Genomic DNA, 70,688 nt, shown 5'->3' with positions numbered 1-70,688 from the left:
TCCAAGCCCTAATTCATCAGGGCTGGCCCCTGAGCTCTCCACCTGTCGGCTGGATGTTCAGACATTACAAACCTTTCTGAGCACGTAGGTGGTGGCAGGCACGGACGGTTCTAAGCCCCTTGTGTGCACACGTGTGCACACACCGATACACACACAACATCCCCAGGTGGTAGGCACCGTTCTTTAGCCGCGTGTCACAAGGAGCGCAGTATGCTCAGGGCCCAGGGGCACCGCTGCGTGATCAGTGGAGTTGACCTGGTGGCACCAGAGGACGCCCTCTGACCCGCTCATTGCCCAGATCCTAGCCGTGGGCGGGGCTGCCCCAGAGCCACGGTTGGGGGCGGGTGGGGATCGGATCGCTGCTCCAGTCTCCCTCCTGCCCTCTGCCCAGGACAGAGGGCCTGGGGGTCACCTGAGGCCGCTGTTCTCCCAGCTGCGGCCGCGCCTCCTGCCAGCCTCCCTGAGCCAGTCCTGGAGCCCAGCTCTTCCAGAGAGCCAGGACAGAGTGACCATCTGGGAAAATCAGAAAACGCAGCAAGAAAAGGCAAATGAAGATCGGCGGACTGCCCTCTGCCTAGAGACTTGTGGACGCCATTTTTGGTGTTGATCTAGTGTTTTTCTTTCTAACAAAGTGTGCAGGCATGCCAGGGTTTGGGTACACATGTGTGCCTACTGTCACACGCAGCAAGGATTTCATTTGAATACTTCATGAATATTTTTCCATATCGTTAAGCGTTCCTCGTTATTTTTCTTGAATTTTGGCATAATTGATTTATTGTAATTTGCAGAGGTATTTCATGCAGTATCTTTTATAGTTTGCGTTTTTGTATGTGAACTCAGGGCCTCTGCTTGCTAGGCAGGTGCTCTATCACTGCAGTCCCGCCCCCAGCCCTTTCTGTGCTGGTTATTTTTGAGATGGGGTATTGCTTTGTGCCTGGGCTGGTCTGAACAGTGACCCTTCTATTTTATATGCTTCCCTGCATAGCTGGGATGATAGGTATATGGCACCGTTCCCAGCCATTGGTTAAGATGCAGTCTTGTGAATTTTCTGCCTGGGTTGGCCTCTAATCTCAATCCTCCCAATCTCTGCCTCTTGAGTAGCTAGAATTATAGGTGTGAGCCACCAAGCTCTGCTAGTTTGCATTCTTGTTATTTGTTTTGTTTTGTTGTTGTTGGGATTTTATTGGTGGTATTGGGGTTTGTACTCAGGGCCTCATGCTTGCTAGGCAGGTAGGTGTTCTACCACTTGAGTCACTCCACCAGCCCCAGTTTGCATTCTTTATTGAGGTTTAATTTACATAGAAAGGGTGAAAATTCACCCTTTCTAGTGTATACATCTATGACAAACTCATAGTCATGCAGTCACAATAATCAAGATATAGAACAGTCCCTTCACCCCAAAAGATCCTCTCTGACCACTTTATAGCCAACCTCTTCTATCACCCAGTCCCTGTGCTGTTTTGTTTTCCTACAAATTTACCTCTACTAGAATGTTATGTAAGTGGGTCATAGAGTACACAGCCTTTTAGGCCTGGCTTCTTTCACTTAGCATCGTGCATGAAGCTTATCCATGGTGCTCTATCAATGGTGTTTCTTTTCATTGCTGAGTAATATTCCATTCTGTGGATGTACCAGCATTTTTTTTATCCATTCACTAGTTTAGGGTGATTATGAACAGAAGTGCTATAAACATTTGTAGGAACACAAATTTTTATTTCTCTTGAGAAAATGCCTAGGAATGGGGTTGTTGGGTGCAAAGCTCTGATCCTAAGCACATGCAGCTCGTTTGGGGGAGCGGTACTGGGGTTTGAACTCAGGGTGCTAAGCAGGTACTCTACTGCTTGAGCCATGCCTCCAGCCCAGCATCATTTTTTATTGGTTCATTTTTTGAGACAGGATCTCACTATGTAGCCTAGGCTGGCCTCAAACTCATTATCCTTCTGCCTGGGCCCTTCCCAGTGCTAGGATTACAAGTGTGCACCTTGATGTCTGCTCCTTTTTTTTTTTTGGCTTTCAATTAGAAAGTTACTTATTTTTTAAAAACCCAAATGCTGGCATTGTCCAGAAATTTTTAATGGGTTTATTTATAATTTCTATAAAGTTGAACTGAGAGAAGTTGTTCTCTGGAATATTCTGACTTGGATTAAGTGTTACATCCTTGCGTGTATATTAAACATTCATTCACACACAAACAAAACACTGCCAATATCTGATCTCTGCCTGTTTTTTCCACTTGCAGTCACGTACTTAGGAACCTTTCAACCTCATGGAAACAAAAAATCTAATAGTCACAAGAACGGTAACAGGAAAAGAGAAAAGTTTGGGTTTTTTGTTTTGTTTTGTTTTGTTTTGTTTGAGACTGCAGTGTTTCCTTGCTAGTGGGGTCTTCAGCACTTCCCACGTGCGGCGGCTGCTGGGTACCTGGAAAAGTTACATATGCGGCATGGCTGGCACACAGGTTGGTGTCTACACAGAGGTGAACCAGCTAAGCCTCACTGCTCCTGTAAAGCACTAACGTCCGCTCGGGAAGGCCAGACCTGTCCTCAAGTCCTCAGCAGTGTCGCACAGCAGACTTGGATTGGGATGAGGTCTATGTCACCGCGTGCCAGCCGCAGGCCTGCAGCGCGGCGGTTCCCTCGCCCGTCCAGCAGGGGGCGCGCTCGCTTTGTCCCAGCGCGGTGTAGAGGGCGCCTTCCCTAACCCGCTTCTTCAACCTGAGCTGGGGAGCGAGAGACAGCACTGGCCTTCTAAAGCCATGACTTGACTCATGTTTTTAAACACAGAAAGAGTGAGTTGCGTTTGCTGATGGCTGTCTGTTATCATTATAAAAATTCAAACCCCTCTCACCGTTTAATACATGCCCGCCCTTCTTTGTAACGCGATCTGAACGGCCGCTGGGTCTGACCTCCATGTGTGGTCTACACTCTGCTTTCTCAGGATTTCTTTCCACATCACTATATTAAAACCTGCCACCTCTTTTTAGACTGCACAATGTTTCATCGAATAGAGGGAGAAAATTTTATTTGAACCATCCCTTCCTGTTGGATATACAATTAGACCATTCCCTAATTTGGGCACTTATAAATAATACCCTTGACCCCAATTTTTTTTTTTATTTCTGCATTCATGGTTATTTCTTGAGGATAAATTCCTAGGCGCAGCCTTGGCGGTTCAGATCATTTTTTTGTTTTTGTTTTGTTTTTCCCTTAACACTTTTCTTTCTCGGTCGTAAAGGAAAAGCTGACCTACCCCACACTCTGAGGGTAAGAACAGTCTTTCTAATCAAGGATGCCAGAATAATTAAGTATTCATATGGAAGAAAATGAAAATAACCCCTTAAATCATACCATGCATAAAAACCATTCCAGGGTGAGTTATGGATTTAAACAGAAGTGACAAAACTTTACAATTTTAAAATAAAATATCAGAGAACATCCTTAGGAAACACTCCTTTATAATGAAACTTTTCTCAAATGAGATACAAAAAGTTTACAATATAAACTTTGAAATATTTGAAAAGATCAACTATAATAGACATATGAAACTCACTGAGAGCTGTTGGATGACAGGGTGGGGAGGAAAGAGTAAGAGTCAGCTGGGCGCAATGGCTCACGCCTGAAATCCTAGCTACTTGGGAGGTTGAGATCAGGAGGATCTCGGTTCAAAGCCAGCCAGGGTGGCTGGATCTCAAGACCTTATCTCAAAAATACCCAACACAGAACAGGGCTAGTGAAGTGGCTTAAGGGGTAGAGTACCTGCCTAGCAAGCATGAGGCTCTGAGTTCAAACCCCAGAACCACCAAAAAAAGAAGAGAGAGACAGACAGAAGCAGAGAGTGAGTAACAGAGGGGATTAATCTGGTTAATCATGGGTCAAATACCATGGTGAACTCCCTTTGAACAATGAATATACATTTTTTTTTAATGAAGGATGGGATGCAAAACACGTCTTGTTAAACCATAGGTGCTAGTGGGAGGCTGAGGGTGAGGCGGGCGGGTATGTTTGTTGCACTTTATGTTCTTGTGTGAAAACAGAATGCGCCCTGTTGACATCATTTTAAGCAGGAAGAGGACAGCGAGGGAGAATGATGGCGGGGTGACCCCCACCAAAGTACACTGTAAGCATATATTGAGATATCACAACTAAACCCCCTGTACAACTTTATATGCTGATAAAAATGTGAAAAAAAGATTGATAACAATAAAATTGAGAACATCCATTCATCCAAATACCTCGTGAAGAAAATGAGAAGAGAAATTGCAACCCATAGATATTTGCACCGCACGTAGCTAACCAAAGGGATCTTTCCACATAACTGGAAAGGTCACAGGGGTGACCCCGGCCAGCTTCGCTGTCAACCAAGAAGGCCCAGTGAAGACCTGTGAGATGTCGCTCACACCAACCACCCACTGCATTTGCAAAAGGTGAGGTCACACAGCAGCAAAGGATGGGCGCATAAATTTTGGAAAACACTTTTCTGATCTTGTCAGTAAAGCTGTCCGTGCTGCCTGGGATTTGGGTTACCATGGCTTTCAGGTTTCCCCAAAGAAGCCCTCACTGCAACACTGGCACAAATATTCATGGTAACACTGTTCTTTGGAGAGAACTCAAACAGTAAATAGATACATCGTAACATGTAGACAATGAAATATTATATAGCAGTGAAAATGCATGAACAGTGCTGCCTGGTCAACTGGATGACTCTCAAAAGCATTATGTTGAGGGGAAGGCAAATCAGAGAGGAACATTTTTAGTTAACTCCATTTATATTAAGTCTGAGAACAAACAAAACAACAGAATTTTTTGGTTGTAGTGGAGTTTCGACCTAGAACTTCAAGTGCTCTATCACTTCAAACATACTCTCAACCCTTTTTTGCTTTAGTTATTTTTTTCAGGTTGTGTCTCATGGTTTACCCAAGCCAGCCTCAGTCCTTGATCCTGCTGCCTCCACCCCACATGTAGCTGGGATTATGGACACATTACCATGCTTGGCTTATTGGTTGAAATGGAATCTTGCGAACTTTTTTTTTGCCCCAGCTGACATCAAACCACGATCCTCCCTGTCTTCACCTCCTGAGTAGCTGGAATTACAGGTAGGTTTTGATATCTTAAAAATTTCACTGGCCCAGGAGAGACTGCCCTTCCCAGGGCCAACCAATTCTTAGAGATAGCAAATGGCTTGGCTGTTAGTTTGCCTTTCATTTGTAAATCAAGTAATCCAAAGTCTATACCCCAACCACCCCCTTTATCTGACTCTTACAAATCATGTCAGTATTCCTCTGCCCTGTATCTTGCCAAGGCCAGGTACCAGGCAATTAGAGACCCTGAGAGCCGTAAACTTGCAGAAATATTTCAACTAGCTACTCCCAAGTCTTCCCTGGGGAGACCCTAATACAGATGTCCCTGCTGTCACCCTGCTCTGCCTCAGGCTTCCCCAAGTGGCCCTGCCCCCTTCTATTGGGAAATGCTAGTGATAAACTCCTCCTTGTTTGGCCTTGGTGTCCCTAGCCTTCATTTGGTCACCTCCACCAATGAACATCCCCAGAACAGTCACGGCGTGGGGGTGGCCAGGAAGGCACATGCAGGGAGTTTGGAGGGTAGCAAATGTCCTGTTTCTTAAATGCCTTAGTGAGGTCAAGGGCATTTGTCAGCACTTTCCAAACAGCACACACACGTCTTTGTATCTGGTTTGTTCCACCCTAGAGTTGGGAAAATCGCTCACTTTCTTTTGCTATAGAAAGTCTGTCATGGTGCCACTCCAGTAAGTATTCTGTGCTTACGTGGAAGGCTAACATCCCTTGTAATGGGATGAGGGGAGCCAGGTGTACGCTGGACGTCTTCACACTGTCCCTGCAGCAATTTGGTCAATCTAAAATCATTTCAAAATGAAAGGTTTTAAGCCAAGAGCAGGTGGCTCATACCTGGGTAATCCTAGCTACCCAGTAGGCAGAAATTAGGAGGATCAAGATTCAAGGCCAGCTTGGGCAAAAAGGGAGATCTTATCTCAAATATACACAACACAAAAAAGAGCTGGCAGAGTGGCTCAAGGAGAAGAGTACCTGTAGCATGAGACACTGAGTTCAAAGTCCAGTACCAACAGAGAGAGAGAGAGAGAGAGAGAGAGAGAGAGAGGTTTTAAAGAAGTACAACTGAACAGCTGGGTGTGGTGGCAGATGCCTGTAATCCCAGTGCTGAGGAGGTTGAGGCAGGAGGACCAAGAGTCTGAGGCCAGCCTGGTCTCCATAGCTATACCCTGTCTCAAAAGCTGGGGGGGGGGAAGGGTAATATGGAAGAGGAATAGAGAGGTTAAGAAAGGGATGAATGTGCAAGTGCATTGTATGCATGCATGACAACGGCAGGACAAGCTGGCCAAGTGGCTCAAGTGGTAGATCACCTGCCTAGCAAGCTTGAGGCCTGGAGTTCAAATTTCAGTACCACCAAAAAAATAAAAATAAAATACATAAATAGAAAATGTCACGACAAAACCCATTACTTTGTACAATTAGTGAACACTAACTTTAAAATGTTTTTAAGAAAGAGTGAGAAGGAACTGGACTGTACTGGGCTTTGGGGGCCTCTGTGAGGTGCGTGGATTCTGTGCTCTGACACACAGAGTGTCCCTGGAAGGCTTGCAAAAGGCGGGGCAGGGTCCAAGGATGTGATAAGATACAACACAGCTTCTCGAGACTTTCAAATGCTGTCCTAGAGGCGGAGGCAGACCCTTCCTGCAACCAGATGGACATGGCCTTGGCCACAGGCCTGAGAGTCCCAGGGTGAGGCTGTGTGGCCCTGGATGTGAAGGGGGGGCTGGAGAGAACAGAGCAGCCATTGATCAGGAGGACAGCTGTGGAGTGGGGGAGTCCAACAGCAGGGGCCCTGGGAGATGGGAGAAGAAAGGACGGAAGCTTCAGAAAGGGAGATCTGGGAGCTGAGAGAGGCTGTGAGTCCCTCCCTCCAGCGTTCTACACAGCTCACCAGGCCCTTGGCCTTCTCCCTCACACGCCCTCCTGGCCTGTACCTCGCTCTCAGCAGGCCTCCTTGCCCCACCACACACGCACACTCTGGTCTCTTCTTCTTCCTGCTCTCCCTTACTTCCAGGCCCAGAGGAGCCCCAGCCTCCCACTGTGGCCTTGCCCTTCCTTTCTGAAATTTGAGTCTTCTCAGCTCCCAAGGTTCTCTCTCAGGCATCTTGATTTGAGGCCTCCCTCCAGCTGCCACACTCTAGCCCCTTCTCGGCCAAGTCTCTTCAAAGCCCCACTGTCTCCTGGCCTGATTTCCACTCCTCTGCTTGGCCACTTCCTGTTCACAGTCCCCACCCCAACCTGCTCTGCCCCAGGCCCCCTCACCCTGGGGAATCTGAGGCCATTTGCCCATCATCTAGGTTCCTCGCTAGACTGCGAGGCCAGTTAAGGGTGGAATTGCACCTTCTAAAAATTGATATTTTGAAGTCCTGACAGTGTGACTATATTAGCTACTTTTCCTGTCACTGTGACCAATACCAAAGAAAGACAACTTAAAGGAAGGAATGGTTTGTTTTAGCTCGCAGTTTCAGAGGTTTCACGTCACAGTCTTGGCTCCGTTAATTCTGGGCCCACGTGAGGCAGAATATCATGGCGGGTAGGGTGGTGGAGCATGTGGAGGAGGAGGCCTGCCCACCTCATGGTGGACAGGAAGGGGGGAGAGAGAGAGAGAGAGAGAGAGAGAACCAGGTATAACCTTCAAAGGCATGCTCCAGTGACCTTCTCCCTCCATCTAGGCCCTACCTTTTCACCAGATTTCCAGAACCTTCCAAAATAGCGCTGCTTTCAACACAGGAGCTTGTAGGAACATTTCATATTCAAACCATAACAGTGATCTTATTTGAAGAAACGGTCTGTTCAAAGCCAATCAAATTAAAACAAAGTTATTAGGCTGGGCACTAAGCCAACGTGACCAGTCCTTACAAGCAGGAGAATCTGGACGCACACAGACATGGGGACAATGCCATGGGAACAGGAAGGTGGCCATCCACAGCCAAGGACACAGGTCTGCAACAGACCCTCCCTGCCTGCATTCAGAAGGACCCACCCTGCAGACCCCTTGATGTTGGACTTCAGAACTGTGATAAAGTACAGTCTGCCGTTCACGCCCCTCCATCTGTGGTGTTTTGTTCTAGGAAACTGATCCGGCCCACGAGGGTGGCTAAACACTGCTCTGTTCACTTCCCCATTTCCAGTGCCAAAAACAATACTTGGCACACAGTAGGAACTCAGTAAATATCAGTGGTTTGAATAAACAAGTGGACGTCTTTCCAAAGTCACCGGATACTGTTTTTGGTCATCTGATAATATTTTTTGAACATATGTGTCAGAGTAGGACAAAAATGTTGGAGATGCAAAGACGGAAGCCATGAAAAGGACATTCTAGACGTGCCCTGGGAAAGTGCAAGCAAATAGCTGTCAGATGTTATATAAATGGGTGGCCTTTTAAAAACTCCCACTTATCATTGCAGGCCAAGCAGACTGCCTGGTGGAGCCACCATGCTAGATGATCCCGAGTCCCCTCTGCACCCAAGCACAGCCCCCTCCCACAATGAATATGGTGACCATAATGGGACAGTGTGGAAATAGTGTGTGACTTCCAAGGTCAAGTCCTAAAATTTTGTGGCTTCTGGCTTGCTCTGTCTGGGATCACTCTGGGGAAGGGAAACCAGTTACCATGTTGTGAAGACACTCAGGCTGCCCCAGGGAGAGGCCCACACGGGGAGGCACCGAGGCTTCTGCTGCAGCCAGCCCCAGTCCATCAGCCATGCAAGGGAGCCATCTTGGCAGCAGATCTGTCAGCCCGTCAAGCCTGCAGACGAGAGCAGCCCAGTCAACATCTTAACTACAACCTCATGAGCGGCTCTGAGCCAGAAGCACCCAGCCAAGCCATTCTTAAGCTCCCGAGCCACAGAGACCGTGACCACCAATGACTGTGCATTACCGCTTTAATCTGCAGAGCTCTGGAGTCCTCGGGTGCCCAGCACTTGGTATCCAAGGCAGCCTGGGAAATAGTGCCACGGGTGCCTTCCCCTAACTGCCCAGGTGTAGGTTAGCCCCTGAATTCCTCGGTCTCTGAGTGCCTTGAAGACTGCCTGTCTCTCCCCTTTGAAGCATCCTTGGCTTAGCTCCAAAGCTTCTCTCCCCTCTCCTCAAGGTGTAGACAACTGTTATCTGGTTCCCTTGTGGGCTGCAAGTCCACCTCTTAAGCTCTGTGGTTCCCTGGGGTCCGGAGTTCTGGGCCCCCTGCTCCTGCTCATCCCCCTGCCTGGAGGTCTTTCCTCTTTGGCATAGGTTTTTTTCCCATGACTACTTCAAACTTCTGCTTGGAGCTGAGGGATGGTGGTACCTGCCTGTAATCCCAGCACTCAGGAGGCAGGAGGATGGAGAATCAAAGGCTAGCCTGGGCTTTCCAGCGAGACCCTGTATCAAAACACCAAAAAAAAAAAAAAAATCTGCCTGGGTTATCACCTCCTCCAGGCAGCCTTCCCACACCCACTGCCCCTTTGCCTGGTCAGGTTAACAACCTTCCCTGGGTTCCTGCAGTGTCTGGGTGTCCATGTTGCAGGTACCACTGTGCTTCTAAGAACCTCTTTTGCTATTGTCTGGTTTCGCTTGCTTACTTATTGTGACACACCCCCTCTCTAGGGACCTCTTAGCGAAGGGCCCGCAGTGGCCAGCACTGAGTGAATGTTTTTATGAATGAGTGAACGAGGGAGTGAATGAAGGAGTGAACAAATCAGTAAGTGAATTAGCCTGGGTCCAGCCATAGGTTTCAGGATCTGTGACCCCAAGCAGGTCCTGTCCCTCTCTGGGTCCCCGTGTCTCTCAGTCTGTGGAACTAGAGGGCTCCCTAACAGCTGTGTTTACTGAAGTGCAGCTTCCAGTCCCAGCCCTTGGGGCTCTGATCCCGTCAAGGATGAGGGTCATCCCACGTGGCAACAGCTGGAACTCGAACTTGTGAGGTCCCTTCCCGCTCTGCAGATCTGAGACTCTGCTTTACCAGGAACCAGGAGGAGAAAGCAGCAAGGAGGGCGCCAGGAGGGCTGCCGGGGGGAGGGGTACAGGCAGGAAGGACAGTGAGTCCCCCCATGGGGGCTGCAGCCTGAGGGGCAGAGGACAGCACAGCTGCAGGACGATTGGTCCTTTTGTCTGAAGCTAAGCACTGAGCACCCTCTCCCCATGCTGTCCCCACAGCATCTGCCCCTGTTCCACACTGCGGGGAAGAGGGCTGGGGTGTCCTTGGGTGGTCTGGAGCCCTGAAATGGAGCCATGGCAGGGACCGGGCCATCGCCATAGGTGTGAGAAGGGAAGGAGGGGAAGGCAGAGTTTTTGGGAGAGGGCATCTCAGTGCTCGGGGTGGAAGAGCCAGGCCAAGTGGTGGCCACTGTGGGTTGTGACTTGAGGAACCACCATAGTATTCTTTTTGCAGCTCTGCTATCCCAAGGCACTGTGGGTAAATTCTACAAGCCCTCCAATCCCCTCTTGCCTTCTCTGTGAAATGGGTGTCCCCACGGTGGCAGCTGTAAGGATGCTGTAAAGAGGCGTGCCAGGTGCCTGTCATTCCAGACTTTTGGGATTGATTCCTGAGCAAGGGGTCAGGATGGTGGATTCGAATCCTGATTCTGACACTGACATGCTGTGTGGCCTTGGAGAAGACCGTTGCCCTCTCTGGGCGTCTTTGCAAGGAAGAAAGGATGCAGAATGGAGCGGCTCTGAGGCAACCTGCAACTCAAGTATCTCCTCTTTGCACAGCAGATCAGAGTACAAACGTTTAATGTTTTTTTATGGAACTGGGGTTTGCACTCAAGGCCTTGAGTTTGCTAGGCAGGGGTTTTACCACTTGAGCTGTGCTCCCAGCCCTTTTTGCTTTTAGTTATTTTTCAGTTACTTTTGCCCAGGGTCACTTCCAGATACAGATTTGGGACCATGCGTGCGCACCGCCATCGTCAGCTTATTGGCTGAGGTAACTCACTAACTTATTCCCTCCGATCCTCCCGATCTCTGCCTTCCAAGTAGCTGGGATTCTAGGCGTGAGCCACCACGCCCAACCTTAATTTCATTTTTGAACATGTAAGATGTTTGCACGGTTAAAAAATCAGAATCATATAAAACTCTTTTAGCGAAATATCACCTCATCCCTTCCTGTGCCATTCCATTCTCACCAATTCCTTAAGCATGTACATAATTAAATGTTTTCTTTTTTGGGGGATGGGGAGGGCAGTACTGGGGTTTGAACTTGCTAGGCAGTGTTCTACCACTTGAGCCACTCCACCAGCCCTATTTTTGTGAAGGGTTTTTCAAGATAGGGTCTCAGGAACTATTTGCCTGAGCTGGCTTCGAACCACGATCCTCCTGATCTCTGCCTCCCGAGTAGCTAGGACTGCAAGCAGAGCCATAGATGCTTGGCTTTTTTTTTTTTTTTTTCTTCTTAAATGAAACAAGACATGCTATATACAGTTCTTTCTTTCTTCATTTATTTCTTTGGCAGTACTGGGGATTAAACTCAGCTTTGTGCTTGCTACACCTAGGCTCCTCTAAACCTTGCTACTACTTATTTATCTACTTGACAGTGGACACTAGAAATCTCTCCACTCGGGTCCGTGGAGTTCTTCCTCCTTGCTTCCCCTTGTGCTGTGTCCTAGTTTTTTCATTCGCTCTCTTTGGTTGGATTATGTGGGCTTTGCGACATGTCGCTGTTATAATGACTCCATGAAGGACCTTGTGCAGAAGTTGTCTTCGTATTTGTGGAGCTGTGTAGACGTCCCCAGTGAGAAGAGAATGCATATATTGTTTGCTTAGATATTACCAGTTCCCTTTGTGAGGCTGGCTGCTGCCTGGCATTCCTGCAGAGTTTGCGAGCTGTCTGTTACTGGGACAAAACTCCTGAGCCAACAGACTTGTAGAGAGAAGGTTTATTTGGGCTCACGGTTTCAGAGGTTTCAGTCCATGGTCAGTTGGTCCCATTGCTTTTGGGAGGCAACTATGCCACCAATGCCGCACGGGCTTTTGGGCCTGTGACGAGACTGCACATCATGGTGGGGAGTGTGTGGTAGAGAAAAGCTGTTCATCTCATGGTGGGGAGAGAGAGAGAGAAAGAGAGAGAGAGAATCAGAAGCTGCTGGCTATCCACCATCTCTTTGGAGGACATTCTCCATGACCTAAAATGTCCCATTAGGCCCCACCTCCCAAAGGTTCCTCCACATCTCACAGTGCCATGCAAGATATCAGCCCTTTCCACATGGGATTTGGGGAACATTCCAGATACACCAGTGATATACGATGGAGGCTACCTGCCCAAAGCCGCCCAAACACATGAACTTTTGAGCCTACCAATGTGATGGAAAAGTGGCAATTCAGGGCACTTTTGATTTATGCTGACCCTTCTATCTGTCGGGCCCATCTGTGTCTCTGTGTTCCTAAGACTCATGCTGGGCGGCTCCAAGAAATGCCGATATACAGGGTTTCAGGATTATCCTAGCCCCTTGGGGATTGGTGACTGTGCCTCTGGAGCCAGCAGGTCTCTGCAGATGGTCACAGCTCCTCGCTCCCCCCGTCTGGCCCCTGAGGGCCACCGCCCCTACCCTGAGTCTCCCACCAGAGGAGGGAGTAGCTGCATCCCCCACACAAAGAAGGCTCTGAGTGAGGATGATGACTTGGCCTCTGAAAAATGCTGAAGTCTTGACCTCCTCCTGGTTCAGAGGGCCAGCAGGCCAAGAAGGCAGAAGCAGGACCACAGAGTTAGAAGGACAAGATGGACAGGGGGCCTGCTGCAGAGGAAGCTGGAGCTGGAGACACAGGGCACCCTGTCCCCCAGGATGACTGTTGTAGCCTTTGTTGAACTCTTGGCTGAAGCCTCATCTATTCTACCCTTCCATGCCTAGCTGCCTGAGTGACATGCCTAAAACTTAGAGGTGACCTTGGTGCTCCAGGTTACAAACTCCTTCCAGCTAGGCTTCCTTCTGGACTTGCAAACTCATTTGGGATCTGATATCCGCTTACTTCCCAGGGAATCTCCACCCTATCTGATGCACCCTACATCCATCCACCCGTCCGACCATCCATCCATCCATTCATCCATCCACACATCCACTCACCCACCCACCCATCCATCCATCCACCTGTCTGTCCATCCCTCTGTACTGATGCATAACAAATTACAACTCAGAGATTGACACAACAACCATTTACTGCTCTGTGGTCTGGTGTTTGGGGCAGCTTGGCTGGGTGGTGGGCTCGGGGTCTCTCATGAGGTCAGGGTGTCAGCCAAGACTGCAACTATATGAAGGCTTAGCTGGGCTGAGGATCCACACTGATGATCCACATCTGGGGTGGCTCCTCCCATGACTGGCCCTGGACACTGGCTGAAGGCAGGAGCCCTTGCTCCTCCCCACCTGGAGTTTCCACAGACTGCTTTATGGCGCAGTCTCTGACACCCTGCCCCATCTTCCTCCACATTGGATTCTCTACAGCTGGGTCTCAAAGTCCAGCCCACATTGAGGGGAGCTCTGCCTTCAGAAGGGAGGACTGCCTAGAAGTTAGTGGGACCATTTTAAAATTACTACACTACCCATCCACTCTCTGATGGGCATTTATTGAGCATCTGCTGTATGCTGGTCCCTATGGACAGTACATCATAGTCAAGGACCCAACCCAAGGAGCAGGTGGTGTAGATCAGGGATACAAACTCAGATGTCCACAGGGTCCAGGAAGTAATGAGAATGAGCAGGTAGGGTCTGATGAGCTGGGGGGCAGGAGTGGAGATGTTGCCCAGCCCCTGAAGTTTACGTAAAGCCTCCCAATGTTTAGATCTAGACAACTCATTCAGTTGCTTGATCAAGTTCCATTTGCCTGGTTTTGTCTGTCCACTGTCAGTTTGCAAACTCTAATGCAGCCATGCCAAATAGCTCAGTCTTCACCCCCAACCCCCAAACACTCATTCATTTAGCAAACATTTACAGGCACTGGGCTCCTTTTGCACATTATAGAAGTGACATTCAATGACTCGCTGCACACACTTTCTTTGTCTTGGAATGTCTTCATTTCTTCCCCCATAAAGAACTTCTGTTCCTACTTCAAAACCTCAGTGCAAATGTCCCTTTCTCTGGAAAACCTCCTTCGGCTTGACCTCTAAGGATGCTAATGGGTTTGTGCTCTAGGGCAGTACCATATTTGTGGCCACAGCTTCATCAACACACCCCTCCCTCCCTCCACAGAGCATGAGGGGTGAATGAAGATTGCTGAGGGAGGAAATCTCTGGCCACTGGATAGGACTTCCCGGAGGAGGTGGACCTGGAAGGATGAACAGGACGTGGGAAAAGGGAGGTGGGGATGAACAAAACCAGACAGGAAAGCGTGGGTGGCGCCTGAGGCTGGCAGGGTCCCAGTCCCTTGCCCCTCCACCTCCCCCAGCTGGATCGCTGCTGCCTTCCCAGATGAGGAGGGGCACAGTCTGCTGGCCCCAGGAGCCCAAGCCCGGCAGGGAGGGGGACACTGGAACAAGAAACCCGAGTCCTGGGATGAATCATCCCTGGAGCCCAGCCGGCAATAACAAGAAGGAGCTGGACTGGGAGGAAGAGAAACTCCAGGAGTGCAGGACCCAGAGTGGGGAGGCTGAGGGATGTACGGGGGGGGGGGGGGGGTGCACTGAGCAGCCCCTCAGAGCCCCTGACTCAAAGCCTCCAGCCTAGGTCCCTTCAGGGCCCTGACTCTTGGCTCCCACTACCTTCTCCAGCTCCATGGCCACCCCCTTGCTGGTAACCTCCATGCAGCCCCTCCCCCTCCTGCTGCCCTCCTGCAGCCAGAGGAATCTTTTGGGGGGAGTGGGGAACCTAACCCAATAATATTACCCTCTTTAGTTCCTCCCCTGGCCTTCCGTGGCTCTCAGGAAAGAGTTCAATCTCTTTCCCTGCAGAGCCTTGCCCTTCCTTCCCTGTCCTCCTCTGCCCCGTCCCATTGTCATGTGCTCTCCTGCTACAGGGCTTTCCTGTGTGCTGTTCCCTCTGACTGTCCTTCCTCTCCCTGACGCCTGTCACCAGCGAGCACTTCACTCTCTTTGAATCTCGACATAAGCCCTCAGGGCAGTGCTCACAGACGCCATTGCGTTTCTCTGATTTGTACTCTTTTCCCCTTTAAGACACCACCACTGTTTATATGGTGTGTTCAGTATTAAGATCCGATTCCATCCTCAGTGTGAGCTACATGAGGGCGGGGACTGTCTGTTGTGTTATCCTGATACCCCAGTACCTGCAGAGTGGGCACTCAATAACATATCGCATACCGGGTGTGGTGGTGCAGACCTATAATCCCCGCACCCGGGAAGCTGAGGCAAGAGGACTGCAAGTTTGAGACCACCTGCCTTGACTATGTACACAGTGAGATCCAGACTCCAAGAAAAAGAAAAAAGTATCTCACGACTTCTCCCAGCAGGACAAGACAATGCTTGTGATTCTGGCACAGGGACAAAAGGCAAAGCAAAAGTCATTGCAACCATCTGCCCCAATAACCTCAGTACCCTAGCACCGAGGTTCCCCAAGACTCCTCACAGAGTTGGTAAGCAGGCAGGGATTTGAACTCAGGGCCTTTGTGTATTGCAGGCTTCCGGGCCGTGTAACTGTGTGAATCCCCCCTCCCAAGTGGAGCTCTGCTGTAAATCAGGACAGCTTAACAGGGTAAAGTTTTGAATTTCTTTCACAGGCTCAAGCAGATTTGTTTACATTGCTTATTTCCAACTGTCCCTTCCACCAACCTGTGGTAGTCTGGGAGAGCAGGGGACAGGGTCAGTGTGCCATAGGTCTTTCTGCAGTCCCCTCCTAGGGCCCGATGAGGAAACTCATTTAAACAGCATCTTCCCTGTGAGAAGGCCAGTCCTGAGGGATGAAAGCACCTTTTCTGTCTTATTTCTTCCCCATGTTTTGAAGCAGGAAATAACTGCCTAAGCTCTTGTTGCTTTAACCTGTGTCCCCAGGCCCCTCCTTCTGTTTTCTTGGGTGAACTTCTGCCCACTTCAGGTAGCCCTGCTAGAGCACCATCATGTACTCCCATCCAGGGTGGCCATAGAAACCACTCCAGTCAATCAGAATATCCTCATTCCCCCGGCTGCAGTGATTGGTTTGGAAATAGACATGTGACCCAAGTGAGAGCAATCAGGGTCTTCCCTGGAATTACTACTTTGTATCAGGAAAAGCTGTTGTCTTTGTACTAGGATTGCCCAGCTGAGACCACAGAGGCCCAGAACCATCTTCTGATCACAGGGACGAAAGCATTAGAAAGAAGACTGACCACAAAGACCTGGCACTAATTCTCACTTGTAAGATCCTTAAAGTCCCTTTTATTCAAAAGAGGTTGAGTTGAGTTTCTGTCACTTGCAGTCAGAGCCCTTGGTGAAGACCACCAACTTTTTCAGAAGGAGACCATGCCTTCAGCACCCCCTGGCTGTCACTCATTGCTCCCAGCACTCACAGTAATCTCTGTGCCACCCTCTCCTCCCCATCAGAAAAGAGGGGCTCCACTCCTCAACTCAGCCATATGCAGCTTGGGGCTCCTGTCACTGTGTCCTCTGGGAAACAGATACCAAAGACAGAGACAGGGTAGGAGAGATTTGTCATGGGTGGGGGAGGGAACGGGAAGTGCAAGACACAGCCTCTGGCATGGTGCACGTGTGACCCAGGTGAGAGGAGAGGGGAGGAGGAGGGAGGAGGAGGGTGGGTGGAAAGAGTTCAGGCTGATGTGGTCTAAGAAGACCTGGGGCAGCCCCGTGGCAGCTGGCATAGAGATTGCTCATAGAAGAACCCTCATTAGGTAAAAATGAAGGGACTTTGAGCTACCCTTTGACCATGGTTCATCCCCACTAAGACTCACATTGAGGCTTGTGGCCCTCACCAGATGCAGCCACCTAACCTTGGACTTTCCAGCCTCTAGAACCTCTTTTCTTTATAAATTATTCAGTCTCAGATATTCTGTTATAGCAACAGGAAGTGGACTAACGTTCACACTGTGTTCTCTTAGGGCCGCCAGGAGGCACTTGGCCTCAGCTCAAACACTGAAGCAGATCCTGAAAGTGTCCACAGCTCACTGCTCTCATGGAGGGGGACGCCACGGCTGACACACCGTCTTGGTACCTACTCATTGATCACACAGTCCACAGGGGTTTTCATGAAGATCCAGACCCAGGTCTTGCCCCTCTGGAGCCGGTGTCTTCTCCAATGTCAGTCTGCCTTATAGCTTTCAGACCACAGAAGGCAAGTCAACATTGTCTCCATGACAACCCATATTGATTGGCAGCTGCTGTCAGCCCTCCTGTTGACGGGGAGTCTGAGGCTGCTTCTAGGTTCCGCAGGAAGTTCCACAGTTGGCTAGTGATGTCTAGCATGGGTAGTGGAGGGGTGAGCGTATTCAGGTGTGCGAGCACTTGCTTTCTTATAGTAGGGACAAATACATGGTACTGAATGCATGAATGAATTCTCAATCCCATTACTTTCTGGATAAATTAGACAACTCCTTTCTCTCAAGTGAGTTGGTCCCCTGGTGAGGTGTCTTGGCACCAGGCTGTGGGAATCTCAAAATGGCAGGTAGAGCTGCCATTTTCTGAGGGTCATGTATACCCCAGGCACTGCGTGAAGCCCTTTTGAGGCATTATTCAGTGGGTTCCAGCAACCCCCTCATGGAAGGAGGGCGTTACAAGCTCCACTGGAAGCTGATGGAGGAAACTCTGGCTCCAGATGAGCAGGATCCGCCCGGACCCCCCAGAACATCAGCAGCAACGCCCATGTCCACAACATGTGCCGCCTCCCCCTCCACCAGATGTCAGAGAGGGATGATTTTGTTATTTCTCAAACTAGGGTAGCAATAGGAGCGTGACTCAGTTACTCATTTGCCAGTGGAGAGGAAGTGAAACTTGAGCAGTCCTCGGAAAGCCCCTGAGAGAGGGACCAAGTCCGGCTCAGTGGCTGAGTCTGGGTCTATGGAGGGTGATTTCACAGCCATCAGCCCCCAAATGTGAACGCTATTTTAAGCCCTGCATATGAATTCTGCTATGCACCAGACACAGTGCAAAGCACCTTGCACTCATTAACTTGATCAACTCTCACCACGGTCGGATGAGGAAGCCTCGTTCAGTTTACAAAGGACGAATCTGAGGCTCAGACAGGTGAACCTCGAGGGCACACATCCTACGGGTTCAAACCATACAGGTGTGTTTGTGCATGTGTGAGCACACACGTGCACGGTTCCGCACACTTACGGAAGAACTCACATCAGCATAGACATGAAGGATGTCGAGGCACCCAAGGGTGGACTGAAACAGCCTTTGCTGTCTGTAGGCTATTTCGTGTCCATCGCCCCTCCTTCTTACCCAATCCTTTTTCCTCCTGGGTGACAACTCTTCCTGATACGTGCCATCCTTATGGGGCCCTGGGTATGTGGCCCTGGGTATGTGGCCCTGTGAGGATCTTTCTTTTAAGGCTTTGGATCTAGCCAGGAGTGACACAGGCAGGATAATGCTGGGATTTGTTCAGGAAGCCCAGCAAGGTAGCCAATATAATTTCTAGAACTGGGTGGCCTTGTCCAATTCTGGCATCCAGGTTTCCAGCTATCTGACACCAGGCAAGCCTACGACTGCTCTTTGCCTCCACTTTTCCACCTGTAAAATGAAGACAGTAATTGAATCCACATAACATGTACATCTAGAGTAGCTGACACCTAGAAAGCTCCCCTCTGGGTGATCGTCTTGGTGTCATTCCCATCGTCTTCAGGGGTCCCCCTCGGTGTCCTTCTTCCTGCTCTGCTTTCCAGAGGCTGGGCCCCCAGCCTCTGAGTTGATTCTGTGAGTGTATGATACCCTTCCAGTCCATTCTTTCTCTACTTAACTAATTCACAATGCTTCTGTTGCCTGCCTTCCCCTCCCCCAATGCTGGTTGTCCTGTTAATCTGTCTCACTGCAGCTTGGGATTCAAAGCTCCAAGTTACCTCCTCTGCCTCCTAGCAGAATTCTCCACCAGTCCCCAAGTCTGTTTGCCCCTAAACAAATGTGCTAGCAGTACCCAACCCACCCAGCTGCCTGCCTCCTGCAGGTTGGGAGGGTTTGTTTGATTGCTTCATAAGCATCATCCAAGGAATCCTTGGGACTGTGGCACAGTGAAAATACTCGGGGGGGGGGGGAGGGTTATCAGCTTCTAATTAGTGATAAGCAAATGAAGTCCCAATGGATGTGAAGGAAATGCTGAAAGTTACATGGCAAACAGGGATGGCTCCCAGCGCTGGTTCCCTCTGCTAAAAATCTGATTAACCTATGCAGGGCATAGACTTTATTGCAGACTTGTTCCTTTTTCAGTTCTTCGCTCTCTCCCATTTCTTTAAACATAATACTACCTCAGAGCCTGTGCACATGCTGTTCCTGCTGCCTGGATCTCCGGTTCCCTGCCACCCTCACCACACCCTAGGCTTCACCCAGTTCCTCCAGCTCTTTCAGACCCAGACGTCTCATCTCCTTCCTACACCATCAGCCCCAGGCAGATCCCCTGCAGCTCCCAACACCAGCCTCAGTCTCCCTCCTTCTTAACAGTTGCTTCCCTAGGTTTTTTTTTTTTTCTCTGTTTGTCCGGTTCTTGCCCTTGTTCCCACGAGATTGCTCTCCGAGGACAGGGACTGCCTGTCTTATTCTGACTTGGCACTTGGCACACCATTTGATAAACAGATAAATGAACTCCTGAGTCATCCAATTAGAAATAACTCCAGCATGGTCTTACTCGGTTGGGGCTGCTGTAACAGAACAGAACGGCCTTAGGTGGGATGACATTCATTTTTCACAGTTCTAAAGCCCGGGAAGTCCAAGGTCAAGGCGCTGGCAGGCTTGGTGTCTGGTGCAGGCCTTTCATTGCTTCACAGGTGACACTTTCTTGCTGTGTCCACATACTGTGGAAGGATTTGGTGGCCCTCCAGGGGGGTCTCTTTTCTAAGGACACAGTGTCCCCTTGGTGAGGGCTCTGCCTTCCTGCTGTAATCACCTGCAAGCACCATCGCTGTGGGGGCTAGGTTCCACACAGGAATTTGCTGGCTTGTCAGACCCTACCTGCCATCATCTGGTTTTTCAGTGTCTCCCCAGAACTGAAGCCTAGAAGGGAAAAATGGTTTGGCCAAGGTCAAGAAAGCAGATCTCCCAAAGTACCACCACCATCTCAGAGCTCTGGATTGGACTGTCCTGGTGAAGGGAGGATTCATGGGGATTCTTGGGTGACTTCTTGGGGGAGTCCTGCTAGGAGGCGGGTGCTATCCCCATCGGCATCACCACCACCTCCCCATTTTACAGATGAGGAAACTGAGGCTCAAAAGGAAGTGGATGAGAGGAGTCTGGGCGCCTGACGGCCGCTGCTGCACAACTGGCGGCCGGCTGGGGCTGGGGATCCGACAGGAGAGAGGCGGGCACGGGCCTGGTTCTCATCACCCGCGGCGGGCGGCGAGGGGCGGGCGCCGCACAAAGGGGCCACTGTCGTCCCGCCCGGCCCACGCGGGGAGCGGTGGGGACGCCCGGCTTCGCCCCGCCCTCGGGCCGCCCCTCGCCCGGGGCCGCGCCGCCGCCCGCCCTCCGTCTCGCTCTCGAGTCTTCAGTCCCGGTCCCCGCTCCTCTCTCGGCCTGTCCTTGCCCCTGTCACTGTCCCTGTCCCGGGCCCGGCGGCCCCTCGGAGATGAAAACGGGCTCGGAGCCCCGGGCCTGCCCGCGGCACTCGCTCAAGGGCTAGGCGAGGTTCCGCTGGTGCCGGACAAACCGACCGTAGCTGCACTGATCCGCGCGCAGGAGAGGAGCTGCCACCGCACCCCGTCACCATGGTAACGCCTGCCAAGGTCTGGACCGCGGCGCGCTGCCCCCTGTCGGCGGGGGCTTTTGCATTGAACCGACCCTCACTCGGGTCCCCCAGGGCTGTGCTTCTGTCCCCAGTCCCGCAGGCGAGGGGAGGAGAGGGGTGCGGGAGGCCACCTCGGCCGTGCCCTGGTGTCCTGTCTGGGCCTCTCTCGTGCGCGCAATGGATGGAATCAGATCTGACAACTTGGAAACTTTCCTGTTGTCCCAACCCACAGCGCAGATCTGAGCTGGAATCCGGGCTCTTGGGCTGTGCACAAAACTTGGGGTGGTTTTGCTTTTTAGATTGGGGCTGATGGTCAGATAGGCACATGATCCCCATGCGGGGTTGGGATGGGGATGGGAGTCAAAGTCCCTCCTAGGACAGCGCAGCGGTGCAGGGCTTGGAGGGTGAAGGGTGTAGAGTGGAGGAGGGGATGGCTTACCAAAAGTTGAGGTCTTTTTGCTGTTTTTGATGCGCACACCACTCTGCCATGGGATGCTCCCATGGGATGGGGTGGGGAGGTGGCTTGGGGAGGAGCAGAGAGAGGGCAGAACCTCAATACCTGTGCTTTTGGGGACACACTGGGAGAGATGTTCGTGTGTGTGTTTGTGCCAGTGTCCGGGAACAGGGAATAAAAGAAAGGTCTGTTTTCAGAGAATCTCAGCCAAGCTCCAGACAGGCCCAGGAGCCCAGGGCAGATACAGGAGCTGTTTTCCAAATCGCATGGAATTTGGAAAAGGGCTGTGAAGACAGGCCAGGGCTAAAGCCCTTGCCTGTGATCCACCACGTTGAATTTGTGTGGGTTTGCACTTTTGGGCATGTCCACATACAGAATTCCATAGAGAGGTGTACACGCATGCACACATACACACAACACCCTTGGACACACACAAGTGCCTTCTCATACACACACGCTGGTCCACCTGCTTTCCCACACTGCCAAAACAGGGGCACACACCTGCACACGCAGAAAACCAGGTACCCAAGTGCACACGCCAGGAGGATGTGTACACTTGCTCTTGGAACTGTGAAAAGAACCATCACAAGCTAGTGGTTAGTCACTTCTTCCGACAGGCCAGACTTTGTGGCAGACGCTTTACATCTGGGGGTTCATGTCACTCACATCAACTGTAAGAGTAGACTGGCTGCTCTCTCCACCCCACAGATGGAGACTGCTGCTCTGGGAGTGTAAGTCACTGCCCAAAGTCACCCCATCAGCAAGTGCAAGTTCAGACAGCCTGAACTCTAAACCTGCACTCAGCTGTTACAGTCACCCCAGGGCCATAGCTTACACCAAGTGTTTGCCAAACCTCTCCTGGTTTCAGATCTAGGCTAGCTATTAGTTTTAGAATCCACAAACCTCTGCATCAGATCAAGGGTCAGACACTGGCTGCCCTCTCAGAGGTTGAGCAAGTGTTTTGTGAATGGGCCTGATGGGCAAGTTTCCCACCCCTCTGTCTTTAAATAATAAAGATTGTCACATGCTCACTTCTCTAGCCTCACCTCTATGCTCCAGCTACTCTGGCCTTGGTTTAGACTTCTTATGGTTTGTGTTCCCTTGTGCCCCAGGGCCTTTACACGTGCTGTTCCTGCTTGGAAGAGAGCCTGTATCTAAGGAATTCCTATTCATCCTGTAAATCTGTACTCAGATAGCACATCCTCGGTAACCCTTTCCCCATGTCCCTAACTCTCACTCTAGCCATATATCCTTCTTCATGGCACCTGTCACAGTTGTAAATTGTGTGGGATGGTTTGATTAATGACTTTCTAGAAAAATCTTATAGCAAAGGGGCTTAAGGCTTATCCATTTCCAAATACCCCAAACTTCAATATCATTCAAACAATTTTTATATACCCACATACTGCATAAAATATAAGTAAACAATAAAATCTGCTAATTTGCTCAATATTTTTCTTTAAATCAATGTACTTTATAAACTTAAAATAGATTTCAATGGAAAGGTTTATATCATAACTTCAAAAAAAATCAGTATCTGTTGCCATCGAAAGCATAGACAGTGCTGGCTGCTCTGTGATCATGAGCCCTCGCTGGTTGGGTTGACTTGGTGGCAGACCATCGGAGCCCAGGTGCTCTTCTTTCCACCTGGAAGGAGTAATGGCAAAGCGTCTGAGAGGAGTTCAAGACAGACCAGCCTCAGCCTGAGGCTTTCTTCCTTACGTCACCAGGAGGACTGGGAGAGAACTGGAGTCATTTTCTTGCTGTGATTTCATGTCAAGTTCATGACCCTCCCCCTCCTGAATTGTCTTGTGGGCCACCTGCCATCCCATCCCATGCTTTGAGAGAAAGTGGTTGAGTCCAGTTCAACTCATTCAATGTTGTCAAAGTGCCTACTGTGTGCCAGGCCTTTGGGGCTTGTGTTTGACCCTTGGGGAATGTTGGTCATTCACTGAGATTCCTAGCCATACCATGGTATGTTTGAGGCTGTTCCTCTCATGGAACATAAGGGTCATGAAAAGCTAAAGAAAGATCAGGAGGTTGGGCAGGGCTCCCAAAGGTGGGTAGGAGCTCGCCCTGTCCAGGGAAAGGTGTAGTGTGAGCAGACACATGTGTGTAGAGGTACTCCTTTCCCAGGTGAGGCCCCACCATGGATTCTGGGAGGAGACTTTAGGTAGCACTTAGATGAACTTTTTTTAAAATTACAGATATTCATTTTATTTTATTTATTTATGTATTTTAATTTTTATTGTTTTATTATTCATATGTCCATACAATGCTTGGGTCATTTCTCCCCACTGCCCCCACCCCCTCCCTTACCACCCACTCCACCCCCTCCCTCTCCCCCCCACCCCCTCAGATATTCATTTTAATGAGCATGAGGAAGTAATTTAAACAGCACAAACATATACTACTAAATAAAAAATCAAATGAAGTTGGAGGGACAGCCAGGGGTGGTGTTGTACACCTGTGAGCCTAGCTACTTGGGAGGCAGAGTTGGGAGGATCTCGAGTTCAAAGCCAGCCTGGGCAAAGGCAATGAGACCCTGTCTCAAAAACAAAATAAAAAACAAAAGGGCTGGGAGCATAGCTCAGTGGTAGATCACTTGTCTGGCACACGCAAGGCTCTAGGTTCGAACTCCAGTACTGCAAAAAAAAAAAAAAAAAAAGAAGACAAGCATTGATTATAAACAGTAAGGAAATCCATGTAAGGATATGTGAATGTGGGAAAAAGACCTTGCATATGGGGCACATGGATGACGGGGAAACCCTGGCATCAAGCAGGTTTAGATGTAGACAAAGCAGGCTGGGAGCTGACTCGTGGCCACAGTGCCAGGCCAATGAGTTGCCAAGGCAATAGGGAACCACCTGATGTTGTTGAGCAGTGGAGAGTCACATGAGTCTGTATAAGAAAGGCCACTTTGGTGGTCGAAGGGGAGCCTAGCTCGTGCTCACGTTCATACTCCAGTTCTACCATTTGTAGAACTGCCTCGGTCTCAGTTACTTAACCTGTAAAACAGGAACAAAATACCCAGCCCAAAGAATTAATTGAGATAGAAAGTGCTTAGCACGGGCCTGACACTGAAGTCTTGCTCAGTGAGAAGCAACTCGAGTTATAACCATTCTTGTTATGTGGCTGGCATGGGAGACCGTGAGCCCCAGGAAGAGGCAAAGGGGAGAGGGAGAGACGGGACATAGCCTAAGGCTCGGAAAGGTGAAGTGAGTGGTGGGGGTCATGCAGACGATGCACAACACAGTTGGACTTGACCGTGGGTTTTCTGACGCCCACTGGCTTTTCTCGGTTCACTGAATCTGGGCTGGTTTTCTACTTTTGACAGTTTTGAAATACAGAGCCAATTCTCCCTCAGACCTCCACCCACACACAAATAAAAGGAACTTAGAGGGGGAGAAGTTTTAGTTGGACGTGAGCAAGAACTTGCTGGCAGCCGGCATGCTGGCTTTAGAACTTCAGCCTAGACTAATTCAAGAGAAATGTCCCAGGTAGTCGAGTCTGTAGGTCACAACCCACCACCTGCTGGGCTGCATCTGGCCCACAGATGTGTTTGGTTTGGCCAACCTTCAAACTGTTGGGAGGTTTTACTAAAAACTCAGTAGATCCGGCAGTGTTGGGCCACAAGCCGCACTGGCTGGTAAGATGGGGCACGTGTCCAGGCCACTGCTCCCCTGAGGCTGACGTTGAGTCAGAGGCCTTCGCCAAGAGGCTGCAGGGGTCGTGGTCTCACCCTCAGCCCACTTCTGTCTTCCATGGCCCCCGAAGACATTTGTGTCTGTGGTGCTGGTTTAGATTGACCCTGGATCTGAGGCAGGGAGATGACTGAGGCAAGTCATTGAAACTTTCTCACCAACCGATCTCATTTAGAAGCTATTTTCTGGCTCCAAACCTGTCTGTATATACCTGGAATTCTAGAATGCCTCCACTGGAAGGGCCCTTGGACACAGATAAGCCCAGTGCTTCCCTTTTACAAGTGGAGAAACTGAGGGCACGGCCACTTGATGAGGCAGGGGACAGAATCTCACCTTCCCTAGGCAGTGCTGGGGATGGAACCAGGGCCTTGTGAATGTTAGGCAAGTGCTCTGCCACTGAACTCACCCTCCTAGCCTTCCCCAGGCATTTCTGCCACACAGCAGCCCTAGGACCCTGCCCACCGCAATAGTTCTCAGTCCTCCCTCTTCCCCAGCAAGGAGGCAGCAGACACCAAGTGAGACTAGAATCTTTGCCTGATTGAGTCAACGGGTAATTCTGGACCTTTAAGAAAGTTCAGCCCACATCTCAGAAGGCTCAGCTAACATCTGGTGAGACCATTTTAAAAGGGAACTAGCCTTAAAAACACACAATCACACTTTCATGTCTTCCCGCTGGTTGTAAAAGCTATATGAGCTGGTTCCAGAACATTTGGAAAATCTAGCAAACCAGAAAGAAAAAGAAAACTCTGCTTTATGAGGTCCCGGCCTGCACAGCCCTGGGGGGAGTGGGGAGGGGGGCACTGCAGTTAGCATCTCTTTAATGCCCACTTGGACTTTTCTGGGCCTAAACCTATTTTGTGGTCATACTACATGGAACGTGCTCCTTTCAAGTACTGTAATAATCAGAGCAGAGTTTGGGAGAGGGGAAGTCTGTTAAAAGGAGGCTTCTTTGTGGGGCGCTGGAAATCTTTTGTGGTTCTAGGAGTCAGTATAGAGGTATCAGTCTGCACACTTTATATTCGTTTATTTTGGTTGATGAAAATACTTACGATTTCAATAATAATTGAGGCTTATTGCAAAAATGATGAAATAGAAGTATTTGAACACAGCTCCTCCCCCAGCCAGAGGCCAGACATGAGGGCGGGGAGTAGATGGTTTTCTATCCCGTGCCCCAATGCAAGGGACCCTGTCAGTGCAGAGGGTAACAATCCTCGTGTTGTGTAGGAGCCTTCAATGGACCAGTCATGCCAGTCCGCAGTCCATGCGGTGGGCTCCTTCTCTGGCACTGGGTTGCAGGGGAGGGGCTGGCAGGTGGCGACAACTCTGGCTTGTCTCACCTTCTTCCTTTTCTGTGTCACACCCTGCCTCGGCTCCTGCCCAGGAGCAGTTATGGGTCAGCCAGGCTGCACTCTGCACACGGGGAAGGAGTGGAAACACGTCTATCAACTTTCACAGAACTCATTTGAGGGGTCCACGTCTGGCCAACAGCATTCATTCCTGTGATCCAGGCCAGGCTGCTCTGCTCATTTGGGGTGGCAAGTGGCCAGTGCTCCCACTGTAGCCACCAGGGCCCCTGACAGCAAGGAGCCCCAGGGACAGGCCTGTAGGAAGGCAAGAGCCCAGAGTCCTGTTACTTGGAGCAATCCCCCATTTTGCGGTGTGTGTGAACCCAGCCAATCTCTGAAGGCCAAGGGCAACTTAGTCCAAGAGCCTTGCTCCTCCGGAGATAAACAGTTCCTTTAGGCTGCACTGGAGACGGGGGAGCAGGCCACCCCCAGGCTGGTGGCTCCCAGGCAGAGCAGGCAGCAGGAACTGTGAGGGGGGAAAGGCTGGCTCTGCCCACCCAGGTCTGAGCTGCATCTCAGCTCTTTTTCTTCTTTCTAAGCCTTCGTTTCTTTACATGTCAAATGGGGTGCCCCTGCTTAGCCACCAGCATCGTTGTAGGGTCTAAGCAAGAAACACGAGTGGAGGGCTGGTGCACAGCAGGTACCTGGACATTGTTGTCTCTGGAAGATCAGGGGACTCAGGAGGCACTGGAGGGGAGGTGTCTTCACACAGGGTCTGGACCTTAGCTGTGGCAGGCTGAGAAAAAATAAATAACGATGAGTGAAAAGAATAGCAACAGTGACACCTTTGCTTATCCCAAGGCCCTCTCTGGGACAATCAGCTGAGCCAGCCAGGATGGGAACTAGAATTCCATTTACAGCTGGGGAAACTGAGGCATGCTGAGGAAGAGAGAAACAGCTTGTTTTGTCCTAGAGGCTGGATGCCTCTAGCCCATAGTTAGGACATCAGATGGGTCATAAGTAACATGGAACAATATGGGAGGGAGTCAGTTCTTTGAAATTCTCGCACCTTCTGCAGAGGAGGGAAAGCTGCCCTCTGGCCAACAGATCTTTAAAAAAGAAAGTGGCTGGCTCTGCCCACCCAGGTCTGGCATAGCAATCTCACTTTGGGAAAGAGAAAGAGAATTCCTGAGCCGTTGGGAGGTGATTAGATGTCACTAAAATTTAACACCACTATTTGTTTTCATCATTTGCTTTTTCCTTGAAAAAATAATTTATTTTTATAGCAGTAGAGCAGTTAAAAAAAAGTATTTTATGTAAAAAATACATGCTTGCCCAGCACGGCAAAAAAGAAAGTGTTATATATTGATATATTGTTATTTATATAAATATATAAAATCAGTTATTATAATAAATATACTTGTGTAAATACAATGATTTAAAAAAACACGCAATGAGTGTCTCATTGCTTGTTTTGGAGTTACATTCTTTTTGTGCTGGCTTGACCCTTTTCCACTTTCGGTAGAGATGTCGTAGTAATCTGAAACACAACCACAAAATGACAGAAATGGCCCCTACTTAATGCGGGTCCTGTGCAGAGAGTCCACATGTGTAATAATCTCATTCAGTCTCAGGCAAGTCTATAAGTTGGGTATGATTACAATTTCTGTTTCACAGATGAGGAAACTGAGGCACGGGGAGTGAAGTAACTGGCGAAATCTAACATTTGGTAGGTGACAGAGCAGCATTTGAACCCAAGCATTATGGCTACATTCTCATCACCAGTGAGATGCTAGAAACACAGTAACGCGCATTTCTAAAAAGTGAGTGGATTTGAGAAAAACGGTGAGCCCTAACAGTACACAGCACGAGCGGCTAAAGACCAAGATGATTAAATTTCTCAAATAAAACAGCCCAGCTCAGCCAGCACACGAGAAAGAGGCCTAGATAGGGAGTGAATCTACTCAGGGATGCACAGTGATGTAGAACCCAGGTGCATCCGTGTCCAGCAGAGGCAGGATGAGTGGGGCATGTGGCACAAGAGGGGTGATGGGCCCAGGCGACTTAGTGTGTGCGTGTCCACGGACAGCACTCTGGAGGACAGCAGGCCCTAGTGCTGTGGAGCTGAGCCCAGAGCAGGTGACACACAGGCCCTTGATGCCCAGGAAGGTCTGTTTACCCACTGAGCTGAGGGGCAGGGGTCTTCAGGGTGACAGACCAGGGAAGGGCTCTTCTGGCCTGGAGTCCTCTTCTGATACCCCAAGCAAAGTCAAACCCTGCACGTCCTACCTGTACACTCCCGTGCCCCTGTGCACCTCAGAAATAAAGGAGCTTGCAGCCAGTTGGGGGCAGAATGGGTTTCATTGTGCTTTTTAAGAGTTGAGAATCAAGCAGGGCGTGGTGGAACATGCCTGTAATCCCAACACTTGGAGGCAGGAAGATCATGAGGCCAGCCTGGGCTACATTGTGAGAGCTTATCTCAAAATAAACAAAGTTGAAAGTCATAACCTAAGGATCCTAGTCTGTAGCTCAATAGAAGCCTCTGACCTTGTCTACTTTGCCTATCTAGAGATAGAAAAACGTGGTTGAGAGAAGGACATTTTGTTCATCTTGTCACAAAATTTACTAAGCACCTATTTTGTGCCAAAGCCCCGCATCTTCTGGGGTTATTCTTTTTGTTGCACTTACCTGCCGTTGGGGAGCCAGCAGCCGGCTAGGAGCTGCTATGATGGGGCACTCTGGGAGATCAGAAGAGAAGATACCTGATCCTGCTGGAGTGGAGGCAGGTGCGAGGTCAGAGAAAACCTCCTGGGAGAGGTGAAGAAGGAATAAGAAGGAGCTGGTCAGGTGGAATGGAAGAGGGAGACCTTCAGGTGGAAGGAATGGTGCAGGCAAAGGCTGGCAGTGAGTGAGAGGATACTTGTGCCACCCTGGCAAAAGCACAGAGAGGCAGAGAGGTGAGGTGGGGTGAGGCTGGCACCACACACAGTGGTCAGATCCCAGGGAACTGGACCCCTGGAGGCTAGCTACTTCCTGGAGCCAGTGAGGAGTCTGAGGGAGAGTGAGCAAGGCTGGTGTGTTTGAAAAGGGACCTGGTGGAGGATGGCTGGAGTGAGGTGATTCCCTGGAAGAGGAGGAGGCTGGAACAGGGCAGCAACAGGAGGCTGAACTGCAGGAGGGGAGGAGGCTGTGTGAGATGTGACTGAGAGCTGGGCGGGGGGGTTGAGGAGGCCCCAGGAGCAGGTTCTGGAGTCTGACCGGATGGTGGGGTCATGACTGGGTAGGGACGGGGGTGGGGGTGGGGTGCCAGGTTTGGGAAGTTCCCAAGTTGGATGTGAGTGTGGGGGTAGGAGTGGTCGTTCATAGGCTCAGAGGGTACTGGAAAGTCACAGGAAGTGGTCACTACTATTATTTTCCATCCTCTGCTGCCACCCACAGGAGTCCCCATCCCTGGACGCAGCCATCCAGCATGTCCTCGCAGGCCTCTATCCTCCCTTTGAGGCCACAGTGCCCACCATCCTGGGTCAGGTGTTCCGGCTCCTGGACTCTGACTTCAGGGGAGACGGGCTGAGCTTCCTCCTGGATTTCCTGATCCCTGCCAAGCGCCTCTGTGAGCAAGTGAGAGAAGCAGCCTGTGTAAGTCGGGAGGGGTGAGGGGCTGGGAACAAGTTCTCCCAGAAGGCCATGGGGCTGGAGATGAGCAGAGAAGGAATTAGCTGGTGTGTCTTGTCTCACCAAAGAGTGGAGGAAGTGGATGGTTTTCCAAGGGTCACTGCTTGCCCAGAGGGAGATGTCAGCCTCCCAAATGGAGCAGGAGGGTCACTTGGCCTTTGGCCCTCTGACACCTAGGAGCCAATGACATTTGCACTTCCACCAGCAAGGAGGAAGTCCTGCAGAGGTGTCCTTGAGGGATCCCAAGGAGCTTGCCTAGAGCCTGGCATTGTGGGTATCACTAGGCTGCTTTTGCCACAGTGGGCAACATCCATGAAAATAGAGAAAGTTTTAGAGCTTCCTTGGAGCCCTGGAGGCATCAGGACTCTTGCTTTTGCCTCCTTCAAACCCAGATTTCAGGGAGGCTTCTGGGCAAAGTGGAGAGAAAAATGTTCAGGCAGCATTACCACAAACAATAGACTTCTCAGTTAGACCAGACCTGAGTCCTTGAAGACCCTCTCTGTCTCCTGCCTCAGCTTCTCCCTTGTCAGCATCATTCTTATGCACTAGGAGTCCCAAGGGCTGAGGCCAGAGAAGCTCTAGGACTGGGTCCTGCTTTGCAAAGGAAAAACAACTCTTCCCCAGCAGCTGCCATAGAAAAATCCAAGGAAGCATTCTGATTGGCCAGATTTGAGTCACATGTCCATTGCTGAACCAATCACCGTGGCTCAGAGAAATGTGACTTGGAATTCATCAGGTTTAAGTCAGGTGTCTAGGTCTGTGGTCAGGGAATGAGACTGTTTAAGAAAAGGGTGGGGAGATCCCTGAGGAGATCACACCTGATGCCCGCCAGGGAACTCTCCACACCCCTCACAGGCTTGCCACCATTCCAGGCAGAGCTGAATTTAGCACTGACTCCCTGTAATCCCACCCTGAGAACCTCAAAGAGCTTTTAGGCCCCACCAGTCTTTCTGGGGTTGCTCACCGCCTGACGGGGACATAGCTAATGAGGAGCAAAGGACAAGGCACACTAATGTGTGTCATTTAGGAACCAGAATGGAGATGGTTGGAGCATGAAGGAGAGAGAGATCATATTTCAACCTGCCCAGTGCGCTGCCTGGCGCATGGAGCCCTTGATGCACAGGAGTTCGTATTGTAGGAGAAGGAGTTTGTCATGGACACACTTGCAGCCAGCTGCCACATGTCCACTCAGGTCCTCCCCGCCCTGTCCTTATTTCTTCTCCCTGATAAGCCACACAACTGCCACTTCCATTATTTGGCAATTAAGACCCTTCCTCATTTCTCTCAGTGACAAGGTCACAGCCTTTCTGGACCTTTATTTTTAATTATAGGCAAATTTAATTTGACTGTAATTATGGGCAAATTCATGTCACCTCAGAGCGGGATGCCCTGGGGTCAGGTGTCCAGGTTCAAATTCGTGTTCCATCTCTGTGAACTAGGGGATCTATGTCACCTCTCTGTGCCTCAGCTTCCTGGTGCATAAATGAGAATTATAACCCTCAATGGCCTACATTACTGAGTTATCGTGAGATCCACCTTGACAAGCTGTCAAGTGCTGCTTTGTGGTCTACAAATACAGCTTCATTGTTTCCTCTGTTTCAATGCCAAGGGGAGAAAAGCACACTGTAAAACAGAGGGCTGCAAGGAAGGGTGGCATCACTCAGAGACTCACCAGGGGTTATGGAGAGAAAGGTTCTCCAAGGCGGCGAAGCCTACAGTGCTATGCTGCGAACTGGTTTATTGCCTTATGGTAGAAATATGGTCAGAGCTCACTATTGCCTCAATGCCTGCTGAATTAGCAGGACATTTAGAATCGCATCCAAATTACATAAGATTGCCGGGGACTTGCTCAAGCCACAGCACTCAGACTCTGCCAAAAGTCAGGTAGAAAAAGATCTGTTGTCAATCCAGTGGAATGTAGTTTCTGTTGTCACTTGATGTCACTTTTGAACAGTGGTTTTGCATAGCACTGTGCAGAGGCTCAACTAAGAAGGATTCATTCCTGTACCTATTCAGAGAATTTCTGGCACCTTCTCCTAGATAGATAGATAGATAGATAGATAGATAGATAGATAGATAGATAGAGAGATAGATAGATAGATGATAGATAGATAGGTGGGTACCTAGGTAGGTAGATGGATAGATAGGTGACAGATGTGTACCTTGGTAAGTAGATGGATAGATAGGTGATAGATTTGTGGAAAATTAAATAATAAACCAATAAGTAGATTATAAGCATTCAATCCTAGAATGACTTTAGGGCAAAATGAAAGGGTGTGTGAGGACGTTCCTTCAAGGTTATCTGGTAAATCTGTGGCCTGGTCAGAGTAAGGCAACAGAGGCAGAGAGGGCGAGGACCTCTTTTTATCTTCCCTGTTCTCCAGCTGTTCAGTGTTCCATGTGGGAGAAGGAAGGAAGGTGAGGTCCCTTTCAGGCCTGGCTCTGATGCCTTCCCTTCTCTCCGCAGGCCCGATTCTCCCACTGTGTCTTTCTGCATGAGGGCTGGCCACTCTGTCTGCAGGACGAGGTGGTGGTCCACCTGGCACCGCTCAATCCCCTCTTACTGCGCCAGGGTGACTTCTACCTCCAAGTTGAGCGCCGCAAGGAACAGTCTGTCTGCCTGATGATCAAATGCCTGTCCTTGGACCTCCGCACCGTGGACAAGAAGCTGGTCCCCGAGCTATCCTACTCTCACCTTTTCACCCATGAGTGGCTAGAGTCTTTCAATAGCAACTCTGAGGGGAGCCCCTTACACAACTGCCTAGTGGCTTCAACAAATGGGGTTATCTCTGTGCCCTGGACCAAGATCATCAGCCCAGCATTTATAGATGGTAGAACCCAAACAGTAAATGCCCCCTCCCCAGCTGGGGGCTCCCTTCAACTAAAGTCACTCCATTTGAGCAGCCCCCAAAAGCTGTACCAGACCAACTCCCTGGGCAGCCAGGTGTTTTTGGCTCAGAGTTTGGCCACAGGTAAGAACAGGACATCTGGGGACAAGTATCCAGGACTCATCAAGATGGAGCAAGTCAGACCCGGGGAGGTGGCCTTCAGGATGGAGGATGTGATCAGGCAGGGCTCGGCGGGAGACTATGTGACTGTCCTGAGCTTTACCAGAGACAGAAGAGAGGAGTCTCCCAGCAGGGAGGTGGCGACATTGAGCGGGTGTACTTTGGGGACACGGAAGGAACCATCTGGAACTAAAGAGATTCCTATGTCTCAAAGGATACTGCCTCTTGAGGGACCCCGAGGGGGGCGTTCCTTGGAAAACCAGACCCCAACTAAGCCAGCAAGCTCAGAAAAGGGGCCCTGTGTTTCAAGCTCAAGGAGGAAGGCCAGGCATAAAACACCTGCACACAATGCACAGCGACAGCCCCAAGACCCCCACCTTGGTGTCCTTGACCGACCACTGGACCGTGCCTCTGCCCCTGGGGCAGGCATCACAGAAGAGCCAGCTGCTTCCAAGAAGCAAGTACCTCTGGGAAACCCAGAGACCATGGTCCAGCTCAGGCCTGGGCCTAGACAGGCATCTTCTCCCCGCCTGTCCCTGGCTTCCCCAGCCGCTGAATCAAAGGTGGAGAAAAGCAAGCAGGAAATTGCTAAGCCTGTGGCCCGTGCTAGCAGGAACATCTCTTCCTCCTCCAGGTCCCCGACTCCTGGGCTGAAATTCTCCTTCTTGAAAGGACAGAGGCCATCCCTGGTGACCCTCGAGAAGGCTACGATCCAACATGAGAGGCCTTGGAAAGCCCTGTGCTCACTTTACTCTCCCAAGCTCCCCAGAGCCAAGTCCCTGGGGAAAGGTAAGGTGCCCAATCAGACAGGAAGCTACAGCATGGATGAGACTCGGGTACACAGCCAGAATGGCTGTAAGGGACAGGGACCCAGCAGATTTAGGGTAGAGTGCAGGCTGTTAAGGGCTGGATGTCTCAGGAGTCTGGAATGGAGAACACTCTGTGTTACTTCTGTCGCCGTTCACACCCCAGCTTCGCTGCACACAGGCTGGTTGACCTCAGCCAGGTCCTTCACCTCTGTAAGTGCAGGTCTCCTTGTCTGCTGTGAGGGTTTGTAGATATACTGGACGTAAGGAGCTTAGCATGGAGCACATCCATAATCACTTTGTGTTGTCAGTGGTGTGGGGGGCGACGTTTTCCCTGGGAACCCCATCTTCTGCTTAACACCCTTTTCTTTGTTACTGTTTTCACCAGCTAGAACAACTCAGACCAGCACCTCTGACCCTGCCACTGAGTCAGGCCCTCTGACCAGGGTACAGGCTGGCATCTCAGACACTTCAGATTACCCCGAAAGAAGCCATACCCAAGAGGAGAAGCTCCCAGGGCCTGCACCCAGGATGGGAGCTCTGGGTGCGGAGCTGCTCCACTCCAGGACAGCCTGCCTTCCAGGTTCGGGGGGCCTGAGGGCACCACGGAGGCAGAGGGGAGGGAGATGGAAGCCCAGAGCAGACTCAGACATTGGCTGGTGAGGAAGGCAGGGAAACCCAGGAAGCCTGCATCCTAGACCAAGCCTGCCCAGGCTGCAGTTTCTCCATCTTTCCAGTGAAGGATTTGGATTAGAGGGAAGCAATTTCTAGGTACCCACCAACCCACCCACCCATCCATCCACTCATGCACTTTTCCTCCCATCTATCTACCCACCCTTCCTTCCTTTCTTCCACCCACTCATCCATCTACCCATCCATCTGCCCATCCACTCATCCATCTACCCATCCACTCATCCATCTACCCATCCATCCATCCATCCATCCACCCATGCATGCACCCTTCCTTCCATTTATCCACTCACCCACCCTTTCTTCCTTCCTGCCTTCCTTCCTGCCTTCCTTCCTGCCTTCCTTCCACCCACTCACCCACCCGCCCAGCCATCTGTTTAAACACAGCGAGGCAGCCGAAGTGGGCATTCGGCTCCCTAGATGCTGAGCCTGGAATATGATTTTTGGGAAAGTGATTTATTGGAGGAGGGCCCCCAGGAGAAGGGAAGGGATCAAAGCAGGGTGTAGCAGGGTAAAGAGTGAGCAAGGACATAGCCTGACCCCAAAGGAGGCTCTGAAGCATGAATTACACCTTGCCTCCATCTTAAGGGGTAGGGAGCTGGCCTTTTTTAAGCCTGGCTCTGTCAGTCGTTAACTTCAGACTGATCCGGGGTCTGTCAGGCATTTGTGGGCTGAGGATGCTGAGTAAGCCAGTGAGCCCAGCCAAGGACAATTCTTTAGAGAAGGGAGATGTAAACCTTTTAGTTCCAGTACTTCCAGCCTCTGGGGAATGAGTGCTCTGCCTGCTGAGGGCTTTGGGTGGAGCTCTGATAGCATCCAGTACTGTTTATATTTATTTTATTTATATTTATCACTCCTGTTTAATATTTATTCAGTAACTACTCACTGAGCCCCAGGACTAGCACTGGGGGCTTATTAGGGAACTCGTCTAATGTGCTTTCTCTGACAGAAAACCTGTATTCTAGTGGTGGAGAAATCCAACAGGTTATTGTAACTCAATATAAAGAAAATTGTGGCAGCAGGGAAGTGACAAGGGCTGTGGGAACACAGTTGGAGACCCTGGCCCAGGCTTCCTGTGGCAAGAGATCAGGGAAGGCTTCCTGGAGGAAGCAATGAAAAGCACAGCCCTATAGTGTGAGTTGGAGTTAACCAGGTGAGCATTGTAACAGTGTTCCAGACAGAGGGAACAGCATGTGCAAAGTCTGGGGACACAGAGCCCTTTGGGAACTGGCTGTCCTGTGATTCTGTTCATCAACGTCCACATCTCCACAGGACCCTGGGCACTTCCCTGTCTCTTTGCAGTTTCTAGAGAGCCTTGTCTGTCCTTTTCCTGGTCATCTGTGTTGGAGCTTTTGTTGTTTGTTCCCACATTCATTGTATGAAAAGGTCTCACAACTGCCTTACGCGGTCATGTTCCAGGGGCCATGCTCCAAGGGCTCTTTTGTCCAGAGGACGAAGAACTTCATTTCAGTTTCCTCTCTTGCCTGCTGCCTGTGTGACCATGGAGAAGTAGCTTGCCCCTCTGAGTCTCAGACTACCCCTGCGTAAGAGGGGAAGAGCAAGCAGATAGGACGTTACTCACTGTCACTGTGCACTTGGGGGTCCCAAGTGGCACATAGCATGTGTCCAGGATGCATGAGGGAAATTAGCCATGGAAACTCCCTCTGTGCCTGTCGTGGACCACCTTGGACCTCCTCTTCACCAGTGACCTTGTCCATGTTTCCCACGGCTAACTGCCCCTCCCTCGTTTCAGTTTCGAGACTCCCTCTCCTTCATTGCCACGGCCTCTCTTTCCCGCTCACCCAATGTCCCAGTTTTAATCATCTTCAAACCTTTCCCCAGCGGAACCTGGATCTGCTGGCCCAACCCATGGTCATCACACCCGAGCTTCATCCTCTGCTCGTCATCACACTCACTTCCTTGCTTGCTCCCAGCTCTCCCCTACCTTCCTGCTAGCCTGGAGAGACCCTGACCAGCCTCAGTGACATCCCAGGAGCTGAACAGAGCTGAAATCCACACAGCCATGCAGAGTGGGCCAGTTCCATTCCCGGCCACTGGCCTCCAGGAAGGCCTCGTGGTGCCCATGGACTATCCTTTCCCCCAGAGTCTTGGGTGACCCTTCACTGTCCCCACTGATGACTTCACACTGGGCATGGCGACACACGTCTATAATTCCAGCTACTCGGGGTTGGAAGCAGGAACATTGAGGGTTGGAGGCAAAATTAGTCAAACCCTGTCTCAAAATCAAAATGAAAATTGAAAGGGCTGGGGGCGTGGCTCTAGGGGTGGAGCACTTACCTAGCAGCCTAGGTTCAATCCATAGTACCAAAAAACAAACATAAAGCCAGTGGCTCACGCGTGCTCCCTTCTCTGTCCTTTAGCACCACCCCAACTTTACCGTCTGGTCTCAGTGAGCGGGAAAAGTCTCGGTGGGATGCCTACAAACTCCTATCCCATATTTCCAACCCACTGGCCTCTGTCCTCACATACCCAGCAGTCTACTGCAGGGATCCATCTGAGCTCCTTAGCTAAGGCTACCCACTCATGCACCGTTCCTCTCTCCATTCTCGAAGCCATCCTTCCAACAGGTCTGTCATCCCTCCAGGTCACCTTTCCTCTTCTCCATCATGAGAATACATCGTGGTCCTCCCCAGCCTGTGGTGGTCCACTCCGGCCTCTACGCCCCTCGTGTCTTTCTTCTACATCAAACCCACGAACAAGTGGTCTGGGCTCCCTGTCTCCCACCTTCTTCTCTCTTCAGCTGACTCTAATCAGAATCCTTTCCTAGCCAGACATTGAGACAAATGTCAAAAAGGTCACCAGCAACTTCCCTGAAAAACCCCTAATGCAGAAGAGGGTGACCAGGGCCCTGGGGTAGACCTCACTCTAAGCTTTCAATTGCCCCATGTTTACTTTGCGAGTCTTTTCTGCCATTCACATTCCTGTACATTTTGTATACTACTTAAGAATACATTTATACTTTTTTCAATGTAAAAAAATGTTGTAAGCTGCTTGCCTATTACCATTTCTCCCCCAAACTGCTAGAAGGTGTGACAAGTTTTTCTGTGACTGCAGGAAACCTCTGCCCCACTCCCAGCCTGCTCTTCCATTCCTCTGGCCATTGTGGCTTCACTGCAGCTTCAAGCCAGGGTCTGGGTGCTAATGGTGGTATCTCTGCCACTGCTGTCAGGCAAGGGCAACACTGGGGCTAAGGGGTCTCCTTGGCCCGGCCAAAAGCAAACTGGACAGACAGACCGCTAGCTGCTTGTTGCTCTGTTCACCTGGCCAGCACTGGCCGAGCGCAGAGCCCGGTTGCAGGCAGCCTTCAGTGGGGAACTGGGCCTAGGAGCCAGTGGTGCGATGGCTGCATCCCAGACCAGAATGTCCTAGACCGTGAACCCTTTGCTTCTCCAAGTGTGGGGGCCCAAGGTCAAGGTCACCAACATCACCTTGGAGCTAGGGAGATGCAGAATCAGGCCCACCGAGTCAGTCTGCCTCCCAGCAACATCCCAGGCACCTGAGGTTGGGAAGACAAGTGTCCCTCATGCCCTCCTGTCACAGGACACACAAAAGGTCCTGTCTTTTGTGTACACAGGGAGGTAGCAGAGTGTCCCATCCAGTGGATCTCTGGCAGGACTCTCAGTCTTAAAGGATCTGTGGGAACCTGGGTGGGAGTCAGGCTTCTAAAGAAGGGCAGGAAGTAAGTAATGGTGTCTTCCTGGAGGAGGTGGTGCCCTGGCTGGGTATGGGGAAATGAGTGGGCTTCACCAGGTGGAGACAGGAAGGAAGGGCATACTTAGCAGGTGGAGGAGGTAGAAAAGGGTCAGGCACATTTAGGCTATGACAGAGGAGCCACTTTGGCTATGCCACAGGTGACAAGAGGAAACCCAGTGCATCCATTAGCTAGGGTCACCAGAACACAGCTGGAGGCTGTGCTCAGTCCCTGGGCTGCGACCCCTGTGGGGACAGTGGGGTACCCCAGCCAGATCCCTGGAGCAGGAAATGACCTGTTGAGAACACAAAGCTGAAAGTCTGCAAGAAGAAACAGCTGGTGACCAAGGGGCTGCCCACTTGCTGGCTGTGGGCTGTGTGAGATGAGAAGCAGTGACATTCATTCATGACAGTCAACAGTCCATAGTGTGTACTCTGCAGAGCTGACTTGCTTAATCCTAGCCACCTGGCTCAGTGGTTTATTTGTCTCATCTAATGGGCAAAACTGAGGCCCAGAGATGCACAGATTTGCCCAAAGACACACAGCAAATCTGCAGTCAGGCCATGACCCCATCTGTGTGACCCCAGAGTTCATTTCACGAGCTTTGCCTCCCGGGGTGCCCTATACAAAGAGAGTCTGAGGAGAGTAGGCTGCCTCTGCAGAAGAAATTTGGGGAGACTTTTCTTAGGAAGTGGCTTTTAAGCTGGGTCTTTGAAGGAAGGATAAGGAGTTCTGAGTTCCCAGGAGAGGGACCAGGATGGACAAAGCCTGGAGACCACAGAGGCGCTTCCTGTAGAGGTCCCCTCCAGAGTCCCATTGCTCACGTGTGTCCTCTCTCTTGCAGGTGGTCGGGACAGGGTGGGGCGGCCCCTGCTCCTTGTGTCAACCACAGCAGGGGCCTGGGAGGCGCCATGGTGCACAGCCTCTGAGGTCACCCAGCTGCTTCTCTACCTGTGCACCATCCCCAGGTAAGGGCTCAGACACTCTGACCACTCGGCCATACTTCAACGCTCTCAGCATGGAGCCTGGACAGGCTCTGCATGGGGAGGCACCAGGTCCTTCCACCCAGGTGTGTACACGTTCACAGAGCCTGGCCCAGGCCAGATGCTGGAGGAGGCAGACAGTCTCATCCTCCCCTCTCCGCCCCCTGCACTCAGACTTCACAGCGGGCTCGCTGGGGAGGAGGGCTTGTCTCCTCTGAGTCCCAGTCCCCCCAGGGACAGTCTTAGAGGTGGTGTTGCTCAGGACTGTGGCTATTGACACCCCAACCCAACTAGAGGTTCAACAGCTGAGGTGCAGGTGGAGGGACAGATGGGATCTTGTGGCCCTTTCTTCATGAGGTCTGCCCACTGGCCTGCCGATCCTGACTTTTCCTCTTGTCCGAGGGGGAGTGGCTTTTTTTGAGAGGCACATGGGCCCACTTTTCTGTGCTAAGAAGTGGCCAGCATGGTAGTCAGAGCCCTGGAAACCACTGATGTGCTGTGTGACCTTGGGGTAATAGCCTCCCCTCTTTGAGGCTCACCTGGGGACCAAGGGATGAAGGAGTACGCAATGTAAACTCCCCTTGCTGCCATTTGGCTGCTCTGTGCCTCAGTTTCCCCTTCTGTGCAGTAACAATAATAACACTTACATCTTGCCCTGTGCCCTACTGGGTGTTTTATATTAATGGACTACTCATCAGTCCTCAGCCCCACCAGCGGGAACCGTTATCGTTCACTTAAAACAACTTGTCCAGGTCACCAGATTCCAACAGCAGTGCACCGCTCTGCACCATGCAGCCACCTCCGGCTTTGTCTGTGAACGGTCACTGTAGGGCTTGAAGGCGGCTGGGGTTATTTTCACTGTCAGATGGGCCAAGGGCACTTGCAGGCACCCAGACCCAAATATCTCAGGGGTCAGGGTGGGAGTGGGGCGAGGAGTCAGTATTTTAATCAGTCCTGAGAGTTGGACAGTTGTGGAAATCTTAGGGTAGCCACTGAAAAGTAGCGCACTGTCAGCTCGGTTCACTGGGGTGGAACCAGTGGGGACATTTTGGCTGCAAGTAACAGAAATCTCGACTCGAGATGTCTTGTCTACCTCTACAGCTCCTTGTAAGCACTTTGTAAAGGAGAGAATGTCTTTCTCAGAGTCCCCCCAGCAAACTTCCTTCTCATCTCATTGGGCAGAAATATGTCACATGACCCACCCACCCAGTCTAGTCATTGGCTAGGAGACCTGGGTCACTAGGGTAGCCTCTGCCAATCAGAAGGCAGCCCTGACAGACATGCTTAATTGGAGGGAGTTGATTTTTTTAAACAGAACCAGGGTTTCTTTTCATTCCAAGGGGTGGGTGAACGTGGGTGACAGGGGTGATGCACCCTTATTGGGGCTGTGAGAGGTGATGCAGAGGCACTGAAGAGAAGGCAATGGAGGGCTTCCTGGAAGCAGTATTGAACTTGGTTTGGCAGAGTGAAACACTCACCATAAGTCAAGGCTTCTAGAAGCCAGTTTCCCTCACTTTCCACTAGAGTCTTCTACTAGGTCCTGGAGAGCCCTAGGCTCCAGTAAGACTGCAGATTCTGTTTTCTGCCCACAGGCCAGAAGATAAAGCCAAGGGGCTGGTGGTGGTGATGGATGCCAGGAAACAGCCCCCACAGCCTGGTCTGCTCAGTGCTCTACAAGCCACGCAGGTGAGTGGGAGGTTGACAGCCTAGTCCAGCAAGTCTTGGGAGTCACCAGGGGACTCGGACATGCATGGAACCTGGTGGGCCCAGGGTTGAAACCAGGACTCCCAGGAGAAACTTTTAGTGACAATTAAGAGCAAACTGTGTGCAAACAGGCCTAAAGACAAAGGGAGTCCATTGGTTCATATAGCAGGACAGCCCAGGCAGTAAGCCAGCTTCAGGTAGGGCTTGATCCAAGAGCTCAGATATTGTCACCAGACCTTTCTCTATCTCCATGTCTAGCCCTGTCTTCCTGGAGTGTGGGGGGTGCCATTCTCTGAGAGCCCCACTCCCTGTTGGGTGGCAGTATGGCTTCCAGCAGCTTTAACTTCACACAGTCTCTCATTTCCATCCTGCAGGAAAAAGTGAGAGATTATTTTCCCAAAGTTCCCTGTGAAAATTTCTTGGTGTCTCCTTAGTCCTGATTGGTTAAAATGTCCATTCATCAACCAATCCCTGTGAGCAGGGAAATGGAGCACTCTGATTGGCTTAGACTTGGCCACACAAACCTTGTGAACTGAGTGATGGAGATTGCAAACTAGCCATGTGGGCATCCTGATCCATGGAGGTTTAGCTGTATTCACCTCGTGGTTGACCTCCTTACCTTATAGATGGGGAAACTGAGGCCCAGGGGGTGGGCCATCCAGGTGGACCTGCTGCTCTCCCAACTTGCAGTGGTTCACTCTCCAAACATCACACCTGAGCCCCAGCTGTGGGCGACCCATACTGTACCTGGGACCCACCTGCCTGCCTCTGGGGGGAAGAAGGAGGCAGCCCTGATGCAGCTCTGTTTGGCAGGCTCTGGTCCCTGCCTTCCGAGTGCTGCTCTTCCTGGGGAAGAAGGAGGCCGCTGTCCAGCTGCAGGAGCTACCTGCCATCCAGGTGAGAGGAGGCATGGAGGAGGTGGTGGAGAGGGGGAGTCTCCAGGCTTGAGCTGAGCAGGGGGGAAGGGGATGAACAATTGCAGAATTCACGAGCTAGAAGAGACCTTGAAACAATCTAGCATGGGATCAGAAATACAGGCATTGCCCCTCACAATCCTGTCTCCCAAGGGCACTGCCAAATAAGTCAGCCATTATTTCTTTCTGGCAATCCCAGAAACGCCTGGTGGTGTCCACATGATTGAGACCTTGCTGCAAGAGTTTCAACTAGCCAGCCCTTCCCCATTTTTTTCAGATGGAGAAACTGAGATACAGGGTCACCCAGCAAGTCAGACTCCCAGCCCAGTGCCTCATCCACACTGCGACTGGCCTCTGCTTGCATTTCTCTTCCTAATTAATACAGCCATGGTTGATTCAGAATTCACATTTAATTAGCGTCATGTCCCACAAGAGTGAATGCAGGCACCAGGACTTCTGCCCACTCCAGGAAGGACTTCAAAGGTCTCCTTCCTGGTTAGTAGAGAGGCATAGTGTGAGCTAGACACGTGGTTTTCAGCCTGAACATGTCTAGAGTGTCCAGGTCAGTTGCTCAGCAAGCAACTCTCAAAGCGGAGGATCAAGCTAGGTGTGGTGGTACACACCTGTAATCCCGGCACTCGGGATGGAGACAGGAAGGTCATGAGTTTCAGGCTACTCTCGGCTACATAGCAAAACCCCTCTCAAAAGAAAAAAACCTGAGAGTCAGCTTACTCTGCAGCAAGTGGGCTGCGGGCACAGGAATCTGGGTAGAGCACATCTAGGGATGTGTTAAAGGAAGTACATTCTCCGCTTAAGGAGCACTGGGTGGGGACTGGGGTTCTGTATTTCTGATGTATGCTGGGTCTTCAGACCCCTGAGTCACACTTGGAGTAGCAGGGTAACAGATGGATCCCAGCATAAACCCGAAACTTCACTCCTGGCACGACCTGGCACCTAGCCCCTTCTCCATGTCTTAGAGACACTGTTAGGATTCAGTGACCTCCCTGTGAGCCCCAAGGAGGAGCCAGCACCTTGGTGGGTCACTGGAGAGGAGTGCAAGGATTACAGAGACATTTCCTCCCGGGCCAGCTTTGGGTACTTTGTGCAATTCCTGGCGAACAATTGCACAGGCAATTTTGGGAAGGCGCCAGGCTCCAAGAGAACAGGTTTTGGGATTGACTAATGATGCCTGCCTGGGCACAGGCTAGGAGTGGTGGTAGGAGAGCTGTGTGTGCCATTCCACCTTGATTTCTTGGAGCTTCCAGAGAAGACTGGATGCCCAGAAAGCCCCTGTGAACCTTCCTCATGGGAGACACACTGATGCCGTGGCAGGGGCCATGATAGGACCTTCTCAAATATCTGTCCCCACCCCAAGTCCTCTGGTCGTTCTGACTCACCACTTTCATCTGCAGGTGGAGGTTCTGACCTCATTGAAGGCCCTCAGCCACCATGTGGACCCCAGCCAGCTCCCCGAAGCCCTGGAAGGCCCCTTCCCCTACTGCCACAGCGAGTGGGTGCAATTCTTCCAGGTGTCTGCCCTCACAGACTTTACCCCTGACCCTCACTCCTCTTCTTCCCTTTACTCTCCTGCTCTATGGATCTGTCAGCCTTTCAGGTTCAAAAACAGTCAGTCATTCAACAAACATATACAATGAAGGTGCAGAGTAGGATGAATAAGAGCTCAGTTCTCTGTGCTGTGTGATCTTGGCTAAGTTACTTACCTTATCTGAGCCTTGGTTTCCTCCTCAGCAAAATGGGGAGGTAATAATAGTGCCTAATCATGGATTTTTGTAAGAATTAAGGTATGAAAAGAGCTTAGACGCGTGTCTGGCAAGTGCTAACAGCTATGTCTGTGTTAACTGAACATAAACTTACAGGCCTGTCCTCTGTGGACTCCACAGTTCGGGGAGTTTGGGGTCTAGTGCGGGAGGCAGATGTGCTCCTTCTGGCAGAGGGAGGAAGTAGGGAAGTTGCTGGCACTGGGCTCCTCCTGCGTGGCTGCTATCCTCCCCACTGCAGCTCTGCAATGGATATTTCATACCCAGTTTAACCCAAGATGCCACACAGGGTGGGGGTGACTCGCACCATGGCAGACATCTTCAGCTTAGGTGCTGAAGCCAGAGCCCGTGCTGCCTGCCCAGCTCCCTCTAACCAGGGGCTACTCAGCCCTGGCTGCTGCAGACAGGTGGGGGACTTGCTCTTGCTGGACTTGCTCAGGCCCTATCCCTGCCTCTCCCACAAACTGTGACAGCCCAAAATGTTGGCAGACATTGGTGAATGTCCCCGCGGAGCACAGCCACCCCCATTGGGGAACCGCTGGTCTGTGTTCATAGTTTAACATGGTGATGGCTCATTTGCTTTTTGCATAGGCGATCTTTTTTAGGCTATGTTTGGTTTTGAACAGGCCATGCAGGTGGCCACAGATTCAACCCACCACGGATTGAGAATGTTTGGGAAAAATGCGTCTGTATGAAGATGTAGAGACATTTTTCTTGTTACTATTGCCCAAGCAAGACAATGGAACAACTATTTACAGGGCAGTTAGTTACCTTGTGTTAGGTATTGTAAGTAGGTTCTGTGCAAATATGACTCCAACTGATTTAAGGGACCTGGGTGTCTTTGGAGCTTGGTATCTGAGGGCTTCTGGAGCCTGTCCCCCACAGGGCATGAAGGATGACTACATTCAAATTTAAATGGTCCTTCCCTGCTTATCCCCAGCTCCCTGTTCCCTTCTCCAGAGGCCTCCAGTTAATCCAGGAGCATTCACACTTCACTTTGGCTTTCAGCTCTTTCCTTTTTGTGACATCTTTCCAAGACCCTAAATATGAAGCTAACATTGATGGTGACTCCCCCATGTGCTGAGCTGTATTCTAAGGACCTTGTACAAAGTCATCCATCAAATACTCACACCCCCCATAAGGCAGGAACTGCTGTGATCCCCATTTCACAGAGGAAGAAGCAAAGGCCCAGAGAGGTTAAGTAACTTACCTAAGGTCTCACAGATAGCAGGTGACAGAGCCAGGCAAAAGTGGAACCAAGCCACGCATGCCTTCTCACCTCCCTTCCCACCCCTCCCCACGAGGATTCCCCACCTGTCGGGGAGCAGCTCTGTCCTGTCTTCTTTCTCCTCTGGCTCACATTCCCAACACCTGTGGTTCTGAGAGTGTGGACCCCAGACCAATATCAGCATCTGCTGCAGTCTTCTAGAAATGTTCATTCTCACACCCACCCCAGAGGAACTGAGCCAGAAACTCAGAGGCCTCCTCCTGGGGCGGGGGGCGTGACCTCCCCAGCCCAGGCTGACACTCTGCTCTGGCCTCTGCAGAAGCTGGACCCATTCCTGGCTGACCTTCGCCAGGCCTCCTCCCTGCTTCAGGCTTCCATCAAGGAGCTGGAGAAAGGCGAGCCCCCCGGAGGGATGCAGGTGAGCCCAGAGCCTAGGGGACAGGAAAGCTGCACCACACCCCAGGCTCCACAGATGGGCTCCATGAAGGCGATGGGGGATACCACTTGCTTCAGGAGTGGAAGAGCAGTCATTAAAAAGGGAAGAGAGGGCTGGGGGTGTGGCTCAGTGGCATGGTGCTTGCCTAGTTTGTACAAGGCCCTGGGTTCCATCCCCAGCACTGAAAAAAAAAAAAGTAATAAAAAACATACAAAGGTAGAGCCAGGTGAGGCAGTGCATTTCTTTAGTCCCAGCACATGGGTGGTAAATGCAAGAGGATGGAGCCTTCAAAGCCAGCCTGGGCTACATACTGAGTTTAAGGTCAGCCCACACTATACAGTGGGATCCTGTCTCCAAAGAAAAGGAAGAAAGGAAGGAGGGAGGGAAAAGAAAAAAAGAAAGAGGGAGAAAGGAAGGAAGGAGGGAAAAGAGAAAAAGAAAGAGGGAGAAAGGAAGGAGGGAGGGAGGGAGGGGGAAGAAAGAAAAAGAGAGAGGGGGAGAGAAGGAAGGCAGGAAGGCAAGAGGCAAATGAAAAGGTAATTTATAAGTTGTGCCAAATGTCATGACAGTAAGATTGAGAATGATGGCAAAGGAGGGAGGGCCTGTCTGAAGAGATGACATTTAAGTTGAGGCCAGAAGTTCAAGAAGGGGTCTGCCTTTAAGGGGGACTGAGCTCCAGGCAGAGGGCAAGCATGTGCAAAGGCCCTGAGGCCGGCCATGCTTGTGATGGGCAGGAGGAGCATGAAGGTCAATGTGGAACAGAGTAAGTGGGAGGGAAGCAAAGCACTTCCCTCCAGACCTGGAGGAGCCTCCAGATCCAACATGGCTGGTGCTGGAATGCGATAGATGTTAAGAGGCAGGGAAGTCTTTGCCTTCCTTTCAGCTGCCATGTGGAGGACAGACTGTAGGGGGAACCCAGAGGGCAGCAGGGAGATCAGGGAAGAGGCTGGGATGAGTGTCCAGAGAGCTGATGGAGCCAGGATCAATGAGGTTGCCATGGTGATGGAGGGCGTGGCTTGAGGACCTGCCTTGGAGATAAAAGGACAGACTTTTTGGAGGAACTTGAAACTGGGGATGTTGGGTGTGGGGAACCCTGGAAGGTTGTAGAGGGAGAGTGGGAATTGGGCCTAAGAGCACCTCCCTATGTTGGCAGGAGGCCGCCAGGTGCTTGAGCAAGTCCAAGGAGCTGATGGAGGCTGTGCTGAGGGACCCGGGCCTCCTGGGCCTCCAGCGGGAAGGTGGAGCCATCCTGGCCAGGCTGCAGTGCAAGGCCAGCAGGCTGGACTCCAACCCTGATGTCAGGTACAGGCACACAGGCCTTCCCTCCTACACCTGTCCGCCAGCCTGGGAGCTTAGGATTGGGGCCACCTGGCCAAGGAAGACATAGGGTGGGCACATGAAAACCCAGAATTGGGCATTTCCATGGCCTGTGTCCTTGGTGGGGTGGGGGCGGCCCGGACACAGGTCCCTGTTCTGGGGCCTTGGCAAGTCCCTCGTCTCTTCTCTGCTGTCCCTCCTTCATCCTCGACTATCTTCAGTGGGGATGAGCATTCAGAGGTGTCCCCTCCCTGTCTCTGCTCACCCCCATGGACCAAGCCCTTTTCTCACCCAGATGCTGGGCTGAGCACTTCAGGCCAGTCTTATTTGTTCCTGGCAAGAGCCCTGGGAGGTCCACATCACCCTTATTTGGCTGTGGTGGTGAAGGGTCAGTGACATGAAATAACAGCTAGCAATATCCGGCTGGGGACCTGAAGCCAGGACATCTGGGTGTCTAACCCTTACACAGCCCTGCCTTCTGCAGCTGGCTGCTGGACCTGGCGGGAGAACCTCACAGCATGTCTTGGAGCTAGACTGGCCTGGCAGACACCACTTTCTTAAGTTTAGGGGGAGTCAGTGCAACACAGGTGGAGACCCCTAATCTGAAGACAAGAATCCAAAATACTCCAAACTGTGGGACACACGAGCCCAAGTGGAAAATTCCACACCAGAAACTTTGCTTCATGCACACAATTCTCAAAATGATTGCCTAAAATGACCTTCGGGCTATGCATAAAAGGTTCATGTGAAACAAGTGAGCGTCATGTTTAGATGTGGAAACCAGTTCCAAAGTGTCTCATTAAGTAAAAACAACTGTTCCCAGATCCAGGAAAAAAGCATCTGAAATCTGAAGCACTTTGAACCCAAGACAAGGATACTCGACCTGTAATTGAACTGTCAGCAACTGGAAATATTTTCTCTGTTAGAACACAGAAACTTTGCATAAGCTTTTAAAAAGAGTTTGTTGAACCAACACCAACACAGCACTTTGTGTGTGCTGTGATGTTCTAAGGAATTACAAAAATTCCTGCTTCTGGAGTGGGTCCCAGTATTGTCCTTTTGTCACAATGGAGGAACCTGAGGCTGAGAGAGAGCTTAGTGCCTTGCCCGGGCCACACGGCTGGGACTTGGTGGCCAGGACTTGAATCCAGGCAGCCTGGGCTCAGAATCTTGAAAACATCCCTGAGCTGCACCCCTAGATTGGAGGCAGGTTCACGCACAGATGGGAATGCTGGCAGCAGGGGTCCCCACCAAGTGTAGGTCACATCCCTGCCCCTCACAATGCCAGGTGGGGCTGTTTCCAAGCCCCTGTCTCACCTACCCGTCCCAGCCTCTCCTGTCCCCCTAGGTCCCTCCAGACCCTGCATCGGCAGCTCCACCAGGGGGCGCTGTGGGCCCGCGCACGCGGCTTCCTGCATCCTTCTGCACTGGACCCTGCAGCCTGGGCCTGTCCACCCCTCCCTCCCTCAGCAGCCCCAGGCTTGGCATTTTATGTCCTATTCACGAGCCCTGGGTCCTCACATCTGCCCTGGAAGGGCGGCCACCCACAAGGAGGCCCAAGCAGAGTGGGGTCCCTTGGGAAGCAGCCTTTCCTTCCATCTTGTCTTTCCTGCTAAAAGTCATTCCACCTAGGGCAGGGAGAATGATGGGTTCACATTCCTCCCATCACCCATGCATTGTCAGGACTGAAGTCCCAGGTCTCCTGGCTTTCTGGCTTTGGCCATTTAAAAAATTCCATGCAAAGGCCACTGTGACCCAGGCTCCATTCAGATGGCCATGAGGGAAAGTTGCTGCTCTCTCTGGACCTCAGTTTCCCACCTCAGTGGGCACAGGGTGGGGGTGTTGCAGCTGAGCCTTGTTGCGATGGAAATCAGGTGTCAGAAGTGCCAGCAGGTGTCCTGATCTGGACTCTGTGAGAAGTGCTCTCGGAGATGAGGGCAGCTCTTGCCTTGCCAGCCTGGAACTCCCAAGGAGCTCTGGAAAGCTCCCGGGTCTGACCTCACCCACAGCCTGACTCAGTGGGCCTGGAATTTCTAAAGTTTCCCAGATTAGCCCGCCAACTCCTCACAACTGCTGTGCAGTGAGATTCTGTTATCATCCCTAAGTACAGATGAGAAACAGAGACACGGTGTGGTGCAGACATCACTCAAGATCCCACCCTGGAAGGTGACAGGGCTGAGATTTGGCAGGCCCAGAGAGGTATAGGGTCCTGGCAAGGTCACACAGCAAATCAGTAGCTGGAAACCCAGCTGGCGCCACAGACTGGGAGGCAGGCAGTCCTGGGCAAGAGGACGGTGGGAGGAGGGGAGGGAAGAGCATTGAGGGCTTTTCTTATCCCGCACCTCCTCCCAGGAGCCATCTGGATGAAGCCGCCACCCTGTACAGCCTGGTGGACGAGCAGCTTCACGTCCTGGTCACTGCGTCCAACCACCTCCTGGGGAGGCTGGAGCTTCGAGTGCGCCTGGGCCACCTGGAAGCCGCCATCCACCAGGTAAAGGGCAAGCTGCCCAAGGGGTGTGGGGTTCACCTGGCTGCGTCCACAGGAAGGACGGCCCCTAGGCCAGCCCAGTTTGGGTATCTGATTCTGTGAAGACCAGGCAGGCATCCACATGCCATGGTGCTCACTAAGTGCTCAATGAGTAAAGACTGCACTTAGTGAGCTCCAGCTATGTACAGCCCTGGGCCAGGGCCTCCATGTGCATCCTGGCTTTCCAGCCTCATGACTCACCAGTAATTTGCGAAGCTGTGAGATGGCCCCACCACACAGACAGGACACTGAGACTGGGAGGTGACTGTCCCTGCTGGTGGTTGCGCTCTGGAGGCTGACCTGGACTGCATCCTGGCACCACTTCACCTGGCTGCCGGAGTCTAGAACCCACGCATCCCTTCCTGCCAGGGCTGAGGCACGGGCCATGGAGGCTCGGCACCTGCCAGTTACCTGACTGTTCAGGCTTCTGTGCCCTCATTTCTCAATTGGAACTATTAGTGCCTGCTCCCCTGGGCAAAACGTGTTAGTGTTGCTCTTTAAGACACCAAAGCTGGGCATGGTGGTACACGCCTGTAATACCCTAGCACTCAGGAGGCTGAGGCAGGGGGATCACTAGTTCAAGGCCAGCCTGGACTACATAGCAAGACCCTGTCTCAAAAACCAAAACAAACAAACAAATACACAACCCTTGCCAGACCAAGAAGGGAACTTCCACTCAAGGAGTCAAGAGCCATTTGTACCCTCTGTTGCTCACTGGAAATTTCACGTGTACCCATTTTACCACCAACAAACTGAGACCAGAAAGAGGCCACGACTGGCTGGGTTTACAAGGCATGTTTTTAACTGGCCTGTGCACCTTCCTCTGCCATACCTTTGTGACCCAGTGACAGTGAGTGATCATATTGAGCCAAGGCTCGTCACCTTGCGGCCCCTTTGCCAACTTATGGCTTCATTACCACACCATGCACACTGAGGGCCTGCAACCTGCAGGGTACTGGCCAGGCCACCCCTCTGGGTCCTGCCGAGGGCAACCTTTCCCCTTCCGGTGTCTTGCAGAACACGAGTCCCCACTTTCCTCCCCAAGACCCCCACCTAGCACTGAAGGGTGTCAGTCCAGCCCCTGAGTGATGGAGGACAAGAAGACCTTGACCTCCCAGGAAGTTGGGGTGGGCAGGGGGGTTGGCCAAGGGTGTCCCCCTAGCAGCTGCTCACGTGCAAACTTCCATGCCTCCCCAGGTCAGTAGCTGGATGGAGCGGGAAGGAAGCCAATGTCTGCAGGCGCTCACCCCCAAGATCAGCTGCGCAGAGACCGTGCAGAGAGCCCACAAAGAGTTCGAGGACTTCTTTCTGCAGGCTGCGGTGTGTGCCCAGAGGAGCAGGTGGGAGGGGTGGCCCTGTGAGGTGGGAAAGTGCAGGAGAACTTCTGGAAGCAGGGAGGAGACAGGCTGGGTTCCAAAGGGTTCAACTTAGATGTTACCTCCTTCAGGAAGCCCTCCCAGACTACCAAGTCCAAAGAGTACTCAGAATCCAGCCCAGGGTGGGGTACTTCAAATGCAGATTCCAGGGCCTTGCCTCAGAATTCAGGGGCTGGGACGTTGCAACCATAGTGGGCACAGGGAGTTTCTGTCTGTCACAGCCCCCAGGGAGTTCCCAGGGCAGTGGAGGATGAGAGTGGGCACAAACGGGGACACTGATGAGAGGACCGTGAGGGCACAGAGGAGAAGCCTCTGACCCCGACTTTGGGGTGAACTGCCAAGGCAAAGGCCTGGGGACTGTCGGAGCACAATTGCCACTGCTGTCTATGGATCAAGTCCTGTGGGGGAGCAGCGCTGTTAGACCTCACTTGACAAATGAGGAAACTGAGGCTCAGAAGCCTCTCAGCTCAGCAGGTAGTAGAGGCTCCTGGCCTCTGGGGAGGCCCAAGCAGGAGCTGAGAGCACATTCTCCTCTCCCCACTCAGGCCCAGTACCGCAAGGGCCTGGACCTGTCCAAGCAGGCGGCCCAGCTGGGAGCTGCAGCTGGAGGTGGGGGCGAGGCTGGAGGGCCCGTGTGCCCAGAGCTTGTGGCCTTCGCGTCCACACAGCGGGCCTTCCAGGCGAAGCTGACCCACTTCTACATGGCGGCGGAGCGGCAGCGCACAGACCTGGAGACCCTGCTCCACCTGCACCGCTTCTGCAAGAAGGTGAGCCCTGTGGTCCAGGCGCACGGACCCCCTCTCCATCCCCCTGCTGGGTGTGGTGGGGACACAGCGCTAGGCAATTTGCCTAACTCATCCCACTCCCACGAGTGGAAGAGAGCTGGGATGAGGACAGAACAGACTCCCTGTCCCTGAGCTGTCACGTCTGTGTCTTTCCCCAAAGTGAGGAGGAAGTGGCAACAGACTCTTGTCAAGGGCAGGGCGAAGGTGGTTAGGATAGCATGAGGGTAGCACACAGGAGTGCACACCTCACACTCTCACCTGACTTGATCCTCACCACCCCTGTAAAGGAGGGGCCCTGACATTGCTCCCGCTTTCCAGATGAGAAAACCAAGGTCACCCAGAGCGTCCATGATTGAGCCTCCACCCTTCCAAAATCCCTGATGCCAAACTCCTCATTTTTCTGATGGGGAGACTGAGGCCTGTGGGCAGCAAGGGAGCAGCCCAGGAGAGCTGGGACCCAGTTGGGACAGGAGGCCACAAGGGTGGCTGCTGGCCATTACCCTTGGCTGCCCCTTGAACTTGCCACTAGGGACAGAGCATGGAAAGAGCCTGACCCCCTCCATCCAGCTGTCAAGACAGCCCAGCATGCAGGGGTGGCGAACACAGGGTGCTTTGGGGGACAGCAGGAGGGCACTCACGCATGCCTTGGGGGCCTGAGAGGACAGGGTCCTCTTTGTCTCCTTAGAGCAGCGGCAAGGCAGGCAGATGTTGGCAGTGACAATAAGGGACTCCCTCCCCCGAGCTGTTCAGTGGCTGGAGAGCACAAGAGAGACAGAGTCTGGGACTCAGAGTCAGGGTCACATACACCCGCACGAGCTGTGTGACCTCAACCATAGTCTCCACCTCTCTGAGCCTCAGCCCCCGATGATAACAATAACACTTGATGACTGTGTAGTTCTTCTACATCAGGCTCTGTGCTGTCATTTCACATCTTATTTCATTGTCACACAAACCCTCTACTCCTACTTTGTCCATTTGACACACGAGGAGCTAGAAAGGTTGAACAATTCGTGTAGTGTCACACAGCTGGCAGAATGGCAGAACTGACATTCAAACCCAGACCATCTGGCTGGAGCGCCCACCCTGCCAGGTGGCAAGAGAGTTAGATTAAGCGTAAATGACCCACAGGGCTGCTCAAATTTACACTCATTATTGGCGTTATTTTTAGTATCATTAGGAGGAAGAGGCGGAGGCATCTGGAAGTTTCTCCTTGCTCACTCATTTCTGTCCATTTCAGCCAAACTCGCTCCAGCTCCAAGGCCTTTGCACACACTGTTCCCACCACCTGGAAGCTTTTCCTTGGGCAGCTGGTTTCTTGTCCTTCTTCCTCTCAGCTCACACATCGTCCTTCTTGTCGAGGCCCATCCTGACCACCCACCACCCAGCCCCATTCTCTCTTATCGCCTGCTTTGTTGAAATCTGAAATGATCCTGCTGCTTTGTCACTTATCTGTGTGTGTGTGTCACCTCCCTGAGCTGAGGACCCAGTCCAAGCTGGCCAGCACGCAGAGCGTAGCATAAACCCTAGTGGAGGGCTGGCTAGTGCGAGAAAGGAGGCAAGCTGGTGGCCCAAGAGGGTTGGCATCTGTCCCACGTTGGAAATCACACCGTGGGGAGGTGGCCTGCCTGACTCTGCCCCTCCTCGGCCACCTCTTGGATCTGGGCTAGGTGCTGCTCCTGTCAGCTGCAAGGGGTTGAGCAAGTGACTTCTGAGCCATCATTGATGTCTGTCCAGCTTGGCCAGGAGGCCACGTCCAGGACATCCCCATGCTGGGGTAGGCCCTGGGTGAGGTGCATGTGTGTGGCAGCTTGGCCACACACAGTTTTGTCGCTAAGGGAGACTTATGCAGCCATGAGCTCCAAGAGCTGCCACGGATGTGAAACCCTTTATCTAAAGACAGGTTCCCTTAATCCCCGCGAAGATGCCATCCTCCGAGAAAACGCTTCTGTGCTCCCATGACCCTGCACCTCGCTGTTGGGCCCTAAATTAATGGAGACAGAGATTCCGGTTTTCATGAGCTACTGGGTTGCATTGGTGCCTCTGCAGGCTGTAGATATTTGGGGGGAGAGGAATTGGGGACAGACAGAATCACACAGGAGGCAGAGACCCAGCTGGAGTGAGGGCCCAGGGCCTGGCTGAGCTGGCCGTCGACCCCTGACCAGGCCAATTTCTCCTTTTGCACCAGGAGCAGAACTTTTGGAGGCAAGATGGAGCTGAATTGGAATCTCAGTCCTTCCCTGACCTGCTGTGTGACTCTGGGCAATCGAAGTCACTACTCTGAGCCTCAGTTTTCTCCCCCTGGGAAATGGGCTTCTAGTCCAGTTCAGTGTGGTCACACAGGTGACCCATGGAGCCAGGCAGACAGCCAGCAGTCAGTACACATTAGGTGGATCCCTCCCATCTTGGGAGTCACACTCTCAGCTCTTACAGGCTTTTCGTCATTGTCTGATACCATTTCCATTTTACAGAAGGGAACCAGTCCTGCTGGTTCATAGTTCTGTTAGAATATAGCCAAAGGTGCTGAAACCGTTTCCAGGTGACAGGTGTGTAGAGGTCAGTGGACAAACATCTCTGCGCACTTACTGATTCAGCTTCACTGTACCTACCGTGGAACCCCCATTGCTGATCTCACTGAGCCCCCCACCTCCCTCTTCTCATCCCCAGATGACCTGGTTCCACTTGGACTGTCAGGATCTGATGGCCCAGCTCAGGCTGGGCAAGGCCCAGAAGGCCAGCCCTGGGGATCAGTGCCGCCTCCACCGCTACCTGCGGCGCCTGGAGACCGAGTTCCCTGCCGAAAAGCTCACGGCCATGAGGCTGCAGGTGGCCTCCCTGAGCCGGACCGGCCTGGGCCAGGACCTGTGGGAGGAGGCCCGGGTACAACACGAGGAGATCCATAGCCTCTTGAGGAAAGCGCTGGCCCACTGCCCGTGCCCAGCGGCTCCTGCAGCCCACTGGGCAAACCCAGAGTTAACAGGGCCAGCGGCCAAGGGCCGGGGTCTGACTGGGGAAGTCAGTCCCAAGGGGAAGTGGGAACTGCCCCTGCAGGACTCACTGGGTGTGGAGCCTTTGCCAAAATCCTGCTGGCCTCCTCCAGTCACCAGAGGGGGACAGAGCCCTCTGCCTGAGGAGGCTGGTCACACAGAGGAGGCTGATAAAGGCCAAGGCATCCATGAGCCCACCAAGCCTGCTCCCGACCCTCTTCTCGTCACCCTCTTCTCCCAGCAGGAGCCCCCCACACAGAGCCAGGTCCCCCACCCCATGGGGGACAGCTTCTCCTCAGAAGGAACAGACTCACAGATGTCCCTGGAGGACTCACCCCAGACAAGTCCACCTGCATCTCTGTAGTTGAGGCTCCCGTTATCATACCAGCCCCAGGATGGCTGTGATGGAGGACAGCTGGGAACCCTGTGGATCTTCTAGAGATACAGCTGACCACCACGACTTTACATTTTCCCTGTGTGGGGTGGACAAGAACTGTGGGCCCAATCCTGCCTCAGAAAACTCCAGAAAGACTGCTTCCCACGCATGCAGAATAGCAGAGCCAGGATCCAGGCTCAGTAAAGCTTCGATTGGCCCCATAATTCCAGGGTCTAGCTGTGGAAGGGGCTGTTGGTACAGAGCCTGTCAAGGTCTCGCCCTTAGGCAGCCCAAGCAGCTCCTGGAATTCAGGAAGGATACGCGCTTTTCGTGGGACACGAAGGCTGTGGAGCACAAGGGCAGGGAAAGTGGGAGTGGCCTCGTGTCTGGGGTCATCCCAGAAACAGACCCTGGGACAAGGACTGGAGCCTCTGTGTATTTGGAGGTGACCCCAGGACCCTGGTGGGGAACAGGGAGGTGAGTCTGCAAAGGGAGTGAAGGATGTATGGTCCTGGGAGGACAGGTGGAGCTCCACCCTGCTGGGGATCTGAAGACAGGCGTGGAGCAGGAGGACAGCGCCCCAGAGCTGCCCTCTGAGGGCCGAGTTGGCACTTGTGAACTGCGGCTTCAGTGCTGTGCATCCAGGAGCAAAGGCAAGGGCAGGCCGCCGAGGCTCCATCTCACTGGGCTCCTCCCTGGAGTGGGGGCTCAGCCTGCTCAAATTCAGGGAACCCCATAGAATCTTGCACCCCAGAGAACCCCACCTACCCAGGTCCCCTGCCTTCTTCACTTCCCACGGGGTCCCAGACTCAACGTCTCCCATTCTCCACCCAGGCCCCAACCTGTGTTTCAGCACAGCCTCTGATGCCTGGTGTCATTAGGTCCAGAGGAGGGTTTGGGACTGGGGAAAAAGAGAAAGGACAACTCTCGCTCAGCGGGTAGTGGGGGACAACGAAAGCAGCCCATCCAGCTGTGTCACACAGCTAGAGCGCCCCCTAGTGCCCACCCTGGGCTTCGTGTTGATAGGCTTTTCTGGTCTCTGAATTAGTCTGCATCAACCAGATGGCTCTCTGGCAACCTGAGTTTTCCTGGCCCCAGGGAGGAGGGTGGGGTGCCAGTGTACCCCAGTGAGGCTGTGGAAGGGGAGAGAGGCATCCTGGAGCAGGTAGAGGATGTGGTTTGTCAGGAGACAGCTCAGCAGAGAGTCACGCACACTCAAGGCCCCAGATGGCTTCAGGAATCTTCTATCAGGTTCAAGATCTCTCCAAGTTTGTTCTAGGACCTGCCTACCACTTGGGGGACAGGGGGAAAGGGGGTCCAGGTCCATTTTGCTGCTATCCTAGATTGGCACAAACTGGGTAATTTACAATAGAAGATTATTTGGCTCATGGTTCTGGAGGCTGGGAAGTCCAAGATGGAGGTGCTGCATTTGGTACAGGCTTCTTGCTGCACCATACATAGCACGGTGGAGGGTATGACATGGTGAGACCCTATGCAAGAGAGGGAAGGGGCCCAAGGCATCCTTTATAAGGGGGTCACTCCCGCATGAGTCCTTTATGGGGACCTATCATCTCTTCAAGACCACACCTCTTGACAGTCCAGCACACAGACTTCGGGGGACACATTCAAAGCATAGCAGGGTACCATTGGGAGGCACTTGGACTGAGGCCTGAGCCAGCCCCGCACCCCAGCCAGTTCTGATCCTTGCATTCCACGCCCTCCCCTGGCATCCAGACAGGCCCGAGGATGTGTGAGGCATTGTATCAGCCCATCTCCATCCATGTCTGTTGCCTCCAAGGGGGGTCAGAGGCTCTTAAGATGTTGCCATAGCAACAGCATCTAGTCAATGGGGACCACAGGCAGAGAGCCAGGGAACCTGGGGAGCAAGGATGGGAGCTGACTTCTGAGAGACCACAGCTACTGCCACAGATGTTAGGGGCAAAGAGAAGATGTGTGAGCCAAAAATCCTTGGGTGGGTAGGGTTCCCAATACATATGGGGTCCCTGAGGTCATCTTGTATGTACAGCCCTCTGTCTCCAAACAGAACTAAACCCCAACTGCCTACTGGGGTGCAGAAATAAAATATGACTGATAGGAATGAATAACTATATAAAAATCACAAAGAATAAAAATAGGTAACATTTTGTGGCATTTTCTTTTTCTTTCTTTTTTTTTTTTTTTTGCAGTACTGGGGTTTGAACTCAGGGCCTCACGCTTGCTAGGCAGATGCTCTACCCCTTGAGCCACTCCGCCAGCCCTGGCATTTTCTTTGGATCCAGCTTTGTGCTGAGCATCTTAAAAGCTTCACGGGGCTTGTTGAATGTTTCACAGTGGCTCTGTGAAGCTGGTACCAACGTCCCCGTTTTCTTGAGGTGAAGACTTGCCCAGTGTCACAGTGAGTGGCAAGCTTGGGCTGAGTGCTGATTTTCAGTGTCTTGTATTGGTCCCAGCAGCAGTCCTGCTATACGTGGCCACTGCCATGTACCCAGGGGTCCTGGCTGGGCTTTGCTGGCCCTCTGGGTGGCACTTATACCCAGGTGTCTTGTGGCACATGAGCAGTGTTGCAGAATGGCTAGTGACACAGGCCCTGGAGTCAGATTAAGTGTACACACCAGGCTCCAGCATTCACAAGCTGTGTGTCCTTGGCTAAGTGAAGTTACCTCTCTGTGCCTTGCCTGTCTCACCAGTAAAATCAAAGCAGTAAGAACTCAGAGGTTTACTGTAAGTATCAAGTAAGGTAAAATGTGGAATCCTCACAAGGTGGCTGGGACATGATGCAGCCTCACTAAGTGGTATCTGCTGTTCCACTGTGGCACCAGCCTGGCCAGCCCTCACTTCCACTGTCTGGAAAATGGAGGAAGAACTCTCTCTACAGGCCCCCAGTAAAGCCCTCTATTGATCCCCAAAGACACGTCCAGTCTTTGAAGCATGTGAATTCTCCAATTAATTTTCTGAATCCCCAGTTATCTCTAAAGATCGCAGGGACCTCCTTTATTGGCATTGGCCAAAAGCTGGCCATGGCGAGGACATGGCAGGAGGAACCCCCACTCCCTGTCAGCTTTGAGTCAGCAAAGCCTCAGCCCCAAAAGGCAGCTCGCAAGGAACCTCGAGTCTCCAGTGACACATCTGACTATTCCACTGTGACAGGACCCTTTATCAAGCTGAGGGGTTGGGAGGCCAGGCAACAGGAAGAGCAGAGCCTGGCAAACGGGACCTCAGGGCCACTTCTGCTCATCTGGGAATGGCTTCCCCTCTCCAGTGCTCAGTTTCCCCCATTTGTGTGATGGGAGCACTGGATGGGTAGGGACCATTCTCACCTTGGGAGTCAGAGAGCCTGCCTGTGAATCTGGGCTTGACAGCCTGCTGCCTCTAAATAAAGGCCATCTGCAGTTTTCCCCATCTGTCCAATGGGTTAGTCAGGCTTGCTAGGTCCTCAAGCTCGGACCAGCCTTTTTTTCCTTTTGGAGGAGGGGCAATCTTGTGGAAGAGCCAAGTTTTGAAAGTCAGCTGGGCAGAGATAAGAGACAGAGGTGGGACTGGGCCCGAACAGAAGTCTAGGCACCTGACAGTTTACAAAGTACTTTTTGGCCATCCATTTTCTCGTCTGATCTTTATCTCAGATAAGGAGCACCAGAGTCACTCTCTGGGATAGTTCCTTTTTACAGATGAGAAGACAGAAGCCTGGAGAGGGAAGGCCCCTTGTCCAAAATCCCATGGCCAGTAAGGGGCTGAGAAGGGGAACTTCAGATCTGGCATAATTCTGCTCAATACAGCATCTGGGGGAGCAGGTGAGCCCCCCACTCTGAGCCTTTGTCCACTCAAGGTGGGCACCCCACACCCCATGCTCACGTTACCCACTCCAGATCCAGACGGGACAGCTGGCCGGGGTCAGGGCACAGACCACTCTCACAAAACAGAGCTGTTCTGTTCTCCAGGGACTATGAGCTGGCTTCTAGTCCAGGACACACTGTCCCCTTGGGCCCCCACCACTGAGTGCCTTACAGTTCAAGCCAGTGTGACATCACCTACCCAAGGCTAGAGTCACATCCCACAGCTGGGGACTCAGTCCTGCAGACCCCAGTGACAAGCCCCGTGCTGTGACCTGTGTTTCCCACCAACCAGCTATAAATCAGGTTTCCCATTTCCTCCTCAGTGGGTCCCATGAAGTTGCTAGGACGACACACAGAACTCAGAAGATGACTACTATTCTGGTTTATTCTAAGGATGCCGCAAAGGATACAGGTGAATGGCCACATGGAAGAGATGCGTTGAGCAGGTGTGTGGGAGAAGCATGTGTTTGGCTACCAGCTGCGGGATCCAGTCCTTCGGGCTTTTCATAGAGACCTAATCAGGCAATCATGATTGACTAATCACGGGTCATTGTGGACCAACCCAACCTTCAGCTCCTCTCCCTTCTCAGGTTTGGGGAGATGGGGCTGAATGTTTGGTGACCAGCCTCACCCTGAAGCCACCAGTCATCTCCTCAGTATTCACAGACACTCTCCTCCTCTGCCACTTTGAAGGGGGTTGAGGAGCTGGAAGCCAGGTGGAACCAGGTGCAGAGACCAAGTGCACACTTCTTCTGCTGTCACAATGTTACACCCCCACTTCACAGATGGGGAAAGTGAGGCCTAAGGTAGTACAGCGGCTCACCACCCAGAGTCCTTCACCAGACAGGGCAAATGGGACTCCAGGAGTCCAGCTGACCGGCCAGAACACTCACTCTCCAGGGGCTCACTGGAAAATTGTGTGGTGTGTGGGAAGAGCCCCCACGATTCATTCACAGAAGTGCTCTGTGTCAAGGGACTGGGTTGTCCTTAGAGGGTGGAGTGGGCTTCCCTAGGACCACAGATTGGCATCATTTTACATGTGAGCTTGTGGTCTGCCCATCCCATTCTGCTTGCCTCTCTGCACACTGACCATCAATCCAAGTACCCAGGACAGAAACTCACAAGCTGTCCTTGACCTTCCCCACAGTCTCTAAGTCTGCTGTGAAAATAAAATAAAAAGTATGACGAAAACAACATGGTCTTTCAGAATGAAGTCGGGAAGTCTTCCTGGAGGAGGACACGCCAATTCCAGCGGCTGCCAGGACCATGAGCTCTGGCTACGTCTGACTACAGCCTACACAGCCAGAACCCATCATCACGTCACACAGCACCCGACCCTCGGGCGCAGACCAGGAGATGCTCACGCTTGAGTTTTATGGACGTTGCTCTCTGTTCTTCATCTCCTGTCAGTCATGTGGTCCTGCCCCTGTTCATCAACAGAAGCTGCCCATATCTTTGTAGTAAATCCCATCCAAGCTCCCACTTTCCCCTCCTCCTTTGAAATACTGATTCAGAGCTATGCGAAGGTGTGTCTACCCATTGCATTTCCTAAGACCCTAAGTAAAATCATTTTACTTTTACAATTTCTGGCTTATAAATGATGGGCACCACTCCTAAGTTCTCTGACCTCTCTATCTGTCCCTTCATCTTCCCTGTCTGCATCTCAGCCTCCATCCCGTCTCCCCTGAAGCATTGTCTCAGGGATGACAATGCCTGTGGTCATGTAGGTCTCTGTTCATCTGTGCTCTGCACACAGAGACCACAGGGGTCTTTGCAAATGTCAAATTAGGTCCATCTCTGCTTCTCTCTGCCCAGTGGCACTCCGTAGCTCCCCAGATAAAATAGCAAAGCCTCACCATGGTCCTCAAAGCCCCATGTGTCAGGCTGTGAACTGGGCTGTCACCTACCCCAGTGTCCATACTTCCAAGTCCCAACAACACTGATTTTCAGTTGCTCAGCCATCACAAGGTCTTTCTGAGGTCAAATTCTCCAGAAGCAGAGCTGGGGCTGAAGATTCAGGTGTAGATGTTTTGCAGAAGAGGCAATCACAAGAGAAACCAGCAAGGGAGCATGGGAACCCAGGAGAGTAAGTTGCAGCCCCAAGATACATCCTGCTCTGTGCAAAATTGTGTGGCACTGCCCCAGAGCAGTCCTTGGAAAATAGTTTCAGGGGTTAGTATGTTGAATATGGTGTTCTGTATTAAGAATATATATAAAAAGCCAGGCATGGTGGCTCATACCTGGAAACCTCTGGAGGCTGAAATTGGGAGGATTGAGGTTGGAGGACAGTCCGGGTGAAAAAAGAGTGAGTGAGACAACATCTCAACCAATAAGCCAAATGTGGTGGTGTACAACTATAATCCCAGCTACTGGGAGGCACAGGTAGGGGAATTGCAGTTTGAGGCTGACCCTAAGCAAAAACTCAAGACCCAATTCCTGCCCCCCCCAAAAAAAACAGGGCTGGGAGCATGGCTTAAGCAGTAGAACACCTGCCTAGCAAGCATAAGGCCCTGAGTTCAAACCCTAGTCCCACCCAAACAAGAACTGGACAATGGGTATAACAGGCTGTTTGTCGGCAGAAGGAAAACAAATGGCAGATAAGCCCGTGAGAAGCTGCTCACCACCACTGGCCACCAGGAAAACGCAAGGCAAAACCACAAGCTAGAACTTCACACCCACTGGCGTGGCTCTAACCAAAAAGCTAAATAATAACAAGTGTTGGCAAGGATGAGGAGAAACTGGGACCCTCATGTGCTGCTCAAGAGGATGTACAATGACACAAGCACTTCAGAAAACAGCTTGGCAGGCCTTCAGACAGTTAATCATCAAGTGACCATATGACCTAGCCATTCTACTCACAGTTTTATACCCAAGAAAAACAAAAACTTGTGTCCTCATAAAATCTGGTGCTTAAATACCTATACCAGAATTATTCCTAATTTCCCCAAGTTGGAAGCAAGCCAGATGTCAATCAACTAATGTATGATTCACAAATGTGGTACATCCATGCAGTGGAATATTAGTTAGCTGTGAAAAGGAATGAAGTCACTTCCTAACTTACTCCAAGAAGCCGGCATCATCCCGGTATCAAGGCCAGTTATAGGCATCAGAGTCCCCAACATTCTCCTGGCCACACACAGGGAGGGAGACATGGGTCACAGAGAAGATGCTGGGCTATAGCAAGCCACACCTGGAGAAACTGATGTAGGCATCACTGTATCCTAGAATCTTTCCCAGTGAAACACAAGTGGCCATCATAGAAAAGGCACCTGTGGAATGTCATATGATTCTTTCATGGGAACAAAAACAATAATCATGATACCTGAGAATGTGAGGAACTTTGGCCTGATGACATGGAATGTGACACAAGATATGTGATCGTTCCACTGGACAGCAGGAAAATGGAGAAGATCCTATAAAGACCCCGACTCAACCAGGCTCCATGCATTCACTTCCCAACACACCAGCTCTGGCAGATGTGGAGGCTGAGACACACGAACAGTGCTCGCAGACAGGCAGATGAGGACAGACAGAAGAAATGTCACAGTACACAGCCAGAGAGCTAAGACTTCTACAAGACGCTGATGAAAACCTGACTTCAATAAGAGCGTGGAAGGAGATTTAAGACACAAAGACTTCTATAGATTAGAACAAGAAGTGGAAGAAGTATCATAAAACACAGATAAATAAATGTTAAAGAGGGGAATTGTAAGGGAAAAGGTAAGAGAGTTAGAAAAGTAGATCTGGGATGTCTTCTACTAGAATTAGAGGTGCTCAAGAAAGAAAAAAAGAGAAATCACGCCTATAAACCTGGCTACTCAGGAAGCAGAGATCAGGAGGATCTCTGCTGGAACAAATAGTTCAAGAGACCCTTTCTCAAAAAAAAAAAAAAATGCACCACAAAAAAAGGATGGTGGAGTGCCTCAAGGTGTAGACCAAGTTCAAGCCCCAGTACTTTAAAAAAAAATAATAATAAGAGAAAAAGAACAGACGAGAATAAATAAATACAAATGGAAGAAAATTCTTGGTGTATTGAAAAGGCTCACCTGGACCCAAATCAAACAGATGAGAAAGCACAGTCACCTAGATGGATCCCAATGCACAAAAAATAATAAGCTTTTAGGCAAAAATAACAAATTATTGTGAAGGAATAATAACCAGATTAGCATCAGACTCCTTGTCTGCAACATGGGAAATCAGAAGAATGAAAAAGGCACACACAGTTTACTGAGAGAAAAGGAGTGAAAACCAAGAGTCCTGTGTCACAGACCAAATGTAGTTACAAGAAGGATATAAAAGATGTGAATACCCTCACCAAGTACCAGATGGATAGCTCAAGCTGTGCTGAGAGAAACAAGAAGGACGAGTGGGGAGAGAGGGAGACAGAGACAGAAGGGGTGTGAGTGTGTGTGTGTATTCAAAATTAAGTCAAATATCTTGGAGTGTGTTATATAACTTTTATGTAAAAACTCTTAAACACAGTGCAAGGAGTATTCTAACGAGTACTGTTATTTCAGTACAAACTTCAAGAGTTTATAGTGTAAATTGTATCCCGCCCAAACAGATCCTGCAGTCCTAACTCCCAGCACCTGGAAATGTGACCTTATTGGAAATAAGGCCATGAAGACTTAATTAGTTAAGTTGAGGACACACAGGAATGGGTGAACCTTAGAAAAAGACACAAGCATCCAGAGAAAGAACGCCATGCGAGGATGAAGACACAGGAGACTTCTTCTACAAGCAAACACAGCTCAAACCAGCAAACAAGCGGAAGCTGGAGGACAGGCCCGGGGCAGATTCCTCCCCGCAGCTGGATGGAGGAGCCAACTCTAGGGACACCTGGATCTCAGGCCTCCAACCTTCAGCCTCCAGACCTGAGGTAGTCATTTCTATTACACAACAACAAATATGACAAGAAAAGAAAATTACCCATGAATACACCTTATAGATACAGATGTAAAAATTCTCAACAAAATACTGGCAAAGCCAAAACAGCATCATATTAAAAGAAGTGTACAGTATGACCAAGAGGAATTACTCCAGGAATGCAAAAGTAGTTAAACATCAGAAAACCAGTCGAGGCTGGGGGTGGAGCTCAGCGGTACAGCACACTTACCTGGCACAAAAAAAAATAGGAAAGAAAATCCATCAATGTGATATGCACATTCATAAAATCAAAGAAAATACACACATGATTACCTCAATTGATCAAGAAAAAGTATCTGACAAAATCTGACATCCTTTTGTGACAAAATCACTCCAAAAACCAGGAACAGAAGGGAATTTGCCCCCGGGCTGTCAGAGTGGCTCAAGCAGTAAGAACACCTGCCTAGCAAGCGTGAGGCCCTGAGTTCAAACCCCAGTGCCGCCACAAAAAAGTGGGGGCGGGAAGGCATGAACTTGCTCAATGTGAAAAGAGGCATTTATGAAAAACTCCGTACAACATTCTAAGTTCAGTGATGAAAAACTGAAAACTTTTCCCTGTTGTCAGCAATGGGACAAGCACGCCCACTTTCACCACTGCTATTCAGCATTGAAGTAGAAGTTCTAGTCAGAGCAGTTAGACAGGTAGAAAGAAAATTATCTCTATTCATAAGTGTGATAGTCCTGTATTTAGAAAGTTGTCCCCCCAAAAAAGAGAAAAAAGAAACCCCCAACTAAGCAATAAGAAAGATACAAGAGCTAATAAATTCAGCAAAGTCACAGGTGACAAAATCAATACCCACCCTCCCACACACACAAAAATCAGTTAAGTTTTCGCTCACCCAAAGAACAATTCAAATGGAAATTAAGGAAGCAATTCCAATTACAATAGCACCTAAAAGAACAAAATAGCTAAGGATAAATTTAACCAAGGAAGTAAAGACTTACATGCTGAAAACTACAAACATTGCTGAACGAAATTAAAGAAGGTGTAAGAAGAAAGACCTTCCATTGCCAAGGACAGGAAGACTTAATACTATTACCATATCAGGACTTCTGAAAGCACTCTACAGAGCCAAAGCAAATCCTATCAAAATTCCTACAGCCTTCTTTGCAGAAATAAGAAAGCTGATCCTGGAGTCGGGTGTAGTGGTATGCATCTGTAATCCCAGCACTCAGGAAGAAGAGGCAGGAAGTTTGAGGCCAGCCTGTGCTACATAGTGAGACCTTGTCTCAAAAGTCACAAACAAAAAGACTTACTACAAATCTACAATAATCAAGACAAGAGTTGCCACTATAAGGACAGGAATGTATAGGCAAACGGCACAGAATTGAGAGTCTAAAAATAAATCCATATATCTCAGGCCAGTTAATTTTTGACAAAGACATCAAGTCCAATCAACAAGGAAAGAATTGTCTCTTCAACAAATAGTGCTGAGACAATTAGATCACCACATGTACAAGAATGAGGGCGAGGCAGGAGTGTGGTTGTGCTGGTCTGTAATCCCAGCACTCAGGAGGCTGAGGCAGGAAGGTGAGAAGTTTGAGACCAGCCTGGGGCTACACAGTGAGACCCTGGGAGATTAGACTGCTACTTCACACCACGGACCTAAATAAAGGAACCCAAACCCAAACTCTTAGAACAAAACAGAGGGCTAAGTCATCAGGAGTGTGGATTTGATAAGGATTCTTAAACGGGTCTAGCAGAAAGTAAAAATTCAGAATTCTTCAACAAGAAGACAAACAACCCAATTAACAAATGGGTAAAGAAGTGACATAGACACTTCCTCACAGAAGGCACATCAAGGGCCATCTACCAGGATGCTGTAGGAATAGAGGCAAAAATAATAAATGTGGAGAAACTAGAACCCTGCCCCTTGCTGGGGGGAAGGTAAAGTGGAAAGCAGTTTGGTGGCTCCTCAAAACACAGAAAGACCCAGCACTTCCACTGTGAGGTATAGACCCAAAAGATTTGAAACCAGACTCAAAGAGATACTTGTGTGCCAATAATAAGTGCAGCGTCCAGAAACTCAGATGTCCAGAAACAGATGTATAAACAGCAAATATGTATATAACATTTTCTATCCACATGAAAAAGAATGGCTGGTGCCTGCTGCAGCCGGGACAGACCTTGAATGTGCTATGCTGAGGGAACCACTAGTTATGGATCCACTATGTGAAATATCTAGAAGTTCCTAGGTTAGTGACTTTATTACTTAAAGGGCACAGAGTTTTTGTTTGGGCAATGAAAACACCATGGAAACATTGCCGATGGCTGTACACAGTGACATAATTAATGCTGTTGACTGTGCTTGTAAAAGTAGTTAAAATGGTGAATGCTGTATCATACGTATTTTACCACAATAAAAAAAATTAGCTGGGTGCTGGTGGCTCACACCTGTAATCCTGGCTACTCAGAAGGCAGAGATCAGGAGGATTGCAGTTCAAAGCCAGCCTGGGCAAATAGTGCTCAAGACCCTATCTCAAAAAAAAAGCCCTTCACAGAAAAGGGCTGGTGGAGTGGCTCAAGTGGTAATAGCTAAGTTCAAACCCCAGGGCTACCAAAACAAATAAAAAATTAAGGAAAGAAGTACTGACTAATGTCAACATGGTGACTTTATAATCTTTATGCCACATGAAAGAAATTGTGAGGGCCTACATGTTATATGATTACCTTTAAGTGAAATATCCAGAATTAGTGAGTCTATTGAGAAAGACAGTGGTGGCTCTGGGCTGGGGAAGGACAGGGGCTGGGGTCACCCTTAAAGAGTAGCCTTTCTTTGTGAGACAACGAAAATGTCCCAAAATTGACTGTGATAATGGTTGCACATACCTGTGGGCTGTCCTTTAATGGGTGAATTTTATGGTATGTGAGCTGTATGTCTACAAAGCGATTTAAAACACATACGCAAAACACATAAAACACATACATAAAACACAGACAGACACACAGATGCCAAAGGAGGGATGCACAGTGGGAAACAAGATCAGAGTGACAGCCATGTCCCTGTGGCGGCAGTGGGGATAGTGCCTGCTACAAGCAGAACATTGCAGATCCCAACATCTGTTCTTCCCTCACCGTTCATCTGTTAAGACTTCCCTATCCTTCCAGCTGTCAGCAATGGCCACCCTAAAGGGGTCAAAACCCCCACTTAGGGTGCGGCTTGGGTAAAGCATCAGCCTAGCATTTGAGACCTAGGTTCCGTCCCCAACACCACACATCACACAAAAATATCCCCTTCTATAAAATCCATGCCCTTCTTCTTCAGAGCATGTGTCTTGGTTGCATTTGTAATGTTTTGTTTATTTTTAAATGAAGACTTTTGTGTAAATTTTATTCATTCGGTCACTCATGTTTGGTGGTACTGGGGTTTGAACTCAGGGCCCCCTCCTGTGATAGTGGGGATAATGTTTTTATGTCCTACTCAATTGAGCTTCATGAGAGCAGAAACTGAGCCTACCTTTTCCATGTATCCGTGGCACAGGGAAGGATCTTAATGAAATTTGCCAGATGAATGAGCAAATAAATATATTAATATCAACTCTTTTCCATTAGTAGGGGCTTTCCAGAGCTCCATAAGAAAGGATTCCATGATTGATTGATGATGTCTGCCATGGGTGTCGGCAGGGATAGATGTAGTGGAAGTGGCTCAGATTTGCTGACCTTGAACTAAACAGGGCCACGCCTCAGGGTCCCCAGCCAGAGGGCGCTGGGGCTGCTTAGGAACAGTGTCGTCCCTCCCCAGGATCCCAGGAAAGGAGCACAGTTGACATCCCAGCTGGCCTTGATAATTAATCACACAGCCACATGGTGCCCTGTTAGGTCTGTCACTGAGCCACATCCAGGCGAGCCAGGCAGGCTTATTTGCATCTTATCTACACGAAATTTGCATACACCTCTACAGCCCTGTCTCCTCGCAATTTTCAAGTTAAAGTGTCATTACCACTCCTGCGAAGCCCGTTATTTCTCGATTCCATTCTCGCTGCTTCTCTACCCCCACTCCCTCCTCCGCCTCACACTCAAGCCTGGGTTGGGGAAAGGGAGAGGGGTTTGGACTCTGGTTCAGCTGTGATTCCCTTGTGACTTCCTTTGGACTGTGTCCTGTGGCACTAGGCACAGGGACTGGGATGTCCTTCAAGCAGCCACAGGAGAACTGATGAAAACTTATCCCCTCAGCCTTCTCCACACACAGTGCCCAATTCCCCACATCTGAGCCTTGCCCAGGCTGTGCCGTCCTCCTGGAAAAGCCCCCTCCCTTCCGCAGGTCAGATGTCACCTATCCAACGCCCGCCACTAGTTCTTGGCTGCAGGGGCCTCAGGCGCTTGCTCATAGGCTGATTGGCCGGAGAAGTGAACATGTGATTGGGCTCACCAGTTAAGAGTCCTTTCCCCGGGACTGGATTTGGGAATCGAAGATGCCACATTATTCTGGCATTTGTAAACTCAAGGTCAGAGGGGCCACAGCGTCCGTTGTGTCCACAGAAAACAGAAAAGCAGCGCTCGTGAGGCTGCCAGGTTGAGAGCCTCACTCAAGAGGCCCGCAGGCGGCAGCAGCTGCAGCTGTGGGTCCAGGCTGCCCTGCTCACCACAGCTCCACCACTCACAGCCCCAGCAGGCTCAAAGCCCCTCTCCCATCCTCCTTCTGTCATCCTTGCAACCAGGACCAAACAACAGGCAGATGGCATGTGAGCTCAAGGATCCTAAAAGGAGCTTATGGGGGAAAAGATGATAGGTGACATCTCAAAGGGAGCTCCAAGGCTGTCAGAAAGATAAAAGGCAGACAAGGGAGCATCATCTGCTCTTCAGAAGCAGGAGTGTCCTATGACTTCATCTTCCAACAGCCTTAACCACAACCCTGCCAGAGGCACCCTCTTCCAGGAAGCCCACTCTGATGGGCTTCCTGTGAAGCCCAAGTGAGAAAGGCCCTCCTATGACTCATCTTCCATGTCCTTTACTCCCTTGACCTGGCCTTCATTCCCACAGCATCATCCATAACCCTGGGACAGGGCTAAGGCTGAGCCCTTGGAGCTCCTCCTTTTTGGTACCCAGTGTAAGTTAAATAATATCATGAAACTCATACAAAATAATAATGGCATCCTCTTTACTGAGCACGTATTAGTGTTAGTAATTTACTTGTGTTATCTTGTGTTATTTAGATATGTTATCTCATCTTTGCTACAGTCCTAAGGTGATTTTTATGGATGAGGAAACTGAGGATCAGAAAGGTTAAGTAACATCCCTGACCTCACACAGCCCACAAGTGGTAGAACCAGGGTGTAAGCCTAGAAAGTCTCATTTCAGAGGATGCCCTCGAACCTCTCCTCATAGATCTGAGTTCCCTAAGGGTGCAGAGTTCTCAAAGACGTAACTGCCCCAGAACTGTTTGGCCCTCACTTATGACTGATGCCTGAGTGTCGGACATTAGTGCTTCTCATGGCTCAAGTTAAGCAAAGACTGTTCAGTAGGGCGACTAGACATCCCTTTGATAGACAGTCGAGGCAGTGCCCTCTGTGCCTGAGTGATTCTTAATAGCTCCCCAAAGTGCTCCAATTCAGCCAGTAAATAGCATGGTTGACCTACCCAGCTGGTACAGTTATTGAAGAATGAAGTCGCCCTGGGCACGGGTGGGGGAGGGGCAACCTGGTGCCCTCCTCACTTCCCAGACTGGGGGTGGGAGCTGAGGCCAAGGACCCTGGGGTGTGGGGATGAGCCATGGGACTGTCTGACCAGCTGGGAGGAGCTGTGGGCTGTTTCCGGCTCCTCTATTATTCCCACGCATCTGAGTCGTGGGCAGGACATCAGCCAGTGCTCAGTCACAGCTTCTTCCGGCCCTCAGCTCCTCCAAAAGAGGGTGACCTGGTTTCTTATCTGGGTCTTGGTCTGTCTCTGTGTTAAATGGGGGTCATTACCCAGGCTCTAACTGCTAGGCTGGCTGGGGGTGGGATGCCTGCAGGGTCCATCTGCTTCCAATTTCCCCAATACTTCTGTCCAGGTAGCTATATACAAATGGGGTTCCTGGGAGTTCTAGCTGTCAATGGCCTGGACATTCCGATGTATTGAATGAGGTTTGAGGACATCTCTGAGAGAGTCAAGGTGTTCAAGTCTGGCTCAGCCACTGGCTTCCTGTGAGACCCAGGCAAGCTGGCCCCACCTGGCAAGCCCCCTGAGCCCTGTCTCTCCCATCAGAAGGCAATCGGAGACAGAAAGGTGGATTCTGGAACGAGCTGCATGAGGAAGCATCGTCAGTGTAACGGGGCTGGTCCAGGCTCTCCTCACCTCCAGAGGCTCAGCAATCCTGACCACACAGGTCCTGCAATCCACTCACACCTGTGTGACCGTAGTGAGCACCCTGTTTCCACCAGCTGTGAGCCCAGGGTCTCTGCCATGTGGGCCCAGGCCAGGAGTCCTGCTCCACCCTCTGGCCCACAACACGCAACCACGTCCTCTGACTTGGGAGGCATTTCGCAGATGGTTCTGTCTCAACATCTCCCCATCTGCTTGGCCAGCGTTCCTACCACACTGCCGGGGGCAGGGCGAAGATGTGTAGGTGGAGACCATTGGCTTTTATTTCCCTCATTGTTTGCAAGAAAAATGCTCAACAAGTGCAGTTCCCAGTACTGGGTTGCTCCCCCCAGGATCTGCTCTGTAGAGAAATCCAAGGTTGGTGACTTAGAACATACAAGGCCACCAGGGTCTGAGGAGAGCGCCTCGTGACAGGGCTGATGCTACCTTGAACCAGTGAAGTGAGATCCTGGACTCAGATCCTACTCAGGGACCCAGGCCCAAGGGGTCCGCCCTGGGTGTGGGTGGATGGAATTTCTAAACACGGCCATAGAAGAAATTGGTTTTCTTGCAATGTGACCTTGACTTTCCTGTTAAGCACTGGCAGGGGGCAGGGGGGCTGTTCATTTCTCTTTGTGCCTGCTTGCACAATAATGTGACAGAAATGATACTGTGTGGCCAGGCACTGGTGCCTCATACCTGTCATCCTAGCTACATGGGAGGCTAAGTTGGGATGATCATGGTTCGAGGCCAGCCCAGGCAAATTGTTCTTGACACCCCCATCTCCAAAACAGTCAGAGCAAAATGAGCTGGAGGTGTGGCTCAAGAGGTAGAGTGCCAGCTTTGCAAGAATGAAGCCCTAAGTTCAAAGCCCAGTACCACCAAGATAAGAACAAAAGAAGAAAGAAATGACACTGTGTGGCTTCCAAGGCTGGGTCACAAAAACTCACTTCCAGGGAGGGAGGTGTTGGGGGGAGGATGAAAATATAATGGAGGGGGTGAACATCTTCAAAGTACAGTGCACAAATCTATGGAATTATTCTGATGGAATTC

At 51.0% G+C, this 70,688-nt stretch overlaps 1 protein-coding gene across 2 annotated transcripts; it reads left to right on the top strand.

The window, feature by feature from the left end:
• The first annotated feature begins 20,603 nt into the window (after nucleotides 1-20,603).
• Nucleotides 20,604-56,733, top strand: Kiaa1755 (KIAA1755 ortholog). Of its 2 annotated transcripts, none has more exons than XM_074074738.1 (14): nucleotides 20,604-20,857; nucleotides 29,742-29,939; nucleotides 32,443-33,772; nucleotides 34,178-34,372; nucleotides 39,036-39,159; nucleotides 40,767-40,860; nucleotides 41,692-41,775; nucleotides 43,205-43,321; nucleotides 45,118-45,216; nucleotides 46,388-46,536; nucleotides 48,904-49,042; nucleotides 50,276-50,398; nucleotides 51,000-51,221; nucleotides 53,904-56,733. In XM_074074738.1, the coding sequence occupies exons 1-14, from the start codon at nucleotides 20,840-20,842 to the stop codon at nucleotides 54,585-54,587; spliced, it is 3,576 nt and encodes a 1,191-aa protein (XP_073930839.1). In that variant the 5' UTR covers nucleotides 20,604-20,839; the 3' UTR covers nucleotides 54,588-56,733. The 2 variants fall into 2 exon arrangements, with proteins under 2 accessions (XP_073930839.1, XP_073930840.1); XM_074074739.1 differs by having other exon boundaries at nucleotides 53,425-53,907.
• Nucleotides 56,734-70,688: the final 13,955 nt, after the last annotated feature.

The sequence above is a fragment of the Castor canadensis genome, chromosome 5 (genome assembly GCF_047511655.1).
Source record: "Castor canadensis chromosome 5, mCasCan1.hap1v2, whole genome shotgun sequence".
Classification (NCBI taxonomy): Eukaryota; Metazoa; Chordata; class Mammalia; order Rodentia; family Castoridae; genus Castor; species Castor canadensis.
The sequence above is the reverse complement of the archived record's forward strand: the minus strand, read 5'-3'. Positions and strand labels throughout refer to the sequence as shown.

Coding starts and splice junctions, on each gene's coding strand:
- Kiaa1755 (XM_074074738.1), top strand. Junction 45,217..46,387: donor AGCCCCCCGGAGGGATGCAG/GTGAGCCCAGAG, acceptor CTATGTTGGCAG/GAGGCCGCCAGGTGCTTGAG. Junction 46,537..48,903: donor GACTCCAACCCTGATGTCAG/GTACAGGCACAC, acceptor ACCTCCTCCCAG/GAGCCATCTGGATGAAGCCG.